General features: G+C 45.1%; 1 protein-coding gene across 1 annotated transcript; it reads left to right on the forward strand.

Moving 5' to 3' along the window:
* The first annotated feature begins 3398 nt into the window (after positions 1-3398).
* Positions 3399-38717, forward strand: LOC115124873 (platelet glycoprotein Ib alpha chain). The gene is made up of 6 exons (XM_065021171.1): positions 3399-3502; positions 6741-6917; positions 25411-25698; positions 26417-26602; positions 30540-31626; positions 38545-38717. The coding sequence occupies exons 2-6, from the start codon at positions 6759-6761 to the stop codon at positions 38715-38717; spliced, it is 1893 nt and encodes a 630-aa protein (XP_064877243.1). The 5' UTR covers positions 3399-3502; positions 6741-6758.
* The last annotated feature ends 33372 nt before the right edge of the window (positions 38718-72089 follow it).

Consider the following 72089-nt stretch of genomic DNA (forward strand, 5'->3'; position numbering starts at 1 on the left):
GGACAGTGTGTTATGGTTTGGGACAGTGTGTTATGGTTGGGGACAGTGTGTTAGGGACAGTGTGTTATGGTTAGGGGCAGTGTGTTATGGTTAGGGACAGTATGTTATGGTTGAGGACAGTGTGTTATGGTTAGGGACAGTGTGGAACAGTGTGTTATGGTTAAGGACAGTGTGTTGTGGTTGGGGCCAGTGTGTTCTGGTTAGGGACAGTGTGTTAGGGACAGTGTGTTAGGGTTAGGGACAGTTAGGGACAGTGTGTTATGGTTGGGGACAGTGTGTTAGGGTTAGGGACAGTGTGTTAGGGACAGTGTGTTATGGTTAGGGACAGTGTGTTATGGTTAGGGACAGTGTGGGACAGTGTGTTATGGTTGGGGACAGTGTGTTAGGGACAGTGTGTTATGGTTAGGGACAGTGTGGGACAGTGTGTTATGGTTAGGGACAGTGTGTTATGGTTAGGGACAGTGTGTTAGGGACAGTGTGTTATGGTTGGGGACAGTGTGTTATGGTTAGGGACAGTGTGTTATGGTTAGGGACAGTGTGTTAGGGTTAGGGACAGTTAGGGACAGTGTGTTATGGTTAGGGACAGTGTGTTATGGTTAGGGACAGTGTGTTATGGTTAGGGACAGTGTGTTATGGTTGGGGACAGTGTGTTAGGGTTGGGGACAGTGTGTTAGGGTTAGGGACAGTGTGTTATGGTTAGGGACAGTGTGTTAGGGACAGTGTGTTATGGTTAGGGACAGTGTGTTATGGTTAGGGACAGTGTGGGACAGTGTGTTATGGTTGGGGACAGTGTGTTAGGGTTAGGGACAGTGTGTTATGGTTAGGGACAGTGTGTTATGGTTAGGGACAGTGTGTTATGGTTGGGGCCAGTGTGTTATGGTTAGGGACAGTGTGTTAGGGACAGTGTGTTATGGTTGGGGACAGTGTGTTATGGTTAGGGACAGTGTGTTATGGTTGGGGACAGTGTGTTAGGGACAGTGTGTTATGTTAGGGACAGTGTGTTATGTTAGGGACAGTGTGTTATGGTTAAGGACAGTGTGTTATGGTTAGGGACAGTGTGTTATTGTTAGGGACAGTGTGAGACAGTGTGTTATGGTTGGGGACAGTGTGTTAGGGACAGTGTGTTATGGTTAGGGACAGTGTGGGACAGTGTGTTATGGTTGGGGACAGTGTGTTAGGGACAGTGTGTTAGGGTTAGGGACAGTGTGTTGTGGTTAGGGACAGTGTGTTGTGGTTAGGGACAGTGTGTTGTGGTTAGGGACAGTGTGTTATGGTTAGGGACAGTGTGTTATGGTTAGGGACAGTGTGTTAGGGTTAGGGACAGTGTGTTGTGGTTAGGGACAGTGTGTTGTGGTTGGGGCCAGTGTGTTGTGGTTGGGGACAGTGTGTTGTGGTTGGGGACAGTGTGTTAGGGACAGTGTGTTAGGGTTAGGGACAGTGTGTTGTGGTTAGGGACAGTGTGTTATGGTTAGGGACAGTGTGTTGTGGTTAGGGACAGTGTGTTGTGGTTAGGGACAGTGTGTTGTGGTTAGGGACAGTGTGTTGTGGTTAGGGACAGTGTGTTATGGTTAGGGACAGTGTGTTATGGTTAGGGACAGTGTGTTATGGTTAGGGACAGTGTGTTATGGTTAGGGACAGTGTGTTAGGGACAGTGTGTTGTGTGTTGTGGTTGGGGCCAGTGTGTTAGGGTTGGGGACAGTGTGTTAGGGCCAGTGTGTTATGGTTGGGGCCAGTGTGTTATGGTTAGGGACAGTGTGTTATGGTTAGGGACAGTGTGTTATGGTTGGGGACAGTGTGTTATGGTTAGGGACAGTGTGTTATGGTTAGGGACAGTGTGTTAGGGACAGTGTGTTGTGTGTTGTGGTTGGGGCCAGTGTGTTAGGGTTGGGGACAGTGTGTTAGGGACAGTGTGTTGTGTGTTGTGGTTGGGGCCAGTGTGTTAGGGTTGGGGACAGTGTGTTAGGGACAGTGTGTTGTGTGTTGTGGTTGGGGCCAGTGTGTTAGGGTTGGGGACAGTGTGTTGTGGTTGGGGCCAGTGTGTTAGGGTTGGGGACAGTGTGGGAGCACAGAATTAAATGTGTGTGGTGTGTAATGTGTGTGGTGTGTGGTGTGTAATGTGTGTGGTGTGTAATGTGTGTGGTGTGTAATGTGTGTGGTGTGTAATGTGTGTGGTGTGTAATGTGTGTGTGTGGTGTGTAATGTGTGTGGTGTGTGGTGTGTAATGTGTGTGGTGTGTAATGTGTGTGTGTGTGTGTGTGTAATGTGTGGTGTGTAATGTGTGTGGTGTGTAATGTGTGTGGTGTGTAATGTGTGTGGTGTGTGGTGTGTAATGTGTGTGGTGTGTAATGTGTGTGGTGTGTAATGTGTGTGGTGTGTAATGTGTGTGGTGTGTGGTGTGTAATGTGTGTGGTGTGTAATGTGTGTGGTGTGTAATGTGTGTGGTGTGTGGTGTGTGTGGTGTGTGTGGTGTGTGGTGTGTGTGGTGTGTAATGTGTGTGGTGTGTAATGTGTGTGGTGTGTGTGTGTGTGTGTGTGTGGTGTGTAATGTGTGTGGTGTGTGGTGTGTGGTGTGTGTGGTGTGTAATGTGTGTGTGTGTAATGTGTGTGGTGTGTAATGTGTGTGGTGTGTAATGTGTGTGTGTGTGGTGTGTAATGTGTGTGGTGTGTAATGTGTGTGGTGTGTAATGTGTGTGGTGTGTAATGTGTGGTGTGGTGTGTGTGGTGTGTAATGTGTGTGGTGTGTAATGTGTGTGGTGTGTAATGTGTGTGGTGTGTAATGTGTGTGTGTGTGTGGTGTGTAATGTGTGTGGTGTGTAATGTGTGTGGTGTGTGGTGTGTAATGTGTGTGGTGTGTGGTGTGTAATGTGTGTGGTGTGTAATGTGTGTGGTGTGTAATGTGTGTGGTGTGTAATGTGTGTGGTGTGTAATGTGTGTGGTGTGTAATGTGTGTGGTGTGTAATGTGTGTGGTGTGTAATGTGTGTGGTGTGTAATGTGTGTGGTGTGTAATGTGTGTGGTGTGTAATGTGTGTGGTGTGTAATGTGTGTGGTGTGTAATGATACAAGTGTGTCAAAGCATAAGTGTATTTTTTAAAATATAATGTAGGGTCTTTTTGGAGTGAAATGAAGAGAATATCCAATCAACTATCAGGCAGCTTTCCTGTCAGACATATCTCTTCCTGTCTGTCATTCATAGAGAGACCACGGGTCTTCACACACAGCACACACACATACACACAATAGACAGCACACACACATGCACACACACACACATACACAGCATACACGCAATACACAGCACACACACAATACACAGCACACACACATACACACAATACACAACACGTACACACACACAGACACAGAAACAGGAAACAGCAAACACACACACACAGCACACAGACACAGACACACCCAGACAGTTGGGTATATCTTCAGCCAGCTATAGTGTTTGTGTTGGACTCTGGACCAGCTGCAGATTGAAGTCTAAGGAGGAGCAACACGGTAAATCTCTATTATAAATGACCTGGTAATATGGTAGAAACATCAGTCTCTATTATAAATGACCTGGTAATATGGTAGAAACATCAGTCTCTATTATAAATGACCTGGTAATATGGTAGAAACATCAGTCTCTATTATACCTGGTAATATGGTAGAAACATCAGTCTCTATTATAAATGACCTGGTAATATGGTAGAAACATCAGTCTCTATTATAAATGACCTGGTAATATGGTAGAAACACCAGTCTCTATTATAAATGACCTGGTAATATGGTAGAAACATCAGTCTCTATTATACCTGGTAATATGGTAGAAACATCAGTCTCTATTATAAATGACCTGGTAATATGGTAGAAACATCAGTCTCTATTATACCTGGTAATATGGTAGAAACATCAGTCTCTATTATAAATGACCTGGTAATATGGTAGAAACATCAGTCTCTATTATAAATGACCTGGTAATATGGTAGAAACATCAGTCTCTATTATAAATGACCTGGTAATATGGTAGAAACATCAGTCTCATTTATAAATGACCTGGTAATATGGTAGAAACATCAGTCTCATTTATAAATGACCTGGTAATATGGTAGAAACATCAGTCTCTATTATAAATGACCTGGTAATATGGTAGAAACATCAGTCTCTATTATACCTGGTAATATGGTAGAAACATCAGTCTCTATTGTAAATGACCTGGTAATATGGTAGAAACATCAGTCTCTATTATAAATGACCTGGTAATATGGTAGAAACATCAGTCTCTATTATAAATGACCTGGTAATATGGTAGAAACATCAGTCTCTATTATAAATGACCTGGTAATATGGTAGAAACATCAGTCTCTATTATAAATGACCTGGTAATATGGTAGAAACATCAGTCTCTATTATAAATGACCTGATAATATGGTAGAAACATCAGTCTCTATTATAAATGACCTGGTAATATGGTAGAAACATCAGTCTCTATTATAAATGACCTGGTAATATGGTAGAAACACCAGTCTCTATTATACCTGGTAATATGGTAGAAACATCAGTCTCATTTATAAATGACCTGGTAATATGGTAGAAACATCAGTCTCTATTATAAATGACCTGGTAATATGGTAGAAACATCAGTCTCTATTATACCTGGTAATATGGTAGAAACATCAGTCTCTATTATAAATGACCTGGTAATATGGTAGAAACATCAGTCTCTATTATACCTGGTAATATGGTAGAAACACCAGTCTCTATTATAAATGACCTGGTAATATGGTAGAAACATCAGTCTCTATTATAAATGACCTTGGTAATATGGTAGAAACACCAGTCTCTATTATAAATGACCTGGTAATATGGTAGAAACATCCGTCTCTATTATAAATGACCTGGTAATATGGTAGAAACATCAGTCTCTATTATAAATGACCTTGGTAATATGGTAGAAACATCAGTCTCTATTATAAATGACCTGGTAATATGGTAGAAACATCAGTCTCTATTATAAATGACCTGGTAATATGGTAGAAACATCAGTCTCTATTATAAATGACCTGGTAATATGGTAGAAACATCCGTCTCTATTATAAATGACCTGGTAATATGGTAGAAACACCAGTCTCTATTATAAATGACCTGGTAATATGGTAGAAACACCAGTCTCTATTATAAATGACCTGGTAATATGGTAGAAACATATCAACATGAAGTGTGTCCCAAACGCCCACCTATTCCCTATATATTGACTGTGTATATTACAGTAAATATACTGTACAATCGTGACCAAACGTTTAGAGAATGAAACAAATATTAATTTCCACAAAGTTTGCTGCTTCAGTGTCTTTAGATAATTTTGTCAGATGTTACTATGGAATACTGAAGTATAATTACAAGCATTTCATAAGTGTCAAAGGCTTTTATTGACAATTACATGAAGGTCAATATTTGCAGTGTTGACCGTCTTTTTCAAGACCTCTGCAATCCACCCTGGCATGCTGTCAATTAACTTCTGGGCCACACCCTGACTGATGGCAGCCCATTCTTGAATAATCAATGCTTGGAATTTGTCAGAATTTGTGGGTTTTTGTTTGCCTACCCGCCTCTTGAGGATTGACCAACGTTCTCAATGGGATTAAGGTCTGGAGATTTTCCTGGTCAAGGACCCAAAATATCGATGTTTTGTTCCCCGAGCCACTTAGTTTTCACTTATGCCTTATCACTTTTGCCTTATGGCAAAGTATTCCATCATGCTGGAAAAGGCACTGTTCATCACCAAACTGTTCCTGGATGGTTGGGAGAAGTTGCTCTCGGAGGATGTGTTGGTACCATTCTTTATTCATGGCTGAGAAGCAACCCCACACATGAATGGTCTCAGGATGCTTTACTGTTGGCATGACACACACCTTTTGCAGAATATCAGTCTGTCCCTGATGTTTTTCCTGGAGAGAAGTGGCTTCTTTGCTGTCCTTCTTAACACCAGGCCATCATCCAAAAGTCTTCTCCTCACTGTGCATGCAGATGCACTCACACCTGCCTGCTGCCATTCCTGAGCAAGCTCTGTACTGGTGGTGCCCCGATCCTGCAGCTGAATCAACTTTAGTAGACGGTCCTGGTGCTTGCTGGACTTTTTTGGGCGCCCTGAAGCCTTCTTCACAACAATTGAACCGCTCTCCTTGAAGTTCTTGATGATCCGATAAATGGTTGATTTAGGTGCAATCTTACCGGCAGCAATATCCTTGCCTGTGAAGCTCTTTTCGATCAAAGCAATGATGACGGCACATGTTTCCTTTTAGGTAACCATGATTGACAGAGGAAGAAAAATGTTTCCAAGCACCACCCTCCTTTTGAAGTTTCCAGTCTGTTATTCAAACTCAATCAGCATAACAAACAGAGTGATCTCCAGCCTTGTCCTCGTCAACACTCACACCTGTGTTAACGAGAGAATCACTGACATGATGTCAGCTGGTCCTTTTGTGGCAGGGCTGAAATGCAGTGGAAATGTTTTTTGGGGGATTCAGTTAGTTTGCATGGCAAAGAGGGACTTTGCAATTAATCTGATCACTCTTCATAACATTCTGGAGTAGATGCAAATTGCCATCATACAAACTGAGGCAGCAGATTTTTGTGAAAATTAATATTTGTGTCATTCTCAAAACTTTTGGCCACGACTGTATAGCCACTATGGGTCCCGGTAGGGAACTACATATGGGTGCCATAATGATTCTCTCACCTGTTTCTCCTCTAGGTTTTTCAGTCCGTCAGCATGGCACTCGTCTTCCTCCTCCTCTTCCTCCCCCTCTCTCACCACTCCAATGCCATGACTGGTTGCCATAGTGACCGTGACAAAGACCACCGCCCCCGGGTCAACTGCACGGCAACCAACCTTAGTGACGTCCCCGCCAGCATCGACACGACAACCAAGGTACTGCTATACATCTCTATAACAACAGAACAAAATTCATCTAAACTCACCTAAACTCAATAGTTATTCTGGCTTTAACCAAGATTTCAGAAGTTGTCTGGACCGCTGAATAGGTTCTCAGTCCAATGATTGTAAAAGAAAGTTCAGGACAATACTCTCCTCTTTACTCTACAAGTAGAGTAGAATGGAAGCTAAGATTTAAAGTTAGTTTTTTCTACATGTAAGAGGTAGGATATACGTAGCTGTTTATGGTTTTTCTCAGATCAGTCTTGAGAGGTTGAGTGACCACCAGAGCCCAACACATTTAACCTACTACTTAGTAGCACCTTTCCTAACAGTAGGGGGTGAAAGGTTCAGAATAACCCACTGTATACAGCCCATCATAGTGTCTGGTTAATAGCATAGCTGCCCACCTGGTAAACAGCCCTAAGACAGGTTAGGCCCCCAACCCCAATACCGTGGTAATGACAAGACAGTTCTGCTTGAAAATAATGAAAATACATTGTCAGTTTTAGGCAACAACACAACAAACACAATTTCACAGTTCACAGAATAGCCTACTGTAACCTACTTCATGTGTAGCCTAGCTTGAAGACAACCAATGAAACATAGCAACCCAACCTAGCAGTCTTACAGCATTTCTATATATTACATCATCCCAATAACAAGCAAAAAGAATGTTCAAGTAGTCTGTATGAGAGCTGTCAGGGACTCAAATAAAACATGTAGTCTGCGACGTTGTCACAGTCATTTTCTTCACCTTTGAATGACTAATTAGGCCTAAATGTCCATTATTAACAGTGTCCCTTCACATCTGTGCCCTGCTATGTAATGTCAAACAACTTCAGATGTCTTCTTCTTTCAGGAAGAAATCAGCAAGTCCAATTACTTCACTGGAAACGTTTATAACTAAAACACTTAAATTCACAGCTCTCTTTTGATGTTGGTAACAATTCTTTGATGTCCATCACTCTGGCAGAAGACAGCTGGCACCACTGCGGGCTGGTAGCTAAATCAAATCAAATCAAATGTTATTGGTCACATACACATGTCGGATCTGTTCTGTCCTAGCAAGCTTGGTAGCCTGAACTTAGCAGTCAGTCCTTAAATAAAGGTGAAATAAATAAATATAAATTAAATATCAAGTAAAATATAAGTAAAATATATCTGTATATCTGTATACATGGTTAGCAGATGTTAATGTGAGTGTAGCGAAATGCTTGTGCTTCTAGTTCCCACCATGCAGTAATATCTATCAACTGTTCTAACTATTTCACAACAACTACCTTATACACACAAGTGTAAAGGAATGAATAAGAATATGTACATATAAATATATGGATGAGCGATGTCCGAACGGCATAGGCAAGATGCAGTAGATGGTATAGAGTACAGTATATACATATGAGATGAGTAATGTAGGGTATGTAAACATTATATAAAGTGTCATTGTTTAAAGTGACTAGTGATACATTTATTACATCCAATTTTTAATGATTAAAGTGGCTAGAGATTGAGTCAGAGTGTTGGCAGCAGCCACTCAATGTTAGTGATGGCTGTTTAACAGTCTGATGGCCTTGAGATAGAAGCTATTTCTCAGTCTCTCGGTCCCAGCTTTGATGCACCTGTACTGACCTCGCCTTCTGGATGATAGCGGGGTGAACAGGCAGTGGCTCGGGTGGTTGTTGTCCTTGATGATCTTTATGGCCTTCATGTGACATCGGGTGGTGTAGATGTCCTGGGAGGGCAGGTAGTTTGCCCCCGGTGATGCGTTGTGCAGACCTCACTACCCTCTGGAGAGCCTTACGGTTGTGGGTGGAGCAGTTGCCATACCAGGCGGTGATACAGCCCGACAGGATTCTCTCAGTTGTGCATCTGTAAAAGTGAGTGTTGTGTGAGTGTTTTTGGAGACAAGCCAAATTTCTTCAGCCTCCTGAGGTTGAAGAGGCGCTGTTGCGCCTTCTTCACCACTCTGTCTGTGTGGGTGGACCATTTCAGTTTGTCCGTGATGTGTACGCCGAGGAACTTAAAACTTTCCACCTTCTCCACTACTGTACCGTCAATGTGGATAGGGGGGTGCTCCTCTGCTGTTTCCTAAAGTCCATAATCATCTCCTTTGTTTTGTTGACATTGAGTGTGAGGTTATTTTCCTGACACCACACTCCGAGGGCCCTCACCTCTTCCCTGTAGGCCGTCTCGTCGCTGTTGGTAATCAAGCCTACCACTGTAATGTCATCTGCAAACTTGAGTTGGAGGCGTGCATGCACTCAGTCATGGGTGAACAGGGATTACAGGAGAGGGCTGAGAACGCACCATTTTGGGGCCCTGGTGTTGAGGATCAGCAGGGTGGAGATGTTGTTTCCTACCCTCACCACCTGGCGGCGGCCCGTCAGGAAGTCCAGGACCCAGTTGCACAGGGCGGAGTCGAGACCCAGGGCTTAACGACGAGTTTGGAGGGTACTATGGTGTTAAATGCTGCCGTCTTTCTCCAATGATACTCCGACATAAATTACTTTCTGAATTTGGCTCCTCTCTACTTGTTATCTTTCACTAACTCTCTCCTCCTTTTGCATCACACTCACTCGTGCCTCCTCTTTCCAGAACCTCTCCTCCTCTTTCCAGAATCTCTTTCCAGAACCTCTCCTTCCTTTTTCCAGAACCTCTCCTCATTTTTCCAGAACCTCTCCTTCCTTTTTCCAGAACCTCTCCTTCCTTTTTCCAGAACCTCTCCCCTCTTTCCAGAACCTCTCCATCCTCTTTCCAGGCTGCAACATCACCTGGCTCATAGAAACTCATGTAAACTCAGCAAAAAAAGAAACATTTTCAGGACCCTGTCTATCAAAGATAAATCGTAAGAATCTAAAGAACTTCACAATCTTCATTGTAAAGGGGTTAAACACTGTTTCCCAAGCTTGTTCAATGAACCATAAGCAATTAATGAACATGCACCTGTGGAATGGTCGTTAAGACACTAACAGCGTACAGACGGTAGGCAATTAAAGGTCACAGTTCTGAAAACTTAGGACACTAAAAAGGCCTTTCTACTGACTTTGAAAAACACCAAAAGAAAGATGCCCAGGGTCCCTGCTCATCTGCGTGAACATGCCTTAGGCATCTTCCAGACTCACATTAAGCATCTCCAATCCAAAATTAAATCTAGAATCGGCTCCCTATTTCGCAACAAAGCATCCTTCACTCATGCTGCCAAACATACCCTCGTAAAACTGACCATCCTACCGATCCTCGACTTGGGTGATGTCATCTATAAAATATCCTCCAACACTCTACTCAGCAAACTGGATGTAGTTTATCACAGTGCCATCCGTTTTGTCACCAAAGCCCCATTAAATTACCCACCACTGCGACCTGTACGCTCTCGTTGGCTGGCCATCGCTTCATACTCGTTGCCAAACCCACTGGCTCCAGGTCATCTACAAGTCTCTGCTAGGTAAAGCCCTGCCTTATCTCAGCTCACTGGGCACCATAGCAGCACCCACCCGTAGCGCTCCAGCAGGTATATCTCACTGGTCACCATAGCAGCACCCACCCGTAGCGCTCCAGCAGGTATATCTCACTGGTCACCATAGCAGCACCCACCCGTAGCGCTCCAGCAGGTATATCTCACTGGTCACCATAGCAGCACCCACCCGTAGCGCTCCAGCAGGTATATCTCACTGGTCACCATAGCAGCACCCACCCGTAGCGCTCCAGCAGATATATCTCACTGGTCACCATAGCAGCACCCACCCGTAGCGCTCCAGCAGATATATCTCACTGGTCACCATAGCAGCACCCACCCGTAGCGCTCCAGCAGGTATATCTCACTGGTCACCATAGCAGCACCCACCCGTAGCGCTCCAGCAGGTATATCTCACTGGTCACCATAGCAGCACCCACCCGTACCACTCCAGCAGGTATATCTCACTGGGCACCATAGCAGCACCCACCCGTAGCGCTCCAGCAGGTATATCTCACTGGTCACCATAGCAGCACCCACCCGTAGCGCTCCAGCAGGTATATATATCTCACTGGTCACCATAGCAGCACCCACCCGTACCACTCCAGCAGGTATATCTCACTGGGCACCATAGCAGCACCCACCTGTAGCACTCCAGCAGGTATATCTCACTGGGCACCATAGCAGCACCCACCCGTAGCGCTCCAGCAGGTATATCTCACTGGTCACCATAGCAGCACCCACCCGTACCACTCCAGCAGGTATATCTCACTGGTCACCATAGCAGCACCCACCCGTAGCGCTCCAGCAGATATATCTCACTGGTCACCATAGCAGCACCCACCCGTAGCGCTCCAGCAGGTATATCTCACTGGGCACCATAGCAGCACCCACCCGTACCACTCCAGCAGGTATATCTCACTGGTCACCATAGCAGCACCCACCCGTAGCGCTCCAGCAGGTATATCTCACTGGTCACCATAGCAGCACCCACCCGTAGCGCTCCAGCAGGTATATCTCACTGGTCACCATAGCAGCACCCACCCGTAGCACGGGCTCCAGCAGGTATATCTCACTGGGCACCATAGCAGCACCCACCCGTAGCACGGGCTCCAGCAGGTATATCTCACTGGTCACCATAGCAGCACCCACCCGTAGCGCTCCAGCAGGTATATCTCACTGGTCACCATAGCAGCACCCACCCGTAGCGCTCCAGCAGGTATATCTCACTCCAGCAGGTATATCTCACTGGTCACCATAGCAGCACCCACCCGTAGCGCTCCAGCAGGTATATCTCACTGGTCACCATAGCAGCAGCACCCATCTCACTGGTCACCATAGCAGCACCCAGCACCCACCCACTCCAGCAGGTATATCTCACTGGTCACCATAGCAGCACCCACCTGTAGCACTCCAGCAGGTATATCTCACTGGTCACCATAGCAGCACCCACCCGTAGCGCTCCAGCAGGTATATCTCACTGGGCACCCAAAACCAGTTCCTCCTTTGGCTGCATTAACTTCCAGTTCTCTAATGACTGGAACGAACTGCATAAATCACTGAAGCTGAAGTCCCATATCTCCCTCACTAACTTTATTTTAACCAAGTTTCATTTAGCGCAGGGGTTCCTCGACAACATTCCGCAAGGTAAGGCAAAAAGGCAAAATATAGGCCATGGAATAAAGGCAGCGTGAAATTCAAAAATATTCTTTAGAAATATGTAACTCTCACACATTAACAAGTCCAATACAGCAAATGAAAGATAAAGCATCTTGTTAACCTGTTTGCTAAATTATAGGTGGGCTATGTACAGGGCAGTAACGCTCTGACAGTTGGTGCTTAAAGCTAGTAGAGCTCTGAGAAATGCAATGCGAACTGGAAGGAGACGCTAAATGCTAATAGTATTAGTTAAAACTCAAAAGTTCATTAAAATACACATGCAGGGTATCGAATTAAAGCTACACTCTGTTGTGAATCCAGGCAACAAGTCAGATTTTTAAAATGCTTTTTGGCGAAAGCATGAGAAGCTATTATCTGATAGCATGCAACACCCCACGTAAAAGACCCACAGGGGGACGTAAACAAAATAATTAGCATTTAAGAGCAATTGGAGGCCACAAACCGCACAATAAAATAGAAAACATTCATTACCTTTCACCATCTTCTTTGTTGGCACTCCGATTAGATGTCCCATAAACACTATTTGGGTCTTTATTTCAGAGTGTCCCCCCTTTGAAAGGGGGATTAAATCGGTCCATATAGCCCGGCCAGATTTTTCAGCTCTTTCAGAACTTCAGCTGAATGGATTTGGGAGAAGGAGAAATGGGAGGCTTGGGCAGTTGCTGTGCAATGCTGTTGACCGGGGGTGCAGGTGGAAGCATGTTCTATTGAAATTCTCAATTATGGTGGATTTATCCAGTGGTGCCTAGATATCGTTATATGTAGACTGTGTGATAAAGAAAAAAACATTGTTTCAAAACGTAACGTCATTTTTTAAAATTCAAAAAGTCGACGATAAACTTTCACAAAACACTTCGAAATACGTTTGTAATGCAACTTTAGGTATTAGTAAACGTTAATAAGCGATAAAATTCATCAGGAGGCGATGTAAAGATCATTAGCTGTCCGTCTGGAAAAATGTCCGGCTAGAAACTCAACTGCCGTAAAATATCCACGCTGTTCCTAGGCCTGGAGGAGATACGGTGTCCTGTGAATGTGTTTGACCAAAAAAAACTACTGACGGGAGGGAAATGACAAGACTCGATTAGACACCCTGTGTGAGGGAGCGTTTACTGAGTAGGTACTGCAACCTCAGTCAATTAATTGTAGGATGATTCACGTGTTTAATCAATGGGTTCAAGTAGGAGCGTTAAGCATGGATATATTTTCCAGTTCCATTTTCAGTGATCAGTTTTTCCTGTGCTTTTGATGTTGTAGTTTGTAAATGCTAGAACATCCGGGTTGGCAGAGTGTGCTAAAGCAGTGAAAAGAACAAACTTAGGAGGAGGCTTCTAATGCTCTGGGAAGTGGAGCTAGGCACTGCAGGCCTGGATTCAGCAGTGATTTAACTAGAGGCTCTACAGTGAAATAAGTAACCAGAACAGCAATGGACAGTTCAAGGTATAGAGCCAACTCTTTTTAAACGTCTGAGTGTTTTCTATCCACACAGACTAAGCAAATGCATATACTATATTCCTGGCATGAGTAGCAGGGCGCTGAAATGTTGCGCGATTTTTAACAGAATGTAAAAATAAATAAAAAAAAAGTAGAGGGTCGACTTAAGAGGTTAATCTACCCATCGTGTCCGATTTAAAAATGCTTTACAGCTAAAGCACAACATATGATTATGTTAGATCACCGCCAAGTCGTTAAAAAACACACAGCCATTTTTCCGGCCAAATATAGGAGTCACAAAAAAGCAGAAATATAGATAAAAATGAATCACCAACCTTTGATGATGTTCAGATGTTCAGGCTGGACTGAGGGCTTGTAGGCCTGTACAGCAAAGGAAGGGTCTCACCAGACATCACCGTCAACAATGTCGCCTATGGACACAAACCCAAAGCTACACTCGCTGGACCAGACAGGACTGGCAAAAAGTGCTCTTCACTGCCAAAAGTAATTAGCGGTCTTGTCTCACCAGGGGTGATGGTCAGAATCGGGGTCTATGAAAATATCCCGTCCTAGGCCTGGAGGAATGTAACTGATGTTCTGGTGCCGTTGGGGCAGTATAAAGTATTGATCGGGTCTATGTAACTGATGTTCTGGTGCCGCTCGCCCAGTATAAAGTATTGATCGGGTTGTGTTACGTTGTAACTGATGTTCTGGTGCATGGATATATTTCAGCCAGTATAAAGTATTGATCGGGGTCTATGTAACTGATGTTCTGGTGCTGTCGGGGCAGTATAAAGTATTGATCGGGTCTATGATTTAAAAATAACTGATGTTCTGGTGAAAACACAGCCATTTTTCGGGCAGTATAAAGTATTGATCTTTGATGGGTCTATGTAACTGATGTTCTGGTGCCGTTCAGCCAGTATAAAGTATTGATCGGGTCTTGTAACTGATGTTCTGGTGTTTGATGTTCTGTCGGGGCAGTATAAAGTATTGATCGGGTCTATGTAACTGATGTTCTGGTGCTGTCAGGGCAGTATAAAGTATTGATCGGGTCTATGTAACTGATGTTCTGGTGCTGTCGCCAAATGATAGGGGCAGTATAAAGTATTGATCGGGGTCTATGTAACTGATGTTCTGGTGCCGTTCAGCCAGTATAAAGTATTGATCGGGGTCTATGTAACTGATGTTCTGGTGCTAACTGGGGCAGTATAAAGTATTGATCGGGGTCTATGTAACTGATGTTCTGGTGCCGTTCAGCCAGTATAAAGTATTGATCGGGGTCTATGTAACTGATGTTCTGGTGCTGTCGGGGCAGTATAAAGTATTGATCGGGGTCTATGTAGCTGATGTTCTGGTGCTGTCGGGGCAGTATAAAGTATTGATTGGGGACTATGTAACTGATGTTCTGGTGCTGTCGGGGCAGTATAAAGTATTGATCGGGGACTATGTAACTGATGTTCTGGTGCTGTCGGGGCAGTATAAAGTATTGATCGGGGACTATGTAACTGATGTTCTGGTGCTGTCGGGGCAGTATAAAGTATTGATCGGGGACTATCGGGGCCAGTATAAAGTATTGATGTTCTGATGTTCTGGTGCTGTCGGGGCAGTATAAAGTATTGATCGGGGTCTATGTAACTGATGTTCTGGTGCTGTCGGGGCAGTATAAAGTATTGATCGGGGTCTATGTAACTGATGTTCTGGTGCTGTTGGGGCAGTATAAAGTATTGATCGGGGACTATGTAACTGATGTTCTGGTGCTGTTGGGGCAGTATAAAGTATTGATCGGGGTCTATGTAACTGATGTTCTGGTGCTGTCGGGGCAGTATAAAGTATTGATCGGGGTCCATGTAACTGATGTTCTGGTGCTGTCGGGGCAGTATAAAGTATTGATCGGGGTCTATGTAACTGATGTTCTGGTGCTGTCGGGGCAGTATAAAGTATTGATCGGGGTCTATGTAACTGATGTTCTGGTGCTGTTGGGGCAGTATAAAGTATTGATCGGGGTCTATGTACATTTTACATTTACATTTACATTTAAGTCATTTAGCAGACGCTCTTATCCAGAGCGACTTACAAATTGGTGCATTCACCTTATGACCTCCAGTGGAACAGTAGTGCATCTAAATCTTTTCAGGGGGAGGGGGGGTGAGAGGGATTACTTTATCCTATCCTAGGTATTCCTTAAAGAGGTGGGGTTTCAGGTGTCTCCGGAAGGTGGTGATTGACTCCGCTGTCCTGGCGTCGTGAGGGAGTTTGTTCCACCATTGGGGGGCCAGAGCAGCGAACAGTTTTGACTGGGCTGAGCGGGAACTGTACTTCCTCAGTGGTAGGGAGGCGAGCAGGCCAGAGGTGGATGAACGCAGTGCCCTTGTTTGGGTGTAGGGCCTGATCAGAGCCTGGAGGTACTGAGGTGCCGTTCCCCTCACAGCTCCGTAGGCAAGCACCATGGTCTTGTAGCGGATGCGAGCTTCAACTGGAAGCCAGTGGAGGGAGCGGAGGAGCGGGGTGACGTGAGAGAACTTGGGAAGGTTGAACACCAGACGGGCTGCGGCGTTCTGGATGAGTTGTAGGGGTTTAATGGCACAGGCAGGGAGCCCAGCCACAGCGAGTTGCAGTAATCCAGACGGGAGATGACAAGTGCCTGGATTAGGACCTGCGCCGCTTCCTGTGTGAGGCAGGGTCGTACTCTGCGGATGTTGTAGAGCATGAACCTACAGGAACGGGCCACCGCCTTGATGTTAGTTGAGAACGACAGGGTGTTGTCCAGGATCACGCCAAGGTTCTTAGCGCTCTGGGAGGAGGACACAATGGAGTTGTCAACCGTGATGGCGAGAGATCATGGAACGGGCAGTCCTTCCCGGGAGGAAGAGCAGCTCCGTCTTGCCGAGGTTCAGCTTGAGGTGGTGATCCGTCATCCACACGGATATGTCTGCCAGACATGCAGAGATGCGATTCGCCACCTGGTCATCAGAAGGGGGAAAGGAGAAGATTAATTGTGTGTCGTCTGCATAGCAATGATAGGAGAGACCATGTGAGGTTATGACAGAGCCAAGTGACTTGGTGTATAGCGAGAATAGGAGAGGGCCTAGAACAGAGCCCTGGGGGACACCAGTGGTGAGAGCACGTGGTGTGGAGACGGATTCTCGCCACGCCACCTGGTAGGAGCGACCTGTCAGGTAGGACGCAATCCAGCGTGGGCCGCGCCGGAGATGCCCAACTCGGAGAGGGTGGAGAGGAGGATCTGATGGTTCACAGTATCGAAGGCAGCCGATAGGTCTAGAAGGATGAGAGCAGAGGAGAGAGAGTTAGCTTTAGCAGTGCGGAGCGCCTCCGTGATACAGAGAAGAGCAGTCTCAGTTGAATGACTAGTCTTGAAACCTGACTGATTTGGATCAAGAAGGTCATTCTGAGAGATAGTGGGAGAGCTGGCCAAGGACGGCACGTTCAAGAGTTTTGGAGAGAAAAGAAAAGAAGGGATACTGGTCTGTAGTTGTTGACATCGGAGGGATCGAGTGTAGGTTTTTTCAGAAGGGGTGCAACTCTCGCTCTCTTGAAGACGGAAGGGACGTAGCCAGCGGTCAGGGATGAGTTGATGAGCGAGGTGAGGTAAGGGAGGAGGTCTCCGGAAATGGTCTGGAGAAGAGAGGAGGGGATAGGGTCAAGCGGGCAGGTTGTAGGGCGGCCGGCCGTCACAAGACGCGAGATTTCATCTGGAGAGAGAGGGAGAAAGAGGTCAGAGCACAGGGTAGGGCAGTGTGAGCAGAACCAGCGGTGTCGTTTGACTTAGCAAGCGAGGATCGGATGTCGTCGACCTTCTTTTCAAAATGGTTGACGAAGTCATCTGCAGAGAGGGAGGAGGGGGGGAGGGGGAGGAGGATTCAGGAGGGAGGAGAAGGTTGCAAAGAGCTTCCTAGGGTTAGAGGCAGATGCTTGGAATTTAGAGTGGTAGAAAGTGGCTTTAGCAGCAGAGAGAGAAGAGGAAAATGTAGAGAGGAGGGAGTGAAAGGATGTCAGGTCCGCAGGGAGGCGAGTTTTCCTCCATTTCCGCTCGGCTGCCCGGAGCCCTGTTCTGTGAGCTCGCAATGAGTCGTCGAGCCACGGAGCGGGAGGAGGACCGAGCCGGCCTGGAGGATAGGGGACATAGAGAGTCAAAGGATGCAGAAAGGGAGGAGAGGAGGGTTGAGGAGGCAGAATCAGGAGATAGGTTGGAGAAGGTTTGAGCAGAGGGAAGAGATGATAGGATGGAAGAGGAGAGAGTAGCGGGGGAGAGAGAGCGAAGGTTGGGACGGCGCGATACCATCCGAGTAGGGGCAGTGTGGGAAGTGTTGGATGAGAGCGAGAGGGAAAAGGATACAAGGTAGTGGTCGGAGACTTGGAGGGGAGTTGCAACGAGGTTAGTGGAAGAACAGCATCTAGTAAAGATGAGGTCGAGCGTATTTCCTGCCTTGTGAGTAGGGGGAAGGTGAGAGGGTGAGGTCAAAAGAGGAGAGGAGTGGAAAGAAGGAGGCAGAGAGGAATGAGTCAAAGGTAGGCGTGGGGAGGTTAAAGTCGCCCAGAACTGTGAGAGGTGAGCCGTCCTCAGGAAAGGAGCTTATCAAGGCATCAAGCTCATTGATGAACTCTCCGAGGAACCTGGAGGGCGATAAATGATAAGGATGTTAAGCTTGAAAGGGCTGGTAACTGTGACAGCATGGAATTCAAAGGAGGCGATAGACAGATGGGTAAGGGAGAAAGAGAGAATGACCACTTGGGAGAGATGAGGATCCGGTGCCACCACCCCGCTGACCAGAAGCTCTCGGGGTGTGCGAGAACAAGTGGGCAGACGAAGAGAGAGCAGTAGGAGTAGCAGTGTTGTCTGTGGTGATCCATGTTTCCGTCAGTGCCAAGAAGTCGAGGGACTGGAGGGAGACATAGGCGGAGATGAACTCTGCCTTGTTGGCCGCAGATCGGCAGTTCCAGAGGCTACCGGAGACCTGGAACTCCACGTGGGTCGTGCGCGCTGGGACCACCAGATTAGGGTGGCCGCGGCCACGCGGTGTGGAGCGTTTGTATGGTCTGTGCAGAGAGGAGAGAACAGGGATAGACAGACACATAGTTGACAGGCTACACAAGAGGCTACGCTAATGCAAAGGAGATTGGAATGACAAGTGGACTACACGTCACGAGTGTTCAGAGAGTTAAGCTTACGTAGCAAGAATCTTATTGACTAAAATGATTAAAATGATACAGTACTGCTGAAGTAGGCTAGCTGGCAGAGGCTGCGTTGTTGACTAAGTAGGCTAGCTGGCATTGGCTGCGTTGTTGACACTACACTAATCACTACACTAATATGTAACTGATGTTCTGGTGCTGTCGGGGCAGTATAAAGTATTGATCGGGGTCTATGTAACTGATGTTCTGGTGCTGTCGGGGCAGTATAAAGTATTGATCGGGGACAATGTAACTGATGTTCTGGTGCTGTCGGGGCAGTATAAAGTATTGATCGGGGTCTATGTAACTGATGTTCTGGTGCTGTCGGGGCAGTATAAAGTATTGATCGGGGTCTATGTAACTGATGTTCTGGTGCTGTCGGGGCAGTATAAAGTATTGATCGGGGTCCATGTAACTGATGTTCTGGTGCTGTTGGGGCAGTATAAAGTATTGATCGGGGTCTATGTAACTGATGTTCTGGTGCTGTCGGGGCAGTATAAAGTATTGATCGGGGTCTATGTAACTGATGTTCTGGTGCTGTTGGGGCAGTATAAAGTATTGATCGGGGACAATGTAACTGATGTTCTGGTGCTGTTGGGGCAGTATAAAGTATTGATCGGGGTCTATGTAACTGATGTTCTGGTGCTGTCGGGGCAGTATAAAGTATTGATCGGGGTCTATGTAACTGATGTTCTGGTGCTGTCGGGGCAGTATAAAGTATTGATCGGGGTCTATGTAACTGATGTTCTGGTGCCGTTCAGCCAGTATAAAGTATTGATCGGGGTCTATGTAACTGATGTTCTGGTGCTGTCGGTGCAGTATAAAGTATTGATCGGGGTCTATGTAACTGATGTTCTGGTGCTGTCGGGGCAGTATAAAGTATTGATCGGGTCTATGTAACTGATGTTCTGGTGCTGTCGGGCAGTATAAAGTATTGATCGGGGTCTATGTAACTGATGTTCTGGTGCTGTCGGGGCAGTATAAAGTATTGATCGGGGTCTATGTAACTGATGTTCTGGTGCTGTCGGTGCAGTATAAAGTATTGATCGGGGTCTATGTAACTGATGTTCTGGTGCTGTCGGGGCAGTATAAAGTATTGATCGGGGTCTATGTAACTGATGTTCTGGTGCTGTCGGGGCAGTATAAAGTATTGATCGGGGTCTATGTAACTGATGTTCTGGTGCTGTCGGGGCAGTATAAAGTATTGATCGGGGTCTATGTAACTGATGTTCTGGTGCTGTCGGGGCAGTATAAAGTATTGATCGGGGTCTATGTAGCTGATGTTCTGGTGCTGTCGGGGCAGTATAAAGTATTGATCGGGGTCTATGTAACTGATGTTCTGGTGCTGTCGGGGCAGTATAAAGTATTGATCGGGGTCTATGTAACTGATGTTCTGGTGCTGTCGGGGCAGTATAAAGTATTGATCGGGGACTATGTAACTGATGTTCTGGTGCTGTCGGGGCAGTATAAAGTATTGATCGGGTCTATGTAACTGATGTTCTGGTGCTGTCGGGCAGTATAAAGTATTGATCGGGACTATGTAACTGATGTTCTGGTGCTGTTGGGGCAGTATAAAGTATTGATCGGGGTCTATGTAACTGATGTTCTGGTGCTGTCGGGGCAGTATAAAGTATTGATCGGGGTCTATGTAACTGATGTTCTGGTGCTGTCGGTGCAGTATAAAGTATTGATCGGGGTCTATGTAACTGATGTTCTGGTGCTGTCGGGGCAGTATAAAGTATTGATCGGGGTCTATGTAACTGATGTTCTGGTGCTGTCGGGGCAGTATAAAGTATTGATCGGGTCTATGTAACTGATGTTCTGGTGCTGTCGGGGCAGTATAAAGTATTGATCGGGTCTATGTAACTGATGTTCTGGTGCTGTCGGGGCAGTATAAAGTATTGATCGGGTCTATGTAACTGATGTTCTGGTGCTGTCGGGCAGTATAAAGTATTGATCGGGTCTATGTAGCTGATGTTCTGGTGCTGTCGGGGCAGTATAAAGTATTGATCGGGGACTATGTAACTGATGTTCTGGTGCTGTCGGGGCAGTATAAAGTATTGATCGGGGTCTATGTAACTGATGTTCTGGTGCTGTCGGGGCAGTATAAAGTATTGATCGGGGACTATGTAACTGATGTTCTGGTGCTGTTGGGGCAGTATAAAGTATTGATCGGGGTCTATGTAACTGATGTTCTGGTGCTGTCGGGGCAGTATAAAGTATTGATCGGGGTCTATGTAACTGATGTTCTGGTGCTGTCGGGGCAGTATAAAGTATTGATCGGGGACTATGTAACTGATGTTCTGGTGCTGTCGGGGCAGTATAAAGTATTGATCGGGGTCTATGTAACTGATGTTCTGGTGCTGTCGGGGCAGTATAAAGTATTGATCGGGGTCTATGTAACTGATGTTCTGGTTTTATTCTCCCCAACTAATTGTTTTTTTTCTGTTGTTTGTAACTTTTTGAAAATGATTTTGTACATAATGTTGCCGCTACCGTATCTTATAACCAAAATAGCTTCTGTCCATCAGGACTGCGATTACTCACCGCGAACTGTCAGAATCCTTTTTTCCTGTAACGAGTCTGACGAGCCCGACGCGAATGATATACTGCTTTCTCGGGAACAGGCTCAGATTCCCGTGATTGTGAAGTGAAGTGGAGGTGGAGAAAATTGGGCCAGAGGGCGAGCTGCCTTCTGAGAATTCGTAGACGATTGAGTAAACCCCCACTTCCTTCCATTCCGCAAGCAAACGTTCAGTCTTTGGAGAATTAAATCGATGACCTACACAGAAGATTAAACTACCAATGGGACATTCAAAACTATAATATCTTACACTTCATGGAGTTGTGGCTGAACGACGACACTGTCAACATACAGCTGGCTTGTTATAAGCTGCACCGGCAGGATAGAACAGCGGCATCTGGTAAGACAAGGGGCGGCGGACTATGTATTTTTGTAAATAACAGCTGGTGCACGATATCTAAGGAAGTCTTCAGCTATTGCTCACCTGAGGTAGAGTATCTCATGATAACCTGTAGACCACACTATCTACCTAGAGAGTTTTCATCTGTATTTTTCGTAGCTGTTTTACATACGATCACAGACTGAGGCTGGCACTAAGACAGCATTGAATGAGCTGTATTCCACCATAAGCAAACATTCACCCAGAGGCGGCACTCCAAGTAGCCAGACTCTTTAAAGCAGGGAAACTTAAATCCGTTTTTCCAAACGGATGTACCACAACCCGATGCTGGCACCAAGGCCGCACTCAATGAGCTGCATAAGGCCATAAGCAAACAGGGGACTTTAATGCAGGGAAACCTTAAATCCGTTTGACCTAATTTCTACTAGCATGTTAAATGTGCAACCAGAGGGAAAAAAAACTCTGAACCACCTTTACTCCACACACAGAGACGCATACAAAGCTCTCCCTAGCCCTCCATTTGGCAAATCTGACCATAATTCTATCCTCCTCATTCCTGCTTACTTGCAAAAATTTAACGGAGGAAGCAGATGCTAAGCTACAGGACTGTTTTGCTAGCACAGACTAGAATATGTTCCGGGATTCCTCCGATGGCATTAAGGAGTACATCACTTCAGTCATTGGCTTCATCAATAAGTGTATCGATGACGTCATCCCCACAGTGAGCGTACGTACATACCCCAACCAGAAGCCATGGATTACAGGCAACATCCCCACTGAGCTAAAGGCTAGAGCTTCCGTTTTCAAGGAGTGGAACTCTAACCCGGAAGCTTATAACAAATCCAGCTATGAACTCTGACAAACCATCAAATAGGCAAAGCATCAATACAGGACTAAGATTGAATCATACTACACCAGCTCGTCAGATGTGGCAGGGCTTGCAAATCCATATCCACATTACAGACAAGAAAGGGAAGAACAGCTGAGAGCTGCCCACTGACACGAGCCTACCAGACAAGCTAAACTACTTCTCTGCTCGCATCGAGGTAAATAACACTAAAACATGCATGAGAGCACCAGCTGTTCCGGAAGACTGTGTGATCACGCTCTCCGCAGCTGATGTGAGTAGGACTTATAAACAGGTCAACATTCACAAGGCCGCAGGGCCAGATGGATTACCAGGACCTGTACTGCGAGCATGCGCTGACCAACTGGCAAGTGTCTTCACTGACATTTTCAACCTCTCCCTGTCCGAGTCAGTAATACTAACATGTTTTAAGCAGACCACCATAGTGCCTGTGCTCAAGAACACTAAGGTAACCTGCCTAAATGACTACCGACCCGTTGCACTCACATCTGTAGCCATGAAGTGCTTTGAAAGTCTGGTCATGGACCACATCAACACCATTATCCCAGAAATACTTAATACACTCTAAGTTGCATACTGACCCAACAGATCCACAGATGACGCAATCTCTACTGAACTCCACACTGCCCTTTCCCACCTGGACAAAAGGAACACCAATGTGAGAATGCTATTCATCAACTACAGCTCAGCGTTCAACCCCATAGTGACCTCATAGTGACCTCAAAGCTCATCAATAAGCTAAGGACCCTAAGACTAACTGGATCCTGGACTTCCTGGCGGGCAGCCTCCAGGTGGTAAGGGTAGGTAACAACACATCTGATACGTTGATCCTCAACACAGGGGCCCCTCAGGGGTGCGTGCTCAGACCCCTCCTGCACTCCCTGTTCACTCATGACTGCACGGCCAGGCATGACTGCACAGCCAACACTATCATTAAGTTTGCCAATGACAACAGTGGTAGGCCTGATTACAGACAATGAAGAGACAGCCTATAGGGAGGAGGTCAGAGACCTGGCCGTGTGGTGCCAGGACAACACTGTCTTCTTCAACATGATCAAGACAAAGGAGATGATTGTGGAGTACAAGAAAAAGAAGACCGAGCATGCCCCCATTCTCATCGACAGTGGAGCAGGTTGAGAGCTTCAAGTTCCTTGGTGTCCACATCACCAACAAACTATTATGGTCCGAGGAAACAGTGTGCACTGCACCCGGACCGCCACAGGAGTCGCTGGTGTGCGGTGAGACAAGGATATCCCTACTGGTCAAACCCTCCCTAATCCAGACGACGCTAGGCCAATTGTGCGTTGCCCCACGGACCTCCCGGTCGCGGCCGGTTACGACAGAGCCTGGGCGCGAGCCCAGAGTCTCTGGTGGCACAGCTGGCGCTGCAGTACAGTGCCCTTAACCACTGCGCCACCCGGGAGGCCCCTATAGCCTCCACATTGACTCTGTACCGTAACACCCTGTATAGAGCCTCCACATTGTTATTTTACTTCTGCTCTTGAATTAATTGTTACTTTTATTTCTTATTCTTATGTCTTTTTTTTGTTTGTTAGGGGCTCGTAACTAAGCATTTCACTGTAAGGTCTACTACAACTCTTGTATTCAGCGCATGTGACTAATAAAATTAGATTTGGTATATATTATACTGTATATACAGGGCATATTTATATTGTATATACAGGGTATTTGTATTGTATGTACAGGGTGTATTTGTGTTGTATATACAGGGTGTATTTGTACTGTATATACAGGGCATATTTATATTGTATATGCAGGGTGTGTTTATATTATATATACAGGGTGTGTTTATATTATATATACAGGGTGTGTTTATATTATATATACAGGGTGTGTTTATATTGTATATACAGGGTGTGTTTATATTGTATATGCAGGGTGTGTTTATATTGTATATACAGGGTGTGTTTATATTATATATACAGGGTGTGTTTATATTATATATACAGGGTGTGTTTATATTATATATACAGGGTGTGTTTATATTATATATACAGGGTGTGTTTATATTATATATACAGGGTGTATTTATATTATATATACAGGGTGTGTTTATATTATATATACAGGGTGTGTTTATATTATATATACAGGGTGTGTTTATATTGTATATGCAGGGTGTGTTTATATTGTATATGCAGCGTGTGTTTATATTATATATACAGGGTGTGTTTATATTGTATATACAGGGTGTGTTTATATTGTATATGCAGGGTGTGTTTATATTGTATATGCAGGGTGTGTTTATATTGTATATGCAGGGTGTGTTTATATTGTATATACAGGGTGTGTTTATATTGTATATGCAGGGTGTGTTTATATTGTATATACAGGGTGTGTTTATATTGTATATGCAGGGTGTGTTTATATTGTATATGCAGCGTGTGTTTATATTGTATATGCAGGGTGTGTTTATATTGTATATGCAGGGTGTGTTTATATTGTATATACAGGGTGTGTTTATATTATATATACAGGGTGTGTTTATATTGTATATACAGGGTGTGTTTATATTGTATATACAGGGTGTGTTTATATTGTATATACAGGGTGTGTTTATATTGTATATACAGGGTGTGTTTATATTGTATATACAGGGTGTGTTTATATTGTATATACAGGGTGTGTTTATATTATATATACAGGGTGTGTTTATATTATATATACAGGGTGTGTTTATATTATATATACAGGGTGTGTTTATATTATATATACAGGGTGTGTTTATATTGTATATATTGGGTGTGTTTATATTGTATATATTGGGTGTATTTGTGTTGTATATACAGGGCATATTTATATTATATACTATACTATACTACATTATCATTTCTCATCTACTATACTACATTATCATCATATCTCCTCTCCTCTACTATACTATACTACATTATCATCATCTCTCCTGTGTTCTAGGTGCTGATCTTCACCCAGAACCAGTTCTCCAGTCTAACCTGGTCCTCCTATAGTCACTTCCCAGAGCTCTATGAGATAGATCTGAGCCACAACGCAGTTCCAGAGGTTCCCCTGTCCCCCGGCCCGATTCTCCCCACTCTAGGGGTTCTACGCCTGGTAGGGAACCGCATTAGAACCCTGCCCCCTCACTCCTTCAGGGCCACGCCGGGCCTGCTAGAACTCTATCTGGACCAGAACATTCTGGAGACACTAGACGACCTGTCCTTCTCTGGGCTCAGGCTGCTACAGGTCAGTACGCCACTTAATTAGTTGATTTGTTTATTGGTTAATTGTTTGGTTACCTGATTAGCTAGTTAGTTAGCTAGTCAGTACATGTTTTAGTTAGCTAGTCGGTTAGTTAGCTAATCAGTTAGTTAGTTAGCTAGTCAGTAAGGTAGCTAGCTAGTTAGTTACCTAGTCAGTTAGTTATCTAGTTAGCTAGCCATTTAGTTATCTAGTTAGTTAATCAGTTATCTAGTCAGTTAGTTAGTTACCTAGCTAGTTAGTCAGTTAGTTAGTTAGCTAGTCAGTTGGTTTGTTAGTAAGTTACTTAGTTAGCTAGCTAGTGAGTCAGTTAACTAGTCAGTTAGTTATTTAGCTAGTTAGCTAGTTGGTTATTTAGCTAGTTAGCTAGTTGGTTATCTAGTCAGTCAGCTAGTTGGTTAGCTAGTCAGTCAGCTAGTTGGTTAGCTAGTTGGTTAGCTAGTTGGTTAGCTAGTAAGTCAGCTAGTTGGTTAGCTAGTCAGTCAGCTAGTTGGTTAGCTAGTCAGTCAGCTAGTTGGTTAGCTAGTCAGTCAGCTAGTTGGTTAGTGAGTCAGTCAGCTAGTTGGTTAGCTAGTCAGTCAGCTAGTTGGTTAGCTAGTCAGTCAGCTAGTTGGTTAGCTAGTCAGTCAGCTAGTTGGTTAGTGAGTCAGTCAGCTAGTTGGTTAGCTAGTCAGTCAATTAACACCCATGTTGTTTGTTCTAGATCCTGGAACTTTCTCAGAACCGTATCTCTGTTCTGCCCCCTCTGATGTTTCACTCCCTCCCGGCCATCGAAACCTTGGTTCTAGAGCAGAACCACATCAGAACCATGCCTGACCAGTGGTTCTCTGCCAAACCTGAAGTTCCCTACACCTACCTGTCGCAGAACCCCTGGGCCTGCTTCTGTAAGGTACATTCTCTAGTCTAGAACACTGTGAGGTATGTTCTCTAGTCTAGAACCCTGTAAGGTATGTTCTCTAGTCTAGAACCCTGTATGGTATGTTCTCTAGTCTAGAACCCTGTGAGGTATGTTCTCTAGTCTAGAACCCTGCAAGGTATGTTCTCTAGTCTAGAACCCTGTAAGGTATGTTCTCTAGTCAAGAACCCTGTGGGGTAAGTTCTCTAGTCTAGAACCCTTAAAATACATTATCTAGTCTAGAAACCCTGTAAGGTATGCTCTCTAGTCTAGAGCCCTGTAAAATACATTATCTAGTCTAGTCTAGAAACCCATATTACATTTTTAATTTATTTTTATTTCACCTTTATTTAACCAGGTAGGCTAGTTGAGAACAAGTTCTCATTTACAACAGTGACCTGGCCAAGATAAAGCAAAGCAGTGCGACACAAACAACAACACATAACATATATTATGTTCTCTAGTCTAGAACCCTGTAAGGTACGTTCTATAGTCTAGAACCCTGTAAGGTATGTTCCCTCGTCAAGAAGCTTGTAAAGTACGTTCTCTAGTCTAAAACCCTGTAAAGGTCATTCTCTAGTCTAGAACCCTATAAGGTATGATCTCTGTTCTAGTCTAGAACCCTGTAAGGTATGTTCGTAAGTCTAGTCTAGAACCCTGTAAGGTATGTTCTGTAGTCAAGAACCCTGTGCGGTACAATCTCTAATCTAGAACACTGTAAGGCATGTTCACTAGTCTAGAACCCTGTAAGGTATGTTCGTTAGTCTAGTCTAGAACTCTGTAAGGTATGTGCTCTAGTCTAGAACCCCGTAAGGTATGTTCTATAGCCTAGTCTAGAGCCCTGTAAGGTATGTTCTTTAGCCTAGTCTAGAGCCCTGTAAGGTATGTTCTCTAGTCTAGTCTAGAACTTTGTAAGGTATGTTCTCTAGTGTAGAACCATGTAAGGTAAGTTCCATAGTGTAGAACCATGTAAGGTAAATTCTATAATCTAGAACCCTGTGTCATGTCTTTGGCTATGCCGGATTAAGTGATATGACATGCTGTTCTATAAAATAATTTCTCTGTAATTAATATTACCTGATTAAGCTACTCAGGTAAATAATTAACTAGAAAGTCGGGGCACCACGAAATAATGTTTATAGAGCTGTTATCTTCCGAATAAACTTTTAAAGACCTGGTAATCTTTTACATCAATAGCAGTCAATATTTAATTGTCACCTTATTTAGTCTCATCTGAAAGTTGTAAATTCTTGGTTGTCTTCACGCACCCTGGCTAACAAGTTGAATCAGCAATACACATTTGGTTTAATTATTTATTTACTAAATACCTAAATAATCACACAGAATGGATCATGCATCGATTACAAATTATGTCATAAAGAAAATGTCCCTGGTGGACGGAGCCGACATGACGGCTGGTTACACAAAGGAAAGGGGGTTGGGTTTGAGTGAAAGAGCGGGAAGACTGAAGAACAAAAAGGGAGAAGCTATGCTATCGTAAATACAGTATCTTTTGCATTCTAAATTTCCACCCATTTGAAAATGGAAAATGTAATAAATATTTACTCTGAGCTGGGCTTTGATCGGTTGTTCGTAAATGGGAAGCCGGGTTGTCCAGCATGGATCTCTGGTCCTCTGAAGACTGTCTAGTGGTGAACTGGAGCGTGGTAGAATGGATACTCTGTCCATCCTCTCCTAGCCCACGTTTAGAGGGCGGAGGGGGGAGCATTTCTTTAGTGAATAAGAGTTCAAAGTTCATACCAAGTTGCCATACTTTAAGCTCATGCTATATTCTGTTTGGTATAGTCAAAATTCTTCCTTTCGTGGTGTTGACCGTCATCTTAACGTTGAAATTCGATGCTGATTTCGTTAGGTTATCTGAGCCCTTTTAACGTAGGACCGTCGCCCTAACGTACTCGTGAACAGGTTTATTCTGAGCCCTTTTAACGTAGGACCGTCGCCCTAACGTACTCGTGAACAGGTTTATTTTGAGCCCTTTTAACGTAGGACCATCGCCCTAACGTACTTGGGAACAGGTTTATTCTGAGCCCTTTTAACGTAGGACCATCGCCCTAACGTACTTGGGAACAGGTTTATTCTGAGCCCTTTTAACGTAGGACCGTCGCCCTAACGTCCTCGGAACAGAACGTTACATTTTCATCAAGGGGTTTATATAGGATTGGGAGAGAGGGCTGTGTGTCATAGTTTACAACCAGTGTCTGTTCACTTGGGCCTCTAAGGGAGCAGAGTGGTGTTCTTCTGACAAACCGTTCTCTTATTAAGAAGCTAAAAATTACATGCAATCTTTTCACAAATAGTTTCATATTTAAACATTTAAATTGCATAACAATTCCATGCGAATCTGATAACTAGAATGTGTAGACTTTCCAAGATACAGTTTATGTCGTCCTATCAACAGTAACCATGTCTCAGACACCAACTGAACTGACATCATATTCATTAAGTCCCAACGCATATGTTCAACTGGTTGGATTACTGAAATATGGTTCCGTTTCCCACCTTCTGATGTCACCAGACTCTCTATGTTAACAAAGGGATTTTCAATAGTTACATCGTTAGAGTAGAGAGAGAGAGAAAGGGGAAAGTTATTTGTGGGGGTCATAAACCTCCCCCCTCAGACCAACATCATGACAACTGTAAGGAATGTTATCTATTCTAGTCTAGAACCCTGTAAGGAATGTTATCTATTCTAGTGTAGAACCCTGTAAGGAATGTTATCTATTCTAGTCTAGAACCCTGTAAGTAATGTTATCTATTCTAGTCTAGAACCCTGTAAGGAATGTTATCTATTCTAGTCTAAAACGCTGTAAGCAATGTTATCTAGTCTAGTCTAGAACCCTGTAAGGTACATTATCTAGTCTAGAACCATGTAAGCAATGTTATCTATTCTAGTCTAGAACCCTGTAAGCAATGTTATCTATTCTAGTCTAGAACCCTGTAAGCAATGTTATCTATTCTAGTCTAGAACCCTGTAAGGAATGTTATCTATTCTAGTGTAGAACCCTGTAAGGAATGTTATCTATTCTAGTCTAGAACCCTGTAAGGAATGTTATCTATTCTAGTCTAGAACCCTGTAAGGAATGTTATCTATTCTAGTCTAAAACGCTGTAAGCAATGTTATCTAGTCTAGTCTAGAACCCTGTAAGGTACATTATCTAGTCTAGAACCATGTAAGCAATGTTATCTATTCTAGTCTAGAACCCTGTAAGCAATGTTATCTATTCTAGTCTAGAACCCTGTAAGCAATGTTATCTATTCTAGTCTAGAACCCTGTAAGGAATGTTATCTATTCTAGTCTAAAACGCTGTAAGCAATGTTATCTAGTCTAGTCTAGAACCCTGTAAGGTACATTATCTAGTCTAGAACCATGTAAGCAATGTTATCTATTCTAGTCTAGAACCCTGTAAGCAATGTTATCTATTCTAGTCTAGAACCCTGTAAGGAATGTTATCTATTCTAGTCTAGAACCCTGTAAGGAATGTTATCTATTCTAGTCTAGAACCCTGTAAGGAATGTTATCTATTCTAGTCTAGAACCCTGTAAGGAATGTTATCTATTCTAGTCTAAAACGCTGTAAGCAATGTTATCTATTCTAGTCTAGAACCTTGTAAGGAATGTTATCTATTCTAGTCTAGAACCCTGTAAGGAATGTTATCTATTCTAGTCTAAAACGCTGTAAGCAATGTTATCTAGTCTAGTCTAGAACCCTGTAAGGTACATTATCTAGTCTAGAGCCCTGTAAGAAATGTTGTCTAGTCTAGAACCCTGTATGTAATGTTATCTAGTCTAGAACTCTGTAAGGTACGTTATCTAGTCTAGAACCCTGTAAGGTGTGTTCTCTATTCTATTCCAGAACCATGTAAGGTACGTTCTCTAGGTGTGTTTAAATAAAGTTGTATTGTATTTGAAGGTGGGTTACCTGAAGAAACACCTGGATGATCAGGGCTTCAACGTGTACACGAGGGATGGAATAATCATCACTCCGGACGAAGAGAGTGTTACCTGTGCCACACCTCCCTCCCTGGCCGGCCGACCAATCGTGGGGCTGGAGGATGAGGAGTACTGCTCACCTGGTGCCAAACCTGATGGCCCCCCTGGAGACTCTGAACCTCAACCTACCCCTACACTACCCCCCACCACCACTATGCCACCAACCACAGGAGCCACAACCACAGTTCCTACTACCTTCCCCACCACTACTACTCCTGCTACCACTACTACTGTGGTACCCACTACTCCTGCTACCACTACTGCTACTGTGGTACCCACTACTCCTGCTACCACTACTACTCCTACTACCACTACTACTCCTACTACCACTACTACTGCTACTACTACTGTGGTACCCACTACTACCACCACAGCTACCCTGAAACCCACCACCCCTCCTCTACACCCTACCGACCCCACCCACCTGCCCCTCCTGCTGAATGAGTCAGTCACATGGTCTTGGTGGGAGATAGTGACCATCCTGGTGGAGTGGGAGGAGAGCAGGGCGGGGACAGAGGAGGGGAGGGTCAGGGGAGGGAACAGCTGGGAGCATCATGGTCTCTATAGAGGATCTTCCAGACTCTCACCACACCCCACCATGACCACAACCGTCACACCTAGAGCCCCATCTCAACCACCTAGGACCCCAACTCAACCACCTAGGACCCCACCTAGGACCCCAACTCAACCACCTAGAACCCCAACTCAACCCCCTAGAACCCCAACTAAACCACCTAGGACCCCAACTCAACCCCCACTACCTAGAACCCAGACCCTGACCGCCCCAGTGACCACAGTCAGACAGGTTGGAGGTTCAGATCCCTGGGGGGATCAGCTGGGACGGGGGGGTGGTAGTGCGGCAGGAGGCAGAGCTGTGTTCTGCTGGTGGCTGTTTGCAGGGTGTGTTTTGTTGTGTGTTCTGTCTGGGGGGTGGGTGTGTGTGAGCGGCCTATGGCTATGGAGGATGTATAGGACTGTCTATAGGCCTCTACTGAACAGGGGGAGGGGTGGGGGAGGGAGGGGAGTCCGGCTGCTCAAGTTCAAATGCCACGAGGGGGAGACAAGGGGGAGGTCAATGGGGAGAACGGGGGAGTCAAAGCCATATCCCTGCCTCTAGGAGGGGGTGGAGGAGGGGGGTACAGGCCGTCTATCGCTCTGTTCTATTCATCTCTAGAGAGGAGGGAGAAGGAGAGGGGGAGGAGGCAGATATGGAGGAGGGAGAGAGTGTGATTGAGATGTTGGACTCAGCAATAAAAGGGACAGCTGTGGGGATGTCACTAAAAAACAGGGGGGAGGGAAAAGAAGAAGAAAGTGAGGGAGGAAAAGTGGGACGGGTGGAGAGGAAGGATGTGTATAGGAAGAGTCTCTACAGAGTGTACAGTAGGGAGGAGAAGATAGAGGGATTGAGGGATGTAGAGGAGAGCTGGCAGACAGAGGAAGGAGGGAGGAAGGGAGGTAGAGAGAGAGGAGGAGGAGGGAGAGAGGCTAAGAAGCGATACAGTTTGGTTCTGAGGGAGGAGAGTGTAGAGGGGATGAGAGGGAGGGAGAGAGAGAGGCAGGAGAAGGAATGGGTAGTGGGAGGATGGGAGATGTCTGGGGGAGAGAGGAGGGAGGAGAGGGGGAACGGAGAGGGAGACTGGTGGTCTCTCTTACCCAGCATGCCTTGGTGCAACCCCCCACCTGACCCTCACCCTAACCCCCCACCTGAGAGGCACACCTGAAGGATGTCATCACACCAAATCCTCTCTAGGTTTCTTCCTAGCTTCCTGCTTTGTAGGAAGCTTTTCCTAACTACACTTCTTCTGTCTCTGCACTGCTTGCTCTTTGGGTTTTAGGCTGGGTATCTATGAAGCACTCTGATGATGTAAAATGGGCTTAGAGTGACCTTTACCATCCTGTCAGCTCTGTCCCAGTGTAGGGTGACCTTTACCATCCTGTCAGCTCTGTCCCAGTGTAGGGTGACCTTTACCATCCTGTCAGCTCTGTCCCAGTGTAGAGTGACCTTTACCATCCTGTCAGCTCTGTCCCAGTGTAGAGTGACCTTTACCATCCTGTCAGCTCTGTCCCAGTGTAGAGTGACCTTTACCATCCTGTCAGCTCTGTCCCAGTGTAGGGTGACCTTTACCATCCTGTCAGCTCTGTCCCAGTGTAGGGTGACCTTTACCTTGGCTTTAAATTTCAATCTCGCTATAGCACAAATCTTTGGAGCCAGGATTGTATCTAGGCCTTCATCAATGACCTGGGACCTGTTGGCATGTAACCACTCTATATTCTTAAATAGTGTTTGGTTTAAATATACTTAACACAACCTGTTATGCTTTATGTAAATAATAAACATCTATGTCACAAAAACTTGTTCAAGACCTATATATATATATATTTACAGAACATCTCAAACAAAGGAAAAGAGGGTCGAAGAAAGAAAGTTCTCTCTCTTCCTTCCTGATTAACATTGACACAGGCTTTTCCTTCTCAGTGAACACACAGAAGCAAAACTTATTTCCAAAACAACTTGAATGAAATGTGCTTTTTTTAAATTCGAAATCTGAAGAGCTTTACAAAGACATGCTGCATCACTGAGCCTGGTCTTACTAACATAACTGGAGCACTGTGTCGGTGTGTGTTCTGTGTGTGTTCTGCGGTGTGTGTTCTGTGTGTGTTCTGCGGTGTGTGTTCTGTGTGTGTTCTGTGTGGTGTGTAGTGTGTTTCTGATGCCACACTCCATCACTATCCTTGGTCAAATGGCCCTTACACAGCCTGGAGGTGTGTTTTGGGTCATTATCCTGTATTTACCTTTATTTAACCAGGTAGGCCAGTTGAGAACAAGTTCTCATTTACAACTGCGACCTGGCCAATATAAAGCAAAGCAGTGCAAAACAGAGTTGAACATGGAATAAACAAACGTACAGTCAATAACACAATAGAAAAGTTGATATACAGTGTGTGCAAATTAAATAAGATTAGGGAGGTAAGGCAATAAATTGGACATGGTGGCGAAATAATTACAATTTAGCATTAACACTGGAGTGATAGATGTGCAGAAGATGAATGTGCAAGTAGAGATACTGGGGTGCAAAGGAGCCAAAAATTATAATAACAATATGGGGATGAAGTAGTTGGATGGGCTATTTACAGATGGGCTATTTACAGATGGGCTATTTACAGATGGCTATTTACAGATGGGATATTTACAGATGGGCTATTTACAGATGGGCTCTTTACAGATGGGCTCTTTACAGATGGGCTCTTTACAGATGGCTATTTACAGATGGGCTATTTACAGATGGGCTGTTTACAGATGGGATATTTACAGATGGGCTATTTACAGATGGGCTATTTACAGTTGCAATGATCTGTAAACTGCTTTGACTGCTGATGCTTAAAGTCAGTGAGGAAGATATGAATCTCCAGCTTTTTTGTAATTTGTTCCAGTCATTGGCAGCAGAGAACTGGAAGGAAGGGCGGCCAAAGGGGGAATTGGCTTTGGGGATGACCAGTGAAGTATACCTGCTGGAGCGCGTGCTACTGGTTGGTGCTGCTATGGTGACCAGTGAACTAAGATAAGGTGGGGCTTTACCTAGCAAAAACTTATAGATGACCTGGAGCCAGTGGGTTTGGCGATGAATATGAAGCGAGTGCCAGCCAACGAGAGCATACAGGTTGCAGTGGTGGGTGGTAAATGGGACTTTGGTGACAACTTGGATGGCACTGTGATAGACTGCATCCAATTTGCTTAGTAGAGTGTTGGAGGCTATTTTGTAAATGACATCGACGAAGTCAAGCATCGGTAGGATAGTCAGTTTTACAAGGGTATGTTTGGCAGCATGAGTGGAGGATGTTTTGTTGTGAAATAGGAAGCCTATTCTAGATTTAATTTTGGACTGGAGATGCTTAATGTGAGTCTGGAAGGAGAGTTTACAGTCTAACCAGACACCTAGGTATTTGTAGTAGTCCACATATTCTAGGTCAGAACCATCCAGAGTAGTGATGCTAGGCAGGCGGGCAGGTGCGGGCAGCGATCGGTTGAAGAGCATGCATTTAGTTTTAGTTGCATTTAAGAGCAGTTGGAGGCCACGGAAGGAGAGTTGTATGGCATTGAAGCTCATCTGGAGGTTAGTTAACACACTGTCCAAAGACGGGCCAGAAGTATACAGAATATTGTCGTCTGCGTAGAGGTGGATCAGAGAATCACCAGCCGCAAGAGCGACATCATTGACACATACAGAGAAAAGATTCGGCCCAAGAATTGAACCCTGTGGCAACCCCATAGAGACTGCCATAGGTCCAGACAACAGGCACTCCGATTTGACACACTGAACTCTATCTGAGAAGTAGTTGGTGAACCAGACGAGGCAGTCATTTGTGAAACCAAGGCTGTTGAGTCTGCTGATAAGGATGTGGTGATTGCCAGAGTCAAAAGCCTTGGTCAGTTCGATGAAGCTGGCTGCACAGTACTGCCTTTTGTTGATGGCGGTTATGATATAATTTAGGACCTTGAGCATGGCTGAGGTGCAACCATGACCAGCTCGGAAACCAGATTGCATAGCGGAGAAGGTACGGTGGGATTCTAAATGTGTGGTGATCTGTTTGTTAACTAGGCTTTCGAAGACCTTAGAAAGGCAGGGTAGGATAGATATAGGTCTTTAACAGTTTGAATCTAGTGTCTCCTCTTTTGAAGAGGGGGATGACCGCAGCAGCTTTCAATCTATGGGGATCTCAGACGATACGAAAGACAGGTTGAACTGGCTAGTAATAGGGGTTGCAGCAATTTTGGTGGATAATTTTTTAGAAAGAGAGGGTTCAGATTGTCTAGCCCAGCTGATTTGTAGGCATCCAGATTTTGCAGCTCTTTCAGAACATCAGCTGTCTGGATTTGGATGAAGGAGAAATGGGGGATGCTTGGGAAAGTTTCTGTGGGGGGTGCAGAGCTGCTGACCGGTGTAGGGGTAGCCAGGTGGAAAGCATGGCCAGCCGTAGAAGAATGCTTATTGAAATTCTCGATTATCGTAGATTTGTTGGTGGTGACAGTGTTTCCTAGCCTCCGTGCAGTGGGAGGAGATGCTCTTGTTCTCCATGGACTTTACAGTGTCCCAGAACCTTTTGTAGTTTGTGCTACAGGATGCAAATTTCTGTTTGAAAAAGTTACCCTTTGCTTTCCTAACTTCCTGAGTATATTGGTTCCTGACTATTCGATGCTAATGCAGAATACCACAGGACGTTTTTGTGCTGGTCAAGGGCAGTTAAGACTGGGGTGAACCAAGGGCTATATCTGTTCTTAGTTCTACATTTGTTGAACGGGGCATGCTTATTTAAGATGGAGAGGAAAGCCCTTTTGAAGAGCAACCAGGCATCCTCTACTGACGGGACGAGGTCAATATCCTTCCAGGATACCCGGACCAGGTCGATTAGAAAGGCCTGCTCGCTGAAGTGTTTTAGGGATTGTTTGATAGTGATGAGGGGTGGTCGTTTGATTGCGGACCCAGTACCCACGCAGGCAATGATCGCTGAAATCCTGGTTGAAGACAGAGGTGTGTTTCGAGGGCAGGTTGGTCAGGATGATATCTTAGAGGGTGCCAATGGTTACGGATATCAGGTTGTACCTGGTAGGTTCATTGATGATTTGTTTGAGATTGAGGGCATCTAGCTTAGATTGTAGGACGGCCGGGGTGGTAAGCATGTCCCAGTTTAGGTCACCTAACCGTACGCACTCTGAAGATAGATGAGGGGTGATCAATTCACATATGGTGTCTAGGGCACAACTGGAGTCCGAGGGGGGTCTTTAACCTCTTACCTCTACCTGGGACGCTTGCGTCCCAACTAGAGCTCTGGAAATGCAAATGTGCTACGCTAAATGCTAATAGTATTAGTTAAAACTCAAAAGTTCATTAAAATACACATGCAGGGTATCAAATTAAAGCTACACTCGTTGTGAATCCAGGCAACAAGTCAGATTTTTAAAATGCTTTTCGGCGACAGCATGAGAAGCTATTATCTGATAGCATGCACCAATACACTACAACAGAAAAGCACAGCAGGGGACGTAAACAAAATAATTAGCATTTCGGCGTTACACAAACCGCACAATAAAATAGAAAACAGTCATTACCTTTCACCATCTTCTTTGTTGGCACTCCTAGATGTCCCATAAACACTATTGGGTCTTTATTTCGATTAAATCAGGCCATATAAAGCCAAGATATCGTTATATGTAGACTGTGTGATAAACGAAAAAAACAGCGATTTCACAACGTAACGTCATTTTTTAAAATTCAAAAAGTAGACGATAAACTTTCACAAAACACTTCGAAATACGTTTGTAATGCTACTTTAGGTATTAGTAAACGTTAATAAGCGATAAAATTCATCCGTAGGCGATGTACATATCATTAGCTGTCGTCTTGGAAAAAATTTCAGGAGAGAGCTCTTCCGGAATGATCTGGGCGGAGACCGGAGGTACGTCGTGCCCCTCTTTCGGTTCAACCAAGAATCAAAGAGGATTAAATTCACAAGATACTCGACTACATGGGGATGCTGTGGGAGTTGAATGCTCGGTCTTATCTAATTCATTTTCTGTGATCAGGTTTTCCTGCGCTTTCCGATGTAACGCACGTTATGTAATAGCCACAGTCGTGATTTAACCAGTTTTAAAAACGTCCGAGGGTTTCCTATACACACATTCTAACCATATGAACGTACTATATTCCTGGCATGAGTAGCAGGGCGCTGAAATGTTGCGCGATTTTTAACAAAATGTTCAAAAAAGTAGAGGGTAGGAGCAAGAAGTTAACAAGCGGCAATGGTGAGAGGCTTGTTTCTGGAAAGGTGGATTTTTAAAAGTAGAAGCTTGAATTGTTTGGGCACAGACCTGGATAGTATGACATTACTCTGCAGGCTCTCTCTCTGCAGTAGATTGCAACTCCGCCCCCTTTGGCAGTTCTATCTTGTCCGGAAAATGTTATAGTTAGGGATGGAAATTTCAGGATTTTTGGTGGCCTTCCTAAGCCAGGATTCAGACATAGCTAGGACATCCAGGTTGGCGGAGTGTGCTAAAGCAGTGAATAAAACAAACTTAGGAGGAGGCTTCATGTTAACATGATTGAAACCAAGGCTTTTACGGTTACAGAAGTCAACAAATGGGAGACCCTGGGGAATGGGAGTGATGCTGGGGGCTGCAGGCACCAGTTAAGCCAGGTGCGGTCACCGCATGTGTGGGGGTGGGACATAGGGCTAGTTTAGGCATATTGAGCAAAGCTGGAGGCTCTTCTGTGAAATAAGGCAAAAATTACTAACCAAAACAGCAATAGACAAGGCATATTGACATTAGGGTCCAGTGAGTAGCTAGGCGAGCTGGAGGCATGGCGATTCAGACAGCTAACAGGCCGGGGCTTGCAGCAGGCTAGCAGATGGGCCTAGGGGGACGTCGCAACAAGAGTTTGTTGAAACCCCCTTGGACGGTTACGTCGGCAGACCAGTCGTGATGCATCGGTGGGGCTCCGTGTTGGCAGCAAAGGGTCCAGGCCCATCGGCAGAAGATGTATTGAAGCCCAGGAATTGTCTGATGTAATTCTTTGGCTAGCCGGGGGAAGGGCCTAGCATGAGGCTAGCTCCAGGCTAACTGGTGCTTGCTTCGGGACAGAAACCCCCTTGGATGGTTTTGTCCATAGACCAGTCGTGATGGAAGGCTCCGTGTCGGCAGAAAAGGGTCCAGGCCCATCGGCAGAAGATGTAATTGAAAAATAGCAGATCCATAACACATTGGGTGAGGCAGGGTGCAGGAGGGTATGTTCAGTCCGTAAAAAAATGAGATTAAGATTTTAAAAATTATGCAAACATTTACGAAGAAAAACTATTTATACAAGAGACGGGACAAGACAATCAAAGCAGACATCCCCACTGCTACGCCATCTTGGATTTTGTCCCCTGAGGGGCCCCTGTGTTGAGGATCAACGTGTCAGATGTGTTGTTACCTACCCTTACCACCTGGATGCGGCCCGCCAGGAAGTCCAGGATCCAGTTGCAGAGGGAGGTGTTGAGTCTCAGGATCATTAGCTTAATGATGAGCTTTGAGGTCACTATGGGGTTGAACTCTCAGCTGTAGCCAATGAACAGCATTCTCACGTAGGTGTCCATTTTGTCCAGGTTGGAAAGGGCAGTGTGGAGTGCAATAGAGATTGCATCATCTGTGGATCTGTTCTGGTCTAGGGTTTCTGGGTTAATGATGTTGATGTGAGCCATGAACAGCCTTTCAAAGCACTTCATGGCTACAGACGTCAGTGCTACGGGTCGGTAGTCATTTAGGCAGGTTAGCTTAGTGTTCTTGGGCACATGCTCACAGTACACATCCTGATAATCCATCTTGCCCTGCGGCCTTGTGGAATGTTGACCTGTTTATAAGTCTTACTCACATCAGCTGCGGAGAGTGTAATCAAATAGTCATCCGGAACAACTTATGCTCTCATGCATGTTTCAGTGTTTAGCTGCCTTGAAGCGAGCATAGAAGTCATTTAGCTCGTCTAGTAGGCTCGTGTCACTGGGCAGCTCTCGGCTGTGGTTCCCTTTATTGTCTGTAATAGTTTACATTTCACATCTGACGAACGTCAGAGCCGGTGTTGACAATTCTTCATTGACTGAGTTACTGTTGCTTCCTGCTTTAGTTTTCGCTTGTAAGCAGGAATCAGGAGGATAGAATTATGGTCAGATTTCCCAAATGGAGGTTGAGGGAGATTGTACGTGTCTCTATGTTGGAGTTTTTTTCCCCTCTGGTTGCACGTTTAACATGCTAGTAGAAATGAGGTAAAACTGATTTAAGTTTCCCTGCATTAAAGTCCCCTGTTTGCTTATGACCTTATACAGCTCATTGAGTGGTGCCATCATCCAGTTTGTGGTGGTACTATTTACCACCACAAACTGGATGATGGCACCACTCAAGACAGCAACAAAAAATATAGATGAAAACTCTCTTGGTAAATAGTGTGGTCTATAGGTTATCATGAGATACTCTACCTCAGGCGAGCAACACCTAGAGACTTCCTTAAATATTAGATTTTGTACACCAGCTGTTGTTTACAAATATACACAGACCGCCCCCCTTGTCTTACCGGAGGCAGCTGTTCTATCTTGCCGATACAGCATAAACCCTGCCATCTGTATGTTATCCATGTTGTCGTTCAGCCACGACTCGGTGAAACATAAGATATTACAGTTTTTAATGTCCCGTTCGTAGGATATTCGTGATTCGTGATTTTGTTATCCAATAACTGTATTTTGGCTAACAGAACTGATGGTAGAGGCAGATTACCCACTCGCCATCTAATCCTTACAAGGCACCCAACCTGCATCCTCATGTGAATCACGCGTCCGACTTGTGAAAAAATACATCTTCGTCCAGTACGAGGTGAGTAATCGCTGTCCTGATATCTAGAAGCTCTTTTAAGAGACGGTAGCAGAAACATAATGTGCCAAATACGTTACAGATAATGTGAAAAAACACGCACGATGCGATAGGAGAAAACTGAGGATGGATCAACAACATTGTAGTTACTCCATAATACTAACCTAATTGACAGAGTGAAATGGAAGCCTGTACAGAATTTTAAAAAATACACCAACACATGCATACGGTTTGTAACAAGGCACTAAAGTAAAACTGAAAAAAACGAGGCAAAGAAATCAACTTTATGTCCTGAATACAATGTTTGGGGGCAAATCCAACACAACACTGAGTACCACACTTCATATATTCAATCATGTTATGGGTATGCTTGTCATCTGTGAAGTTATTTTCCTGACACCACACTCCGAGGGCCCTCACCTCCTCCCTGTAGGCAGTCTCGTCGATGTTGGTAATCAAGCCTACCACTGTAGTGTCGTCTGCAAACTTGATGATTGAGTCGGAGGCGTGCATGGCCACGCAGTCGTGGGTGAACAGGGAGTACAGGAGAGGGCTCAGAACGCACCCTTGTGGGGCACCAGTGTTGCGGATCAGCGGGGTGGAGATGTTGTTACCTACCCTCACCTGTCTATTTGTGGAAAAATCACCCTGATGAACTCTTGTCATATCCCAGTTTACCCTGATGAACTCTTTAGTCATATCACAGTTTACCTATTTGCTTATGGTCTTGCCTCAATACACTGTCCTGGACGAGGGGCCCCTGATGGAGCTGATGCAACTGTGGGAAATTAGGGCATTTCTCAAGACACTGTCCTGGAGCAGGAGAAGGCCAAGGAGAGTGGCTGTACTCACCTATTGGCGAGCAGGTGGACAACCCATTTGGAAGAGGAGGTGGACGAGGGGCTTCCAACCATAGGATGAGACAAAAACAGAAGAAGAAACTAATGAAGAAACAATGATTAAGAACCAGAAGAGATCTGTCAAATGCTACAATGGACCCTCTTTTCAACCCAAACCCCCTTTATTGAAATTTTGAGCTTATCAACCATAGAATTACATTTTTGGTGGACACTGGGGCGGTCTGTGTTGAAATTTTCTGCTCTGTCTGCCCCCCCCCTCGAAGAAAATAATGCCTAGTTGGAGCATCTGGAATTCCCTCTGAAGAATGTTTGTCCTTTCACCTGGACGTGGAGGGAGGGCACATGGAGACACTGTTTTGACACCAATTTGACCTATTAGGAAAACATTTGGTGATTATCGATGTTGTACATGCTGGGGGACATTATAATACATGTACATGCTGCTACCATGTTATCCCAGGTGTCTCCAGGTAGTTGGTGCCTAACACTGCTACCATGTTATCCCAGGTGTCTCCAGGTAGTTGGTGCCTAACACTGCTACCATGTTATCCCAGGTGTCTCCAGGTAGTTGGTGCCTAACACTGTTACCATGTTATCCCAGGTGTCTCCAGGTAGTTGGTGCCTAACACTGTTACCATGTTATCCCAGGTGTCTCCAGCTAGTTGGTGCCTAACACTGCTACCATGTTATCCCAGGTGTCCCCAGGTAGTTGGTGCCTAACACTGCTACCATGTTATCCCAGGTGTCTCCAGCTAGTTGGTGCCTAACACTGCTACCCTTTTAGCCCAGGTGTCTCCAGGTAGTTGGTGCCTAACACTGTTACCATGTTATCCCAGGTGTCTCCAGGTAGTTGTTGATTTATCTCATGCTTCCTTTCTTTTCTCTTCTTTTGTTTCTCTTGGAGGGATTAAATCAAATCAAATCAAATGTTATTTGTCACATACACATGGTTAGCAGAGTGTAGCGAGTGTAGCGAGTGTAGCGAAATGCTTGTGCTTCTAGTTCCGACAATGCAGTAATAACCAACAAGTAATCTAACTAACAATTCCAAAACTACTGTCTTATACACAGTGTAAGGGGAAAAAGATATATGAATGAGTGATGGTACAGAGCGGCATAGGCAAGATGCAGTAGATGGTATCGAGTACAGTATATACATATGAGATGAGTATGTAAACAAAGTGGCATAGTTAAAGTGGCAAGTGATACATGTATTACATGAAGATGCAGTAGATGATATAGAGTACAGTATATACGTATACATATGAGATGAATAATGTAGGGTATGTAAACATTATATTAGGTAGCATTGTTTAAAGTGGCTAGTGATATATTTGACATCATTTCCCATCAATTCCCATTATTAAAGTGGCTGGAGTTGAGTCAGTGTGTTGGCAGCAGCCACTCAATGTTAGTGGTGGCTGTTTAACTGTCTGATGGCCTTGAGATAGAAGCTGTTATTCAGTCTCTCGGTCCCAGCTTTGATGCACCTGTACTGACCTCGCCTTCTGGATGATAGCGGGGTGAACAGGCAGTGGCTCGGGTGGTTGTTGTCCTTGATGATCTTTATGGCCTTCCTGTAACATCGGATGGTGTAGGTGTCCTGGAGGGCAAGTAGTTTGCCCCCGGTGATGCGTTGTGCAGACCTCACTACCCTCTGGAGAGCCTTACGGTTGTGGGCGGAGCAGTTGCCGTACCAGGCGGTGATACAGCCCGCCAGGATGCTCTCGATTGTGCATCTGTAGAAGTTTGTGAGTGCTTTTGGTGACAAGCCGAATTTCTTCATTCTCCTGAGGTTGAAGAGGCGCTGCTGCGCCTTCTTCACGATGCTGTCTGTGTGGGTGGACCAATTCAGTTTGTCTGTGATGTGTATGCCGAGGAACTTAAAACTTACTACCCTCTCCACTACTGTTCCATCGATGTGGATAGGGGGGTGTTCCCTCTGCTGTTTCCTGAAGTCCACAATCATCTCCTTAGTTTTGTTGACGTTGAGTGTGAGGTTATTTCCTGACACCACACTCCGAGGGCTCTCACCTCCTCCCTGTAGGCCGTCTTGTCGTTGTTAGTAATCAAGCCTACCACTGTTGTGTCGTCCGCAAACTTGATGATTGAGTTGGAGGCGTGCGTGGCCACGCAGTTGTGGGTGAACAGGGAGTACAGGAGAGGGCTCAGAACGCACCCTTGTGGGGCCCCAGTGTTGAGGATCAGCGGGGTGGAGATGTTGTTGCCTACCCTCACCACCTGGGGGCGGCCCGTCAGGAAGTCCAGTACCCAGTTGCACAGGGCGGGGTCGAGACCCAGGGTCTCGAGCTTGATGACGAGCTTGGAGGGTACTATGGTGTTAAATGCCGAGCTGTAGTCGATGAACAGCATTCTCACATAGGTATTTCTCTTGTCCAGATGGGTTAGGGCAGTGTGCAGTGTGGTTGAGATTGCATCGTCTGTGGACCTATTTTGGCGGTAAGCAAATTGGAGTGTGTCTAGGGTGTCAGGTAGGGTGGAGGTGATATGGTCCTTGACTAGTCTCTCAAAGCACTTCATGATGACAGAAGTGAGTGCTACGGGGCAGTAGTCGTTTAGCTCAGTTACCTTAGCTTTCTTGGGAACAGGAACAATGGTGGCCCTCTTGAAGCATGTGGGAACAGCAGACTGGGATAGGGATTGATTGAATATGTCCATAAACACACCAGCCAGTTGGTCTGCGCATGCTCTGAGGGCGCGGCTGGGGATGCCGTCTGGGCCTGCAGCCTTGCGAGGGTTAATACGTTAAAATGTTTTACTCACCTCGGCTGCAGTGAAGGAGAGTCTGCATGTTTTGGTTGCAGGCCGTGTCAGTGGCACTGTATTGTCCTCAAAGCGGGCAAAAAAGTTATTTAGTCTGCCTGGGAGCAAGACATCCTGGTCCGTGACGGGGCTGGTTTTCATTTTGTAATCCGTGATTGACTGTAGACCATGCCACATACCTCTTGTGTCTGAGCTGTTGAATTGAGATTCTACTTTGTCTCTATACTGACGCTTAGCTTGTTTGATTGCCTTGCGGAGGGAATAGCTACACTGATTGTATTCGGTCATATTTCCTGTCACCTTGCCCTGATTAAAAGCAGTGGTTCGCTCTTTCAGTTTCACCTGAATGCTGCCATCAATCCACGGTTTCTGGTTTGGGAATGTTTTAATCGTTGCTATGGGAACGACATATTCAACGCACGTTCTAATGAACTCGCACACCGAATCAGCGTATTCGTCAATGTTGTTGTCTGACGCGATACGAAACATATCCCAGTCCACGTGATGGAAGCAGTCTTGGAGTGTGGAATCAGATTGGTCGGACCAGCGTTGAACAGACCTCAGCGTGGGAGCTTCTTGTTTTAGTTTCTGTCTGTAGGCAGGGATCAACGAAATGGAGTCGTGGTCAGTATGTTGACCATTTTTTGGTTTGCCCGAAGTAGTGGCCCAGAAGTACATGGATGAATGAGAATGAGAGCCCTGCTCATTGTTAGGGTACACTAAAATGCAAACAATGCCTTCCAACAAGAAGAAAGATTTCATGTTTGTTTTGATTTTATACCTTACAATTGGGGAAACAGTAGAACATTGTTTGAGAGTGATCCATGTGTATTAGCAGTAGTGGTTTAGAGTTTATCCCTACTGGAAAGAGAAGGGTCCTGGTTGAAGGAAACCGATATGAAGAGAGTGAAAATAACTAAGACAGTGATAAAGACAGTATAATGGAAAGATTCATGATCTATCAGTTGATGGCAAATGTAAAGTGTTTGGTATTATTAGTGGCTTTCAGATCGCACTCTAATAATGCACCATCTTAGTCATTTGAAGAAGCTAAGGTTTCAATACAAGGTCACCAGAAGAAATCATCCAAGATGGCGTAGCAGTGGAGATGTCTGTTTTGATTGTCTTGTCCCGTACAGTGGGGAGAACAAGTATTTGATACACTGCCGATTTTGCAAGTTTTCCTACTTACAAAGCATGTAGAGGTCTGTAATTTTAATCATAGGTACACTTCAACTGTGAGAGACGGAATCTAAAACAAAAATCCAGAAAATCACATTGTATGATTTTTAAGTAATTAATTTGCATTTTATTGCATGACATAAGTATTTGATACATCAGAAAAGTAGAACTTAATATTTGGTACAGAAACCTTTGTTTGCAATTACAGAGATCATACGTTTCCTGTAGTTCTTGACCAGGGTTTCACACACTGCAGCAGGGATTTTGGCCCACTCCTCCATACAGACCTTCTCCAGATCCTTCAGGTTTCGGGGCTGTCGCTGGGCAATACGGACTTTCAGCTCCCTCCAAAGATTTTCTTTTGGGTTCAGGTCTGGAGACTAGCTAGGCCATTCCAGGACCTTGAGATGCTTCTTACGGAGCCACTCCTTAGTTGCCCTTGCTGTGTGTTTCGGGTCGTTGTCATGCTGGAAGACCCAGCCACGACCCATCTTCAATGCTCTTACTGAGGGAAGGAGGTTGTTGGCCAAGATCTCGAATACGGTGCAGTCGTCCTGTCCCCTTTGCAGAAAAGCATCCCCAAAGAATGATGTTTCCACCTCCATGCTTCACAGTTGGGATGGTGTTCTTGGGGTTGTACTCATCCTTCTTCTTCCTCCAAACACGGCGAGTGGAGTTTAGACCAAAAAGCTATATTTTTGTCTCATCAGACCACATGACCTTCTCCCATTCCTCCTCTGGATCATCCAGATGGCCATTGGCAAACTTCAGACGGGCCTGGACATGCGCTGGCTTGAGCAGGGGGACCTTGCGTGCGCTGCAGGATTTTAATCCATGACGGCGTAGTGTGTTACTAATGGTTTACTTTGAGACTGTGGTCCCAGCTCTCTTCAGGTCATTGACCAGGTCCTGCCGTGTTGTTCTGGGCTGATCCCTCACCTTCCTCATGATCATTGATGCCCCACGAGGTGAGATCTTGCATGGAGCCCCAGACCGAGGGTGATTGACCGTCATCTTGAACTTCTTCCATTTTCTAATAATTGCGCCAACAGTTGTTGCCTTCTCACCAAGCTGCTTGCCTATTGCCTATTGTCCTGTAGCCCATCCCAGCCTTGTGCAGGTCTACAATTTAACCCTGATGTCCTTGCACAGCTCTCTGGTCTTGGCCATTGTGGAGAGGTTGGAGTCTGTTTGATTGAGTGTGTGGACAGGTGTCTTTTATACAGGTAATGAGTTCAAACAGGTGCAGTTAATACAGGTAATGATTGGAGAACAGGAGGGCTTCTTAAAGCAAAACGAACAGGTCTGTGAGAGCCAGAGTTCTTACTGGTTGGTAGGTCACGGTGGACTGTTTCCAATAAAATGCAAATGAATGACTTAAAAATCATACTATGTGATTTTCTGGAGTTTTGTTTTTGTCTCTCACAGTTGAAGTGTACCTATGATAAAAATGACAGACCTATACATGCTTTGTAAGTAGGAAAACCTGCAAAATCGGCAGTGTATCAAATACTTGTTCTCCCCACTGTATGTATTATTTCTTTGATCCATTGTTCCATCTATGGACTGAAAATACTTTCCTGCAACCCGCCTCACCCAATGTGGTCTGGATCTGCTATTTTTACACTTTTGAACGAGAACCCCCTTCTGGAGCTAACCAGCTAACTAGCTACTAGTTAGGAGTTAGCCTGGAGCTAGCCTCGAACTAGCTGAAGAAATTCCGTCAAGCAACCCCTGGGCTTCAATTACTTCTTTTGCCAATTGGCCTGGACCCTTTTCTGCCGACACGGAGCCTTCCATCACGACTGGTCTATGGACAAAACCATCCAAGGGGGTTTCTGTCCCGAAGCAAGCACCAGTTAGCCTGGAGCTAGCCTCATGCTAGGCCCTTCCCCCGGCTAGCCAAAGAATTACATCAGACAATTCCTGGGCTTCAATACATCTTCTGCCGATGGGCCTGGACCCTTTGCTGCCGACACGGAGCCCCACCGATCCATCACGACTGGTCTGCCGACATAACCGTCCAGAAGGGGGAGGGGGGGGGTTCATTCAGAGATCCTCACTGAACTTCTGGAGAGAGTTTGCTGCACTGAAAGTAAAGGGGCTGAATAATTTTGCACGCCCAATTTTTCAGTTTTTGATTTGTTAAAAAAGTTTGAAATATCCAATAAATGTCGTTCCACTTCATGATTGTGTCCCACTTGTTGTTGATTCTTCACAAAAAAAATACAGTTTTATATCTTTATGTTTGAAGCCTGAAATGTGGCAAAAGGTCGCAAAGTTCAAGGGGGCCGAATACTTTCGCAAGGCACTGTATTTTAGTCTTTAGCTGTACTCTTATCCTACTCCTCCTCTGTTCCTCTGGTGATGTAGAAGTTAACCCAGGCCCTGCAGCCCCCAGCATCACTCCCATTCCCCAGGCGCTGTTGACTTCTGTAACCGTAAAAGCCTTGGTTTGATGCATGTTAACGTTAGAAGCCTCCTCCCTAAGTTTGTTTTATTCACTGCTTAAGCACACTCCGCCAACCTGGATGTCCTAGCTATGTCTGAATCCTGGCTTAGGAAGGCCACAAAAAATCCTGACTATACCTAACTATACCTCCATATGTGAACTGATCAACCCCCATCTATCTTGAGTTCGAACTGTTAGGTGACCTAAATTGGGACATGATTAACACCCCGGAACATTCGAAAATTTAAGCTAGATGCCCTCAGTCTCACACAAATCATCAAGGAACCTACCAGGTACAACCCGAAATCCGTAATCATGGGCACCCTCTTAGATATCATCCTGACAAACCTCCCCTCTAAATACACCTGTGCTGTCTTCAACCAGGATCTCAGCGATCACTGCCTCATTGCCTGCATGCATAATGTGTTCCCAGTCAAACTACCACCCCTCATCACTATCAAACGCTCTCTAAAACACTTCAGCGAGCTGGCCTTTCTAATCGACCTGGCCCGGGTATCCTGGAAGGATATTGACCTCTTCCCGTCAGTAGAGGGTGCCTGGTTGCTCTTGAAAAGTGCTTTCCTCTCCATCTTAAATAAGCATGCACCATTCAAAAAATGGAGAACTAAGAACAGATATAGTCCTTGGTTCACCCCAGACCGGACTGACCAGAACAAAATTCTCCTGCGGCGTTCTGCATTAGCATCAAATAGCCCCGGTGATATGAAACTTTTCAGGGAAGTCAGAAACCAATATACTCAGTCAGTTAGGTAAATTAAGGCTAGCTTTTTCAAACAGAAATTTGCTTCCTGTGCACTAATTCCAAAATGTTTTGGGACACTGTAAAGTCCATGGAGAAAAAGAGCACCCATTGCACTGAGGATAGGAAACTGTCACCACCGACAAATCCACTATAATTGGGAATTTCAATAAGCATTTTTCTACGACTGGCCATGCTTTCCACCTGGCTACCCCTACCCTGGCCAACGTCTCAGCATCCCCTGCAGCAAATTGCCCTAATCCCCCCCCACCCCCGGTTCTCCTTCACCCAAATCCAGACAGCTGATGATCTGAAAGAACTGCAAAGTCTGGATCCCTACAAATCAGCTGGGCTAGACAATCTGGACCCTCTCTTTCGAAAATATCCGCCAAAATTGTTGCAAACCCTATTGCTAGCCTTTTCAACCTCTCTTGTCGTCTGAGATCCCCAAAGATTGGGAAGCTGCCGCGGTCATCCATCCTCTAAAATCTACGAAAGCCAAGTAAATAAACAGACCACCGACCATTTCGAATCCCACCGTACCTTCTCCGCTATGCAATCTAGTTTCCATGCTCGTCATGGTTGCACCTCAGCCACGCTCAAGGTCCTAAATTATATCATAACCGCCATCAACAAAAGGCAGTACTGTGCAGCCAGCTTCATCGAACTGACCAAGGCTTTTGACTCTGGCAATCACCACATCCTTATCAGCAGACTCAACAGCCTTGGTTTCACAAATGACTGCCTCGCCTGGTTCACCAATTACTTCCCAGATGGAGTTCAGTGTGTCATCAGAGGGCCTGTTGTCCGGATCTCTGGCAGTCTCTATGGGGGTGCCACAGGGTTCAATTCTTGGGCCGACTTCCTTCTCTGTATATATCAATGATGTTGCTCTTGTTGCTGGTGATTCTCTGATCCACCTCTATGCAGACAACACCATTCTGTATACATCTGGCACTTCTTTGGACATTGTGGTAACTAACCTCCAGACGTGCTTCAATGCCATACAACACTCTTCCGTGGCCTCCAACTGCTTTTAAATGCTAGTAAAACTAAGTGCATGCTTTTCAACCGATTGCTGCCCGCACCCTCCAGCCTGGCCAGCATCACTACTCTTGATGGTTCTGACCTAGAATATGTGGGTACAAATACCTACGTGTCTGGTTAGACTGTAAACTCTCCTTCCAGACTCACATTAATCTACAATCCAAAATTATATCTAGAATCGGCTTCCTATTTCGCAACAAAGCCTCCTTCACTCATACCGCCAAATATACCCTTGTAAAACTGAATATCCTATCGATCCCTGACTTCGGCGATGTCATTTACAAAATAGCCCCCGATACTCTACTCAGCAAACTGAATTTAGTCTATCACAGTGCCATCCATTTTATCACCAAATCCCCTCTCGTTGGCTGGCCCTCAGTATATATCCGTCGCCAAACCCACTGGCTCCAGGTCATCTATAAATCTTTGTTAGGTTAAGCCCCGCCTTCTCTCAGCTCACTGGTCACCATAGCAACACCCACCCATAGCACACGCTCCAGCAGGTACATTGCACTGGTCATCCCCAAAGCCGACACTTCGTTGGCCGCCTTTCCTTCCAGTTCTCAGCTGCCAATGACTGGAATGAATTACAAAAATCTCTGAAGCTGGAGTCTTATGTCTCCCTCTCTAACTTTAAGCATCAGCTGTCTGAGCAGTTTACAGATCACTGTACCTGTACATAGCCAATCTGTAAATAGCACACCCGACTACCTCATCCCCATATTATTACTTACCCACTTGCTATTTTGCATCCCAGTATCTCTACTTGCACATTCATCATCTGCACATCTATCGCTTCAATGCTGAATTGTAATTATTTTCACCTCTAGGGCCTATTTATTGCCTACCTCCCTACTCTTCTACATTTTCACACTGTACATAGATGTTTCTATGTTTCTTTTGTGTTAAATAAAGGTGAAATAAAACATTTATTAAAGGGGTGCATGCTCTGTCCCCTCCTGTTCTCCCTGTTCCCTCATGACTGCACGGCCAGGCACGACTCCAACACCATCCTTAAATTTGCCGATGACATAACAGTGGTAGGCCTGATTACCGACAATAACAAGATAGCCAATAGGGAGGAGGTCAGAGACCTGGCCGTGCGGTGCCAGGACATCAAACTCTTGCTCAACATGATCAAGACAAAGGAGATGATTGTGGAGTACAGGAAAAGGACCGAGCACGCCCCCATTCTCATCGACGGGGCTGTATAGGAGCAGGTTGAGAGCTTCAAGTTCCTTGGTGTCCACATCACCATCAAACTATCATGGTCCAAACACACCAAGACAGTTGTGAAGAGGGCACGACAAAACCTATTCCCTTCAGGAGGCTGAAAAGATTTGGCAGATTTGTCCCCAGGCACTACAGAGGGTAGTGCGTATGGCCCAGTACATCACTGGGGCCAAGCTTCCTGCCATCCAGAACCTCAGTACCAGGCAGTGTCAGAGGAAGGCCCTAAAAATGCTAAAAAAAACTCCAGCCACTCTAGTCATAGACTGTTCTCTGCTACCGCACAGCAAGCAGTACCAGAACGTCAAGTCTAGGTCCAAGAGGCTTCTTAACAGCTACTACACCCAAGCCATAAGACTCCTGAACAGCTAATTAAATGGCTACCCAGACTATTTGCATAGGCTGAGTGAATGAGGAGCAGATGTCATCAACCTTTCTTCAAAGTGGTTGACAAAGTTGTCTGCAGAGGAGGAGGGAGTGGGTGGAGTTGGACGATTAACCTGTTGCGACTCTAGGGGCAGTATTTTCATTTTTGGGAAAAAAACGTTCCCGTTTTAAACGGGATATTTTGTCAGGACAAGATGCTAGAATATGGATATAATTGACAGCTTTGGATAGAAAACACTCTAACGTTTCCAAAACTGTAAAGATATTGTCTGTGAGTATAACAGAACTGATGTTGCAGGCGAAAGCCTGAGAAAAATCCAATCCGGAAGTGCCCCATATTTTGAAAGCGCTGCGTTCCAATGAGTCCCTATTGAGCTGTGAGTGTCCTATCAACGAGCTTACACTTTCTACGTATTCCCCAAGGTGTCTACAGCATTGTGACGTAGTTTTACACATTTATGTTGAAGAATAGCCGTAGGCGGCTACATTGCGTAAGTGGTCACATGATGGCTCCCAGGGTGACTCTCGCGTAAAATACAGAGGTAGCCATTACTCCAATCGGTCCTACTGAAAAACGAATTGTCCCGACGGATATATTATCGAATAGATATTAGAAAAACACCTTGAGGATTGATTATAAACAACGTTTGCCATGTTTCTGTCGATATTATGGAGCTAATTTGGAATATTTTTTGCCGTTTTCGTGACTGCAATTTCCGGGCGATTTCTCAGCCAAACGTAAAGAACAAACGGAGCTATTTCGCCTACAAAAATTAACTTTTGGGAAAAAAATCAACTTTGGCTATCTACCTAGGAGTTTCGTGAGTGAAAACATCCGAAGTTCATCAATGGTAAACGATTTAATTTGATTGCTTTTCTGATTTGTGACAAGGTTGCCTGCTGCTAGCAAGGCATAATGCTATGCTAGGCTATCGATAAACTTACACAAATGCTTGTCTAGCTTGGCTGTAAAACATATTTTGAAAATCTGAGATGGCAGGGTGATTAACAAAAGGCTAAGCTGTGTCTCAATATATTTCATTTGTGATTTTCATGAATAGGAATATTTTCTAGGGATATTTATGTCCGTTGCGTTATGCTAATTAGTGTCAGGCGATGATTACGCTCCTGGATCCGGGGGAGGAGAATGTGGAAAACAGTTTCCAAGGGTTAGAGGTAGAAGGTTGAAATTTAGAGTGATAAAAGTGGCTTTAGCAGCAGATACAGAGGAAGAGAAGGTAAAGAGGAGAGAGTGAAAGGATGCTAGGTCCTCCGGAAGTTTTGTTTTCCTCCATTTTCGCTCAGCTGCCCACAGCCAAGTTCTGTAAGCTTGCAATGAGTCACTCAGCCACGGAGCAGGAGGGGTGGGCCAAGCCGGCCAGGAAGAAAGGGGACAGTGCGAGTCATTGGATGCGGAAAGACAGGAGAGTAGGGTCGAAGTGGCAAAATCAGAATGGAGAAGGATTTAGCAGAAGGGAAAGAGGATAGAAGAGAAGAGAGCAGTGGGAGAGAAAGAGAGCGAAGATTGTGACGGCGCATGACCATCTGGGCTGAGTGGTTAGGGTTGGAGAAGAGATGGAAACAAAGTAGTGTTTAGAGACCTGGAGGGACGTTGCAGTGAGATTAGTAGGCGAGCAGCCTCTAGTAAAGATGAGGTAAAGCATATTGCCTGCCTTGTGAGTTGGAGGGGATTGGGAAAGAGGCAAGGAGAGACAATAATCAAAGGCAGACGTTGGAAGGTTGAAGTCGCCAAGTACGAAGAGCGGTGAGGTCATCAGGAAATGAGCTTATCAAGGTGTCAAGCTCATTGACGAACTCTCCAAGGGCACCTGATGGGCGATAGATTACAATAATGTTAAGCTTGAGTGGACAAGTGACAGTGACATCATGGAAAACAAACCCTATTACAGGGGCTGAGTCACTGGCTTACTGGGGCTCTTTCATACCGTCCCTAGGAGGGGTGCGTCACTTGAGTGGGTTGAGTCACTGATGTGATCTTCCTGTCTGGATTGGCGCCCCCCCCTTGGGTTGTGCCTTGGCGGAGATCTTTGTGGGCTATACTCGGCCTTGTCTCAGGATGGCCAGTTGGTGGTTGAAGATATCACTCTAGTGGTGTGGGGGCTGTGCTTTGGCAAAGTGGGTGGGGTTATATCCTTTCTGTTTGGCCCTGTCTGGGGGTGTCCTCGGATGGGGCCACAGTGTCTCCTGACCCCTCCTGTCTCAGCCTCCAGTATTTATGCTGCAGTAGTTTGTGTGTCGGGGGGCTAGGGTCAATTTGTTATATCTGGAGTACTTCTCATGTCCTATTCGGTGTCCTGTGTGAATTTAAGTGTGCTCTCTCTAATTCTCTCTTTCTCTTTCTTTCTCTCTCTCGGAGGACCTGAGCCCTAGGACCATGCCTCAGGACTACCTGACATGATGACTCCTTGCTGTCCCCAGTCCACCTGGCTGTGCTGCTGCTCCAGTTTCAACTGTTCTGCCTTATTATTATTGGACCATGCTGGTCATTTATGAACATTTGAACATCTTGGCCATGTTCTGTTATAATCTCCACCCGGCACAGCCAGAAGAGGACTGGCCACCCCACATAGCCTGGTTCCTCTCTAGGTTTCTTCCTAGGTTTTGGCCTTTCTAGGGAGTTTTTCCTAGCCACCGTGCTTCTACACCTGCATTGCTTGCTCTTTGGGGTTTTAGGCTGGGTTTCTGTACAGCACTTTGAGATATCAGCTGACGTACGAAGGGCTATATAGATACATTTGATTTGATTTGATTTGACAGATGACAGAGGGAGATAAGAGATAATCTCCAGGTAGGAGAAATGAGTAGCCCTGTTCAACCACGAGACCAGATGCTCTCAGACGATGAGAGAAAACATAGTCACATGAAGAACGAGCAGCTGGAGTAGCAGTGTGGGGGGAAGTCAAGGGACTGAAGGGCAGCATAGGCTAAGAGGAACTCAGCGTTCTTGACCACATATTTGCAGTTCCAGACACAGCCAAAGACCAGGAATTCCACATGGGTTGTTGCTACCCTGACCTTGGTGAACACGGTGGCTAGTCACCTTCAACATCCTAAATCATATCATCAGATTTTATTTATTTATTTTAGTTCAGGTTTCAATACAATGCAAATCCACACACTGCTGAAATGACTACTGGACCTGAACATCCAGGTAAGTGGATAGATGAAGGACTTCAACTGACCGCCCACAGAGGTCCCATGAATTGGTCCCTCTCTGATGACCTGACCCTGAACACAGGGGGGCCCTCTCTGATGACCTGACCCTGAACACAGGTTGGCCTCTCTGATGACCTGACCCTGATGACAGGGGGCCTCTCTGATGAACTGACCCTGAACACAGGGGGCCTCTCTGATGAACTGACCCTGATGACAGGGGGCCTCTCTGATAACCTGACCCTGATGACAGGGGGCCTCTCTGATGACCTGACCCTGATCACAGGGGGCCTCTCTGATGACCTGACCCTGATGACAGGGGGCCTCTCTGATGACCTGACCCTGATGACAGGGGGCCTCTCTGATGAACTGACCCTATATATTATGTCCTGAAGTGGCCAAGCGCCACCCTGAGGACTGTGAGATTTTGTTTTTTTCCTGCTTGACAACTGTGTGTCTGAACGTGGGGAAAGAACATTGTGTTCTGATAGCCAGCCCACATCGGGTTCAGGGACCTCGGCAACCAGTAACCCTATTGACCTAGCCACTTGGGAGCACTGTTGCCACAGTAAATGTTTGGGGAGGAGGGCCCTGAGCCACACAACCTTATGGCAAAACTGGCTCATCCAAATACAACCGCCTGTCCTCTCAGGAAGCCTGAGAACAGGCCCTGTTTATTCAGATTAGCCCCCTTTTGAGCCTCTGGAGCTAAGTAACTTGCCACCCATCTGCAAAATCTTTATAGGGGGGGGAACTCCACTACAGAGATAAATACCTTCCCTTAACCCTGGAGGCTCTCTACTACAGAGATAAATACCTTCCCTTAACCCTGGAGGCTCTCCACTACAGAGATAAATACCTTCCCTTAAACCTGGAGGCTCTCCACTACAGAGATAAATACCTTCCCTTAAACCTGGAGGCTCTCCACTACAGAGATAAATACCTTCCCTTAAACCTGGAGGCTCTCTACTACAGAGATAAATACCTTCCCTTAAACCTGGAGGCTCTCTACTACAGAGATAAATACCTTCCCTTAACCCTGGAGGCTCTCTACGACAGAGATAAATACCTTCCCTTAACCCTGGAGGCTCTCTACTACAGAGATAAATACCTCCCCTTAACCCTGGAGGCTCTCTACGACAGAGATAAATACCTTCCCTTAACCCTGGAGGCTCTCTACTACAGAGATAAATACCTTCCCTTAACCCTGGAGGCTCTCTACGACAGAGATAAATACCTTCCCTTAACCCTGGAGGCTCTCTACTACAGAGATAAATACCTTCCCTTAACCCTGGAGGCTCTCTACTACAGAGATAAATACCTTCCCTTAACCCTGGAGGCTCTCTACGACAGAGATAAATACCTTCCCTTAACCCTGGAGGCTCTCTACTACAGAGATAAATACCTTCCCTTAACCCTGGAGGCTCTCTACGACAGAGATAAATACCTTCCCTTAACCCTGGAGGCTCTCTACGACAGAGATAAATACCTTCCCTTAAACCTGGAGGCTCTACCCTACAGAACACACACATTCAACATTAACATTACACTGTCAACATTGTATTAATGACAACCTTTTGATTGCTCAGCCCTTAATCAGGTTATTGATTAGCTGATTGATTAAGGATGATTACATCATCACTGTTGACCTCTGACCTTGGGGGTTCTGGATTACAGGATGTGTTACCGTGGTGGTCAGGGGACGTATTATGGAATATCACTTTAATCCCCCGGAATTAATGAACACGGAATGCAGGGCATGCATATTATATTGTCTGTCTGTCTGTCTGTGCGTGCGTGCGTGCTAGCCTCCCAGATGTTCAGTTGACCTTCATCTGAAAATATTTCAGAATGGACAGATGAGAAGAGGAAGTGGTCTCTGGATTACCTCCGGAACAGAGGGGAGAGAGAGAGATGATGGTAAGAGTGTTGGCTTCTCATCAACAGATTCACCAACCAATTCAGTTCTCTAAATCCTCATCAACAGATTCACCAACCAATTCAGTTCTCTAAATCCTCATCAACAGATTCACCAACCAATTCAGTTCTCTAAATCCTCATCAACAGATTCACCAACCAATTCAGTTCTCTAAATCCTCATCAACAGATTCACCAACCAATTCAGTTCTCTAAATCCTCATCAACAGCCAATCAATAACATTAATTGAGACAGTTTGTATATATTATGGATCTAATTGTACTGCTTACATGAGTTACTTGATGTGGAATAAAGTGCCATGTAGTCATGGTCTGTTCTGGACTTGGGGATTGTGAAGAGACCACTGGTGGCGTGTCTTGTGGGGAATGCATGGGTGTCTGCGCTGTGTGCCAGTAGTTCAAACAGACAGCTCGGTGCATTCAACATGTCAACACCTGTTCTGTTACAGTTATTAGTAACTGGAAGAAGCAATTTCATAAATGTGTCAGGTGTTTGTTTGCTGTTCATTACACACCACAGACCAACAAATATTTATATCAACAACATAGATATCACTACAAAACTTCTGTGCAAGAGCACGGCGCAAAATGCTCAATGAGGTTAACCTTTTGTGTGTAGGGGGCAGTATTTTCGTTTTTGGCTAAAAAACGTACCCATATGAAAAGGCCTATTTCTCAGCCCCAGAAACTAGAATATGCATATAATTGTCAGATTAGGATAGAAAACACTCTAAAGTTTCTAAAACTGTCAAAATATTGTCTGTGAGTAAAACTGATATTGCAGGCGAAAACCTGAGGAAAATCCAATCAGGAAGTCCCTCTTATTTTGAAACCTCTCTGTTCCTATGCATGCCTATCCTCCATTTAAAGGGATATCAACCAGATTCATTTTTCTATGGCTTCCCTAAGGTGTCAACAGTCTTTAGACATAGTTTCATACTTTTATTTTGAAAAATTAGCGTGAAAGATCACATTGTGTAAGTGGATAGGTGGGGGTTCTCAGAGTGAGTTTTGCGCAACAGAATAAAGCGGCCATTGTTTCTCCCTGTCCTATTGAAAAACCTACCCTCCCGGTTGATATATTATCGAATTTATATTTTAAAAACAACCTGAGGATTTATTATAAAAAACGTTTGACATGTTTCTGTGGACATTATGGATATTATTTGGAATTTTCGTCTGCGTTGTCGTGACCGCTCTTTCCTGTGGATTTCTGAACATAACGCGACAAACAAACAGAGGTATTTTGGATATTAAAATAATCTTTATGGAACAAAAGGAACATTTGTTGTGTAACTGGGAGTCTCATGAGTAAAAACATCTGAAGATCATCAAAGGTAAACAATTAATTTGATTGCTTTTCTGATTTTCGTGACCAAGCTACATGATACTAAGTGTACTTAATGTTTTGTTAGGCTATCGATAAACTTACACAAACCCTTGGATTGCTTTCGCTGTAAAGCATAATTTCAACATCTGAGACGACAAAAGTAAAAAAAGTAATTAATTAAAAAGGCTAAGCTGTGTTTTGTGATCTGTGAATATTTTTTAGTAATATTATTTGACTGTGGCGCTATGCTATTCAGCGGTTGCTGATGACAATTATCCCGCTTAAGGGATGGGTAGCGTCAAGAAGTTAAGAGGAATCCTAGAGTCAGAATGGTGTTCATGGAAGGACACCATGGAAGAAGCCACTGCTGTCCCAAAAAAACATTGCTGCATGTCTGAAGTTTGCAAAAGTGCATCTGGATGCTAAACAGTGGTACTGGCAAAATATTCTGTGGACAGATGAAACTACAGTTGAGTTGTTTGGAAGGAACACACAACACTGTGTGGAGAAAAAAAAGGCACATCACACCAACATCAAAACCTCATCCCAACTGTAAAGTATGGTGGAGGGTGCATCATGGTTTGGGGCTGTTTTGCTTCCTTAGGTTGCTGTCATCAATGGAAAAATGATTTCCCAAGTTTATCAAGACATTTTGCGGGAGAATGTAAGGCAATTTTTATTTTTTTTTTTTCACCTTTATTTAACCAGGTAGGCTAGTTGAGAACAAGTTCTCATTTACAACTGCGACCTGGCCAAGATAAAGAATAGCAGTATGAACAGACAACAGAGTAAACAATAAACATGTCAATAACACAGTAGAAAAAAAGAAGAAAAAAGTCTATACACATTGTGTGCAAAAGGCATGAGAAGGTAGGCGAATAATTACAATTTAGCAGATTAACACTGGAGTGATAAATGATCAGATGGTCATGTGCAGGTAGAGATACTGGTGTTGAAAAGAGCAGAAAAGTAAATAAATAAAAAGAGTATGGGGATGAGCGGGGTAGCCTAGTGGTTAGACAGTATGGGCGGCAGGGTAGCCTAGTGGTTACAGCATTGGACTAGTAACCGGAAGGTTGCAAGTTCAAACCCCCGAGCTGACAAGGTACAAATCTGTCGTTCTGCCCCTGAACAGGTGGTTAACCCACTGTTCCTAGGCTGTCATTTAAAATAAGAATTTGTTCTTAACTGACTTGCCTAGTTAAATAAATAAATAAAAAGTAAAAATAATGAGGTAGGTAAATTGGGTGGGCTATTTACCGATGGACTATGTACAGCTGCAGCGATCGGTTAGCTGCTCAGATGTTTAAAGTTGGTGAGAGAAATAAAAGTCTCGTTTTTGCAATTCGTCACAGGCAGCAGAGAACTGGAAGGAAAGGCGGCCAAAGAGGTGTTGGCTTTACGGATGATCAGTGAGATACACCTGCTGGAGCGCGTGCTATGGGTGGGTGTTGCCATCGTGACCAGTGAACTGAGATAAGGGGGAGCTTTACCTAGCATGGACTTGTAGATTACCTCGAGCCAGTGGGTCTGGCGACGAATATGTAGCGAAGACCAGCCAACTAGAGCATACAGGTCGCAGTGGTGGGTGGTATAAGGTGCTTTAGTAACAAAACGTGATAAACTGCATCCAGTTTGCTGAGTAGAGTATTGGAAACTATTTTGTAGAGGACATCGCCGAAGTCGAGGATCGGTAGAATAGTCAGTTTTACTAGGGTAAGTTTGGCAGCGTGAGTGAAGGAGGCTTTGTTGCGGAATAGAAAGCCAAATCTAGATTTGATTTTAGATTGGAGATGTTTGATATGAGTCTGGAAGGAGAGTTTACAGTCTATCCAGACATCTAGGTACTTATAGATGTCCACATATTCTAGGTCGGAACCATCCAGGGTGGTGATGCTAGTCGGGCGTGCAGGTGCAGGCAGTGAACGGTTGAAAAGCATGTATTTGGTTTTACTAGCGTTTAAGAGCAGTTGGAGGCCACGGAAGGAGTGTTGTATGGCAATGAAGCTCATTTGGAGGTTAGATAGCAAAGTGTCCAAGGAAGGGCCAGAAGTATACAGAATGGTGTCGTCTGCGTAGAGGTGGATCAGGGAATCGCCCGCAACAAGAGCAACATCATTGATATATACAGAGAAAAGAGTCGGCCCAATAATTGAACCCTCTGGCACCCCCATAGAGACTGCCATCGGCTTGAAAATTTCTGCTTGAAAAAGCTGGCCTTTGCTTTCCTGACTGACTGCATGTATTGGTTCCTGACTTCCCTGAACAGTTGCATATCGCGGGGACTATTCGATGCTATTGCAGTCCGCCACAGGATGTTTTTGTGCTGGTCGAGGGCAGTCAAGTCTGGAATGAACCAAGGGCTATATCTGTTCTTGGTTCTGCATTTTCTGAACTTAGCATGCTTATCTAAGATGGTGAGGAAGTTACTTTTAAAGAATGACCAGGCATCCTCAACTGACGGGATGAGGTCAATATCCTTCCAGGATACCCGGGCCAGGTCAATTAGAAAGGCCTGCTCGCAGAAGTGTTTTAGGGAGTGTTTGACAGTGATAAGGGGTGGTCGTTTGACTGCGAACCCGTAGCGGATACAGGCAATGAGGCAGTGGTCGCTGAGATCCTGATTGAAGACAGCGGAGGTGTATTTGGAGGGCCAGTTGGTCAGGATAACATCTATAAGGGTGCCCTTGTTTACATATTTAGGGTTGTACCTGGTGGGGTTCCTTGATTATTTGTGAGATTGAGGGCATCTATCTTAGATTATAGGACTGCCGGGGTGTTAAGCATATCCCAGTTTAGGTCACCTAACAGAACAAACTCTGAAGCTAGATGGGGGGGGCAATCAATTCACAAATGGTGTCCAGGGCACAGCTGGGAGCTGAGGGGGGTCGGTAGCAGGCGGCAACAGTGAGAGACTTATTTTTGGAGAGAGTAATTTTTTTAATTGGTAGTTCGAACTGTTTGGGTATGGACCTGGAAAATATGACATTACTTTGCAGGCTATCTCTGCAGTAGACTGCAACTCTGCCCCCTTTGGCAGTTCTATCTTGACGGAAGATGTTATAGTTGAGTATGGAAATCTCAGAATTTTTGGTGGCCTTCCTAAGCCAGGATTCAGACACGGCAAGGACATCAGGGTTGGCAGAGTGTGCTAAAGCAGTGAGTAAAACAAACTTAGGTAGGAGGCTTCTGATGTTGACATGCATGAAACCAAGGCTTTTTCGACCACAGAAGTCAACAAATGAGGGTGCCTGGAGACATGCAGGGCCTGGGTTTACCTCCACATCACCCGCGGAACAAAGGAGGAGTAGTATGAGGGTACGGCTAAAGGCTATCAAAACTGGTCGCCTAGAGCGTTGGGGACAAAGAATAAAAGGAGCAGATTTCTGGGCATGGTAGAATATATTTAGGGCATAATGCGCAGACAGGGGTGCGGGTACAGCGGAGGTAAGCCCAGGCACTGGGTGATGATAAGAGAGGTTGTATCTCTGGACATGCTGGTTGTAATGGGTGAGGTCACAGCATGTGTGGGAGGTGGTACAAAGGAGGTATCAGAGTTATGAAGAGTGGAACTAGGGGCTCCATTGTAAACTAAAACAATGATAACTAACCTGAACAACAGTATACAAGGCATATTGACATTTGAGAGAGACATACAGTGAGGCATAAAGTAATCGCAGGTCTTGATTGGGAGAGCTTGCTAAAACAACAGGTGAGACAACAACAGCTAATCAGCTAACACAACAACAGCAGGTAAAAATGGCGATGACTAGGCAGAGAGGGTCGGATTAACTACACATAGAGCCTGAGTTCGCGGCGGGGGGCCGACAGATAAAAAATAAATAAACAGAATGGAGTACCGTGATTAATGGACAGTCCAGCAGGCATCAGCTATGTAGCCAAGTGATCATAGTGTCCAGAGGGCAGCAGTAGATAGAACAGGGGAGCCGCCACTACGCTAGCACTCGGGTGACACAGCGTTTAAAGTTAGTAGCCCTCCGACAGAAGCCGGTTGAAGGCACAGCGGATGGAGTCATTCATCGGCAGACCAGTTGTGGTGGTGCGGCGGGGACCGTGTCGACAGAGAATCCAAGCCAGATGGCGAAAGAGGTATTGTAGAATTTAGTTTGCTAGCCGGGAGATGCGCCTGGCTCATGGCTAACTGGTGCTAGCTTCGTGGCAGTGGCGTTAGCCACTATAATCAATCGGTAGCAGCGGTGAACCAGTGCCAAGGACCAGAGTTTACAGCAAGGATCCGGTGGAGTATTGGGCTCTAGCCGTGTATGAGTGGGGTTCGGGTGAACAGCTGAGTAGGCCGGGGAGGTGGGCCTCAGGGATAGCTTCGGTACTGGGTGCCACGGTGAGTGCAAGCTAGCTGTGAACTAGCTAGCTGCAAGCTGTGAGCTAGCTAGCTGCAAGCTATCTGTGAAGATCAGAAGTAGTGGTCCAGGGATTACGGCAGGAATCCGGCGTTGTTGTGGAGAGACAGTCCGATACTGGTAGACTGGTGAGTATTATCCAGGCTAAGAACAGGGCTGGTATCTGTGCAGTAGGTAAAAGCCGCTAGCAGTGGCTAACAATGACTAAATAGCTTGTAGCTAATTAGCTGGTTAGCTTCTGGAGGTTCTTGAATGTGTTCTAAAATTTTAAATAAATAAATAAATAATAGCGATACCGTATCACATTGGGTGAGGCAGGTTACCGGAAGGTATAATCGAATTAAAAATATACAAAAAATACGAAAAATACAAAAGTACACGAACAAATCACTGTTACGCCATCTTGAATAGACGACCTATCTGTCCGCCAATTGAAGCTCAACAGAAATTGGGTGATGCAACAGGACAACGACCCAAAACATAGAAGTAAATCAACAACAGAATGACTTCAACAGAAGAAAATACGCCTTCTGGAGTGGCCCGTCAGAGTCCTCACTCAACCCGATTGAGATGCTGTGGCATGACCTCGAGCGCAGTTCACACCAGACATCCAAAGAATATTGCTGAACTGAAACGGAATGGTAAAGAGGAATGTAAAGAGGAATGGCCCAACATTTCTCCTGACCGTTGTGCAGGTCTGATCTGCAACTAAAGACAATGTTTGGTGGAGGTTATTGTTGCCAAAGGAGGGTCAACCAGTTATTCCATTATTTTTTTCCACCCTGCACTGTGAATGTTTACACAGTGTGTTCAATAAAGACATCAAAACATGTAATTGTTTGTGTGTTATTAGTTAAAGCAGACTGTTTGTCTATTGTTGTGACCTAGATGAAGATCAGATAAAATGTTATGACCAATTTATGCAGAAATCCAGGTATTTCCAAAGTGTTCATATACTTTTTCTTGCCACCATATGTTAACGTAGGCTATTTTTTAGCACTTTTCTTGGTTGTTTTCTTTGCTTTTCTGGGATGCTTGGTTGTTTTCTTTGCTTTTCTGGGATGCTTGGTTGTTTTCTTTGCTTTTCTGGGATGCTTGGTTGTTTTCTTTGCTTTACTGGGAAGCTTGGTTGTTTTCTTTGCTTTACTGGGAAGCTTGGTTGTTTTCTTTGCTTTACTGGGAAGCTTGGTTGTTTTCTTTGCTTTTCTGGGATGCTTGGTTGTTTTCTTTGCTTTACTGGGAAGCTTGGTTGTTTTCTTTGCTTTACTGGGAAGCTTGGTTGTTTTCTTTGCTTTACTGGGAAGCTTGGTTGTTTTCTTTGCTTTTCTGGGATGCTTGGTTGTTTTCTTTGCTTTTCTGGGATGCTTGGTTGTTTTCTTTGCTTTACTGGGAAGCTTGGTTGTTTTCTTTGCTTTACTGGGAAGCTTGGTTGTTTTCTTTGCTTTACTGGGAAGCTTGGTTGTTTTCTTTGCTTTACTGGGAAGCTTGGTTGTTTTCTTTGCTTTACTGGGAAGCTTGGTTGTTTTCTTTGCTTTACTGGGAAGCTTGGTTGTTTTCTTTGCTTTTCTGGGATGCTTGGTTGTTTTCTTTGCTTTACTGGGAGGGTTGTTTTCTTTGCTTTTCTGGGATGCTTGGTTGTTTTCTTTGCTTTTCTGGGATGCTTGGTTGTTTTCTTTGCTTTTCTGGGATGCTTGGTTGTTTTCTTTGCTTTTCTGGGATGCTTGGTTGTTTTCTTTGCTTTTCTGGGATGCTTGGTTGTTTTCTTTGCTTTTCTGGGATGCTTGGTTGTTTTCTTTGCTTTTCTGGGATGCTTGGTTTGTTTTCTTTGCTTTTCTGGGATGCTTGGTTGTTTTCTTTGCTTTTCTGGGATGCTTGGTTGTTTTCTTTGCTTTTCTGGGATGCTTGGTTGTTTTCTTTGCTTTTCTGGGATGCTTGGTTGTTTTCTTTGCTTTTCTGGGATGCTTGGTTGTTTTCTTTGCTTTTCTGGGATGCTTGGTTGTTTTCTTTGCTTTACTGGGAAGCTTAGCAGAGGTAGACATGCTTATGTTATTTATGTTAGTACTGAGAGCTGCACACAGTGGACTTCAGCACTGAGGGAATACTGCCTCAGTGCTAACAGTATAACTCTGGTTCATAGGCACATGATTACTACATACTGTAGGATCAGCAGAGGCATTCAGGGTAGTAAGAGGGACAGAAATTAGGTTACTTTGTGTAACTGCTGATTTCTTCCTCTTCCTCTGAAGAGGTGTAGCAAGGATCGGACCAAGATGTGGTAAGTGTCCATGGTTGTTTATTTAAAAACATAAACTGAACACTATGAATACAATAACAATAAACGTGAACAAACCGTGTGGCGACAAACACAGACACGGAAACAAACACCCACAAACAAACAGTGAAACCCAGGCTACCTAAGTATGATTCTCAATCAGAGACAACTAACGACACCTGCCTCTGATTGAGAACCATACTAGGCCGAAACATAGAAATCATTGAAAAACAAACAGACTGCCCACCCCAACTCACACCCTGACCATACTAAATAACGACAAAACAAAGGAAATAAAGGTCAGAACATGACACTTTGTGTCTTCCAGCACCTCTGGGATAATGTACATTTGCTGAAGCATTATGACAACTCAGCATCACAATGGTAGGGATTAGGTTCCACAGCTGCACAATCGAGAGCATCCTGACTGGTTGCATCACTGCCTGGTATGGCAACTGCTCGGCCTCCGACCGCAAGGCGCTACAGAGGGTAGTGCGTGTGGTCCAGTACATCACTGGGGCCAAGCTTCCTGCCATCCAGGACCTCTATACCAGGCGGTGTCAGAGGAAGGCCCTAAAAATTGTCAAAGACTCCAACCACCCTAGTCATAGACTGTTCTCTCTACTACCGCACAGCAAGCGGTACAGGAGCACCAAGTCTAGGTCCAAGAGGCTTCTAAACAGCTTCTACCCCCCAAGCCATAAGACTCCTTTAACATCTGATCAAATGGCTACCTAGACTATTTGCATTGCCCCCCCTCTTTACACTGCTGTTACTCTCTGTTTATCTATGCATGGTCACTTTAATAACTCTACATATTACCTCGACTAACCGGTGCCTTGACCCCCCGCACATTGACACTGTACCGGTACCCCCTGTTTATAGCCTCAATATTGTTATTTTACTATTTCATTATTTATTACTTTAAAAAAAAAATTTAACTGCGTTGTTGGTTAAGGGCTTATAAGCATTTAACGATTGTATTCAGCGCATGTGACCAATACAATTTGAATTGATTAACTGAGCTGGGCCTGGGTCATTGATAAGTCATTGTCTCAACGCAGCCTTATTAGGTGAAATGATCCAGGATCCCACATGATTTGGGTGGATCCCATCCTACTTATAAAATGTGTTTTGTTTCCAAAAGTTATCAAAACTGTTAAATGTTTCACCCACAGAGCTGCAATAGTCTGGTAGCCAGTTAGAGGGATAATAGTATGGTAGACAGTTAGAGGGATAACAGTCTGGTAGCCAGTTAGAGGGATAACAGTCTGCTGATAGTCTGGTAGTCAGTTATGGAGGGATAACAGTCTGGTGATAGTCTGGTAGCCAGTTATGGAGGGATAACAGTCTGCTGATAGTCTGGTAGCCAGTTATGGAGGGATAACAGTCTGGTGATAGTCTGGTAGCCAGTTATGGAGGGATAACAGTCTGGTAGTCAGTTAGAGGGATAACAGTCTGGTAGTCAGTTAGAGGGATAACAGTCTGCTGAACTATTCAATAGTCTGGTAGTCAGTTAGAGGGATAACAGTCTGCTGATAGTCTGGTAGCCAGTTATGGAGGGATAACAGTCTGGTGATAGTCTGGTAGCCAGTTATGGAGGGATAACAGTCTGGTAATAGTCTGGTAGTCAGTTAGAGGGATAACAGTCTGCTGATAGTCTGGTAGCCAGTTATGGAGGGATAACAGTCTGGTGATAGTCTGGTAGCCAGTTATGGAGGGATAACAGTCTGGTGATAGTCTGGTAGCCAGTTATGGAGGGATAACAGTCTGGTAATAGTCTGGTAGTCAGTTAGAGGGATAACAGTCTGCTGATAGTCTGGTAGCCAGTTAGAGGGATAACAGTCTGCTGAACTATTCAATAGTCTGGTAGCCAGTTAGAGGGATAACAGTCTGGTAGCCAGTTATGGAGGGATAACAGTCTGGTAGCCAGTTAGAGGGATAACAGTCTGGTAACCAGTTAGAGGGATAACAGTCTGGTAGCCAGTTATGGAGGGATAACAGTCTGCTGAACTGTTCAATAGTCTGGTAGCCAGTTATGGAGGGATAACAGTCTGCTGATAGTCTGGTAGCCAGTTATGGAGGGATAACAGTCTGCTGAACTGTTCAATAGTCTGGTAGCCAGTTATGGAGGGATAACAGTCTGCTGATAGTCTGGTAGCCAGTTAGAGGGATAACAGTCTGCTGATAGTCTGGTAGCCAGTTAGAGGGATAACAGTCTGGTAGCCAGTTAGAGGGATAACAGTCTGGTAGCCAGTTAGAGGGATAACAGTCTGGTAGCCAGTTAGAGGGATAACAGTCTGCTGATAGTCTGGTAGCCAGTTAGAGGGATAACAGTCTGGTAGCCAGTCAGAGGGATAACAGTCTGGTAGCCAGTTAGAGGGATAACAGTCTGGTAGCCAGTTAGAGGGATAACAGTCTGCTGAACTATTCAATAGTCTGGTAGTCAGTTATGGAGGGATAACAGTCTGCTGAACTGTTCAATAGTCTGGTAGCCAGTTATGGAGGGATAACAGTCTGGTAGCCAGTTAGAGGGATAACAGTCTGCTGAACTGTTCAATAGTCTGGTAGCCAGTTATAGAGGGATAACAGTCTGGTAGCCAGTTATAGAGGGATAACAGTCTGCTGATAGTCTGGTAGCCAGTTAGAGGGATAACAGTCTGCTGAACTGTTCAATAGTCTGGTAGCCAGTTATGGAGGGATAACAGTCTGCTGAACTGTTCAATAGTCTGGTAGTCAGTTAGAGGGATAACAGTCTGGTAGTCAGTTATGGAGGGATAACAGTCTGGTAGCCAGTTAGAGGGATAACAGTCTGCTGAACTGTTCAATAGTCTGGTAGTCAGTTATGGAGGGATAACAGTCTGGTAGTCAGTTATGGAGGGATAACAGTCTGGTAGTCAGTTATGGAGGGATAACAGTCTGGTAGCCAGTTATGGAGGGATAACAGTCTGGTAGCCAGTTAGAGGGATAACAGTCTGGTAGTCAGTTAGAGGGATAACAGTCTGCTGATAGTCTGGTAGCCAGTTATGGAGGGATAACAGTCTGGTGATAGTCTGGTAGCCAGTTATGGAGGGATAACAGTCTGGTGATAGTCTGGTAGCCAGTTATGGAGGGATAACAGTCTGGTAATAGTCTGGTAGTCAGTTAGAGGGATAACAGTCTGCTGATAGTCTGGTAGCCAGTTAGAGGGATAACAGTCTGCTGAACTATTCAATAGTCTGGTAGCCAGTTAGAGGGATAACAGTCTGGTAGCCAGTTATGGAGGGATAACAGTCTGGTAGCCAGTTAGAGGGATAACAGTCTGGTAGCCAGTTATGGAGGGATAACAGTCTGCTGAACTGTTCAATAGTCTGGTAGCCAGTTATGGAGGGATAACAGTCTGCTGATAGTCTGGTAGCCAGTTAGAGGGATAACAGTCTGCTGATAGTCTGGTAGCCAGTTAGAGGGATAACAGTCTGGTAGCCAGTTAGAGGGATAACAGTCTGGTAGCCAGTTAGAGGGATAACAGTCTGGTAGCCAGTTAGAGGGATAACAGTCTGCTGATAGTCTGGTAGCCAGTTAGAGGGATAACAGTCTGGTAGCCAGTCAGAGGGATAACAGTCTGGTAGCCAGTTAGAGGGATAACAGTCTGGTAGCCAGTTAGAGGGATAACAGTCTGGTAGCCAGTTAGAGGGATAACAGTCTGCTGAACTGTTCAATAGTCTGGTAGCCAGTTAGAGGGATAGTAGTCAGGTAGCCAGTTATGGAGGGATAACAGTCTGCTGAACTATTCAATAGTCTGGTAGTCAGTTATGGAGGGATAACAGTCTGCTGAACTGTTCAATAGTCTGGTAGCCAGTTATGGAGGGATAACAGTCTGGTAGCCAGTTAGAGGGATAACAGTCTGCTGAACTGTTCAATAGTCTGGTAGCCAGTTATAGAGGGATAACAGTCTGGTAGCCAGTTATAGAGGGATAACAGTCTGCTGATAGGGATAACAGTCTCTGAACTGATAGTCTGGTAGCCAGTTAGAGGGATAACAGTCTGCTGAACTGTTCAATAGTCTGGTAGCCAGTTAGAGGGATAACAGTCTGCTGAACTGTTCAATAGTCTGGTAGTCAGTTATGGAGGGATAACAGTCTGGTAGTCAGTTATGGAGGGATAACTGTCTGGTAGTCAGTTATGGAGGGATAACAGTCTGGTAGTCAGTTATGGAGGGATAACAGTCTGGTAGTCAGTTATGGAGGGATAACAGTCTGGTAGCCAGTTAGAGGGATAACAGTCTGGTAGTCAGTTAGAGGGATACAGTCTGGTAGCCAGTTAGAGGGATAACAGTCTGGTAGTCAGTTAGAGGGATAACAGTCTGCTGAACTATTCAATAGTCTGGTAGTCAGTTAGAGGGATAACAGTCTGCTGATAGTCTGGTAGCCAGTTAGAGGGATAACAGTCTGGTAGCCAGTTATGGAGGGATACCAGTCTGGTAGCCAGTTAGAGGGATAACAGTCTGGTAGCCAGTTATGGAGGGATAACAGTCTGGTAGCCAGTTATGGAGGGATAACAGTCTGCTGATAGTCTGGTAGCCAGTTATGGAGGGATAACAGTCTGCTGAGAGTCTGGTAGCCAGTTAGAGGGATAACAGTCTGCTGATAGTCTGGTAGCCAGTTAGAGGGATAACAGTCTGGTAGCCAGTTAGAGGGATAACAGTCTGGTAGCCAGTTAGAGGGATAACAGTCTGCCGAACTGTTCAATAGTCTGGTAGCCAGTTAGAGGGATAACAGTCTGCTGAACTGTTCAATAGTCTGGTAGTCAGTTATGGAGGGATAACAGTCTGGTAGCCAGTTAGAGGGATAACAGTCTGGTAGCCAGTAAGAGGGATAACAGTCTGGTAGCCAGTTATGGAGGGATAACAGTCTGGTAGCCAGTTAGAGGGATAACAGTCTGCTGAACTATTCAATAGTCTGGTAGTCAGTTATGGAGGGATAACAGTCTGCTGAACTGTTCAATAGTCTTGTAGCCAGTTATGGAGGGATAACAGTCTGCTGAACTATTCAATAGTCTGGTAGCCAGTTATGGAGGGATAACAGTCTGGTAGCCAGTTATGGAGGGATAACAGTCTGGTGATAGTCTGGTAGCCAGTTATGGAGGGATAACAGTCTGCTGATAGTCTGGTAGCCAGTTATGGAGGGATAACAGTCTGCTGAACTGTTCAATAGTCTGGTAGCCAGTTAGAGGGATAACAGTCTGGTAGTCAGTTATGGAGGGATAACAGTCTGCTGATAGTCTGGTAGTCAGTTATGGAGGGATAACAGTCTGGTAGCCAGTTATGGAGGGATAACAGTCTGGTAGTCAGTTATGGAGGGATAACAGTCTGGTAGTCAGTTATGGAGGGATAACAGTCTGCTGATAGTCTGGTAGTCAGTTATGGAGGGATAACAGTCTGCTGACAGTCTGGTAGCCAGTTATGGAGGGATAACAGTCTGCTGATAGTCTGGTAGCCAGTTATGGAGGGATAACAGTCTGGTGATAGTCTGGTAGCCAGTTATGGAGGGATAACAGTCTGCTGATAGTCTGGTAGCCAGTTATGGAGGGATAACAGTCTGCTGAACTGTTCAATAGTCTGGTAGCCAGTTAGAGGGATAACAGTCTGGTAGTCAGTTATGGAGGGATAACAGTCTGGTAGTCAGTTATGGAGGGATAACAGTCTGGTAGTCAGTTATGGAGGGATAACAGTCTGCTGATAGTCTGGTAGTCAGTTATGGAGGGATAACAGTGTGCTGACAGTCTGGTAGCCAGTTATGGAGGGATAACAGTCTGCTGACAGTCTGGTAGCCAGTTATGGAGGGATAACAGTCTGCTGACAGTCTGGTAGCCAGTTATGGAGGGATAACAGTCTGGTAGTCAGTTATGGAGGGATAACAGTCTGGTAGTCAGTTATGGAGGGATAACAGTCTGCTGATAGTCTGGTAGCCAGTTAGAGGGATAACAGTCTGGTAGTCAGTTATGGAGGGATAACAGTCTGCTGATAGTCTGGTAGCCAGTTATGGAGGGATAACAGTCTGGTAGTCAGTTATGGAGGGATAACAGTCTGGTAGTCAGTTATGCAGGGATAACAGTCTGGTAGTCAGTTATGGAGGGATAACAGTCTGCTGATAGTCTGGTAGCCAGTTAGAGGGATAACAGTCTGCTGAACTGTTCAATAGTCTGGTAGTCAGTTATGGAGGGATAACAGTCTGGTAGTCAGTTATGGAGGGATAACAGTCTGGTAGTCAGTTATGGAGGGATAACAGTCTGGTAGTCAGTTATGGAGGGATAACAGTCTGGTAGTCAGTTATGGAGGGATAACAGTCTGGTAGTCAGTTATGGAGGGATAACAGTCTGGTAGTCAGTTATGGAGGGATAACAGTCTGGTAGTCAGTTAGAGGGATAACAGTCTGGTAGCCAGTTAGAGGGATAACAGTCTGGTAGCCAGTTAGAGGGATAACAGTCTGGTAGCCAGTTAGAGGGATAACAGTCTGGTAGCCAGTTAGAGGGATAACAGTCTGGTAGCCAGTTATGGAGGGATAACAGTCTGGTAGCCAGTTAGAGGGATAACAGTCTAGTGATAGTCTGGTAGCCAGTTAGAGGGATAACAGTCTGCTGATAGTCTGGTAGCCAGTTATGGAGGGATAACAGTCTGCTGATAGTCTGGTAGCCAGTTATGGAGGGATAACAGTCTGCTGATAGTCTGGTAGCCAGTTAGAGGGATAACAGTCTGGTAGCCAGTTAGAGGGATAACAGTCTGGTAGCCAGTTAGAGGGATAACAGTCTGCCGAACTGTTCAATAGTCTGGTAGCCAGTTAGAGGGATAACAGTCTGCTGAACTGTTCAATAGTCTGGTAGTCAGTTAGAGGGATAACAGTATGGTAGCCAGTTAGAGGGATAACAGTCTGGTAGCCAGTTATGGAGGGATAACAGTCTGGTAGCCAGTTAGAGGGATAACAGTCTGCTGAACTATTCAATAGTCTGGTAGTCAGTTATGGAGGGATAACAGTCTGCTGAACTGTTCAATAGTCTGGTAGCCAGTTAGAGGGATAACAGTCTGGTAGCCAGTTAGAGGGATAACAGTCTGCTGAACTGTTCAATAGTCTGGTAGTCAGTTAGAGGGATAACAGTCTGGTAGCCAGTTAGAGGGATAACAGTCTGGTAGCCAGTTATGGAGGGATAACAGTCTGGTAGCCAGTTAGAGGGATAACAGTCTGCTGAACTATTCAATAGTCTGGTAGTCAGTTATGGAGGGATAACAGTCTGCTGAACTGTTCAATAGTCTGGTAGCCAGTTATGGAGGGATAACAGTCTGCTGAACTATTCAATAGTCTGGTAGCCAGTTATGGAGGGATAACAGTCTGGTGATAGTCTGGTAGCCAGTTATGGAGGGATAACCGTCTGCTGATAGTCTGGTAGCCAGTTATGGAGGGATAACAGTCTGCTGAACTGTTCAATAGTCTGGTAGCCAGTTATGGAGGGATAACAGTCTGGTGATAGTCTGGTAGCCAATTATGGAGGGATAACAGTCTGGTAGCCAGTTATGGAGGGATAACAGTCTGGTAGTCAGTTATGGAGGGATAACAGTCTGCTGATAGTCTGGTAGTCAGTTATGGAGGGATAACAGTCTGCTGACAGTCTGGTAGCCAGTTATGGAGGGATAACAGTCTGCTGACAGTCTGGTAGCCAGTTATGGAGGGATAACAGTCTGCTGACAGTCTGGTAGCCAGTTATGGAGGGATAACAGTCTGGTAGTCAGTTATGGAGGGATAACAGTCTGGTAGTCAGTTATGGAGGGATAACAGTCTGCTGATAGTCTGGTAGCCAGTTAGAGGGATAACAGTCTGGTAGTCAGTTATGGAGGGATAACAGTCTGCTGATAGTCTGGTAGTCAGTTATGGAGGGATAACAGTCTGCTGACAGTCTGGTAGCCAGTTATGGAGGGATAACAGTCTGCTGACAGTCTGGTAGCCAGTTATGGAGGGATAACAGTCTGCTGACAGTCTGGTAGCCAGTTATGGAGGGATAACAGTCTGGTAGTCAGTTATGGAGGGATAACAGTCTGGTAGTCAGTTATGGAGGGATAACAGTCTGCTGATAGTCTGGTAGCCAGTTAGAGGGATAACAGTCTGGTAGTCAGTTATGGAGGGATAACAGTCTGCTGATAGTCTGGTAGCCAGTTATGGAGGGATAACAGTCTGCTGATAGTCTGGTAGCCAGTTATGGAGGGATAACAGTCTGGTAGTCAGTTATGGAGGGATAACAGTCTGGTAGTCAGTTATGG

The sequence above is a fragment of the Oncorhynchus nerka genome, linkage group LG8, assembly GCF_034236695.1.
Source record: "Oncorhynchus nerka isolate Pitt River linkage group LG8, Oner_Uvic_2.0, whole genome shotgun sequence".
NCBI lineage: Eukaryota > Metazoa > Chordata > Actinopteri > Salmoniformes > Salmonidae > Oncorhynchus > Oncorhynchus nerka.

Bases quoted from the DNA above. Each gene is read 5' to 3' on its own strand.
- LOC115124873 (XM_065021171.1), top strand. From the start codon at position 6,759: ATGGCACTCGTCTTCCTCCTCCTCTTCCTCCCCCTCTCTCACCACTCC. The intron at 6,918-25,410 runs GTACTGCTATAC...CCTGTGTTCTAG, and splicing joins GCATCGACACGACAACCAAG to GTGCTGATCTTCACCCAGAA. The intron at 31,627-38,544 runs GTGGGGGAGGGA...TTGTCCCCTGAG, and splicing joins TCTACTGAACAGGGGGAGGG to GGGCCCCTGTGTTGAGGATC.